The following is a 72089-nucleotide window of genomic DNA, read 5'->3' as shown; positions in this document are numbered from 1 at the left end:
GCTACGAAGCAAGTGAACCATCGAGACGTGGCTATATGGGCAGGATGCACACCCTCTGGTGCGAAAAGCATCCCGAACTTTCCCACATGAAATCGCAACATCTGCGCGATCAAGTATCCCGTCTCAAAAAAACCGGATTTGACAACCCCCGAACAGGACAAAAGAAACAATGCAGGACTACGCAAGCGGAAGTGAATCAAGGTGATGAGATAGAGCCGGCTGCTACTGGTGTAGCAGCCGGCTCACCAACCGGCTCTCACCAACTCATATTGGTGCTGCTCAAATGCTTGAAAATTCACCCCGATATCATCAGATGCATCGAAGAGCTGTTACCTTTGTGGAAGACCAAATTTTCCATTAGATGTGGTAAACGTACTGTCTCAACAGATCTGGTAACGTATAAACGTGGTGTCTATCAAGGCGACAGCCTTAGCCCGCTTTTATTCTGCATCTCCCTTATGCCCCTTTCCTTGCGCTTGCGAGAAGAAACTGGTTACCGTTGTGGCCCCCCGACAGATAGGAAGCATCAGGTAACTCATCTATTCTATATGGATGACCTGAAACTTTATGCTTCTTCTGAGAGCAGTCTATCTCAAGCTCTCAAAGCTGTCCATCAGTACACGAAGGCTATTGGCATGGAATTCGGACTTGATAAATGTGCCGTCATTCATTGTAAGAGGGGTCGTGTCCCTGATTACGATGCAGACGTGCAGCTCACAGATGGAAGCATCGTGAAACATCTCGATGAAGAAGAGCTCTACACATATTTGGGTGTCGGTGAAAACCACATTCAAAGTGTGTCTACTGTCAAGGAAGCTCTTCGCGGCAGGTATAGGCACCGTCTTCGACAAATCTGGCAATCAGAATTGTCTGGGATCCAAAAGATCCGTGCTACTAATATGCTTGCAATACCCATCCTTCTCTATTCTTTTGGTTCCATCAAATGGACAATAGAGGAGCTTAAGGAACTTGATAGAGGCACTCGCAAACTCATGAACGTCAATCGTAGTTTGCACCCACGTGCTTCTGTACCGCGTAATTACCTCCCACGCCAACAAGGAGGTAGAGGTTTCCTATCCGTTGAATGTCTACATGATAGGGTAGTTTTAGGAATAGCTTGTCAGGTCATAAATAGTTCTGACCCTCTTATGGAACTCGTGCGCGATCATGAGTTACAGGGTAAAGGAGCATTCTTGTTCTCTGCAGCACAACATGCAGCGTCTAAATTGGGCCTTGCTTTTGATCCGTCTAATCGTGATCTTGATGATAACGTGGTCCTTCTCTCCAAATCTCGACTTCGTTCAGCTGTGAAACGAGCTGAAATACGCTCCCTCTTCGAAGATCATCGGAATCGTGACCATCAGAGAATGTTCTACCGTCATCTAGACACCTGTAGTCTTTCCGTTGATCTTACGTTCTCTTTTCTTCGATCAGCTGGACTCAAGTCTGAAACAGAAGGCTTTATCATCGCTGCCCAAGATGGTGTGATAGCGACGCTAACTCACCAAAAGTATGTATGTAAAGAAGCAGTCTCTACCACTATGTGCAGAGCGTGCAAATCTCAGCCGGAGACGCTGATGCACCTCATCTCGGCATGCCCTTCTTATGCCACGAACACCTACATACATCGCCATAACGCTGCCCTCCGCGTGCTGTACTACTTCCTGAGACACAAGTATGAAGTGGACCCTACGCCAGTCCTACTATATGCTCCAGGCGAGATCGAGTCCGTCGTCAAGAACGAGAAATGCATTATCTTCTGGAATTTCTCGTTCCCAACTACCAGGCAGCTCTCTGCTACTAAGCCTGATATAGTGCTCCAGGATATCTTATCTAAGACTATGTACGTCATCGAGTTCTCTGCGCCTGCAGAAACGAACATAGTCACGAAGGAGGAGCAAAAACGGACTAAATATCTTGATCTCTTACAAGAACTACGACAACTACACCCTGGCTACTCAGTCAAAATGGTTGTCCTCATTATCGGTTGCCTAGGCGGAATTCGTCCTACTCTCGAGACGAATCTATCTCAAATTCCGGTCTGCAGGTCTCATCTTCGTCACCTTATCTCTTCCATGCAGAAGGCTGTCATTATAGGCACCCTTCGTACATTGAGATCGCATCAGACTGTCTTCAAGTAACAGCCCTTGAAGTTTCTTTTTTCTTTTTCTTTTCTTTTATTTCTTTTAGTAGGTTCCACATCGCTGCGGTGCAGGGACGGAGCCTGCTTGACCAGGACATTAGACAGACTTGCGTACCACCGACTCGGAAGACAGACGGACCAACGGACGTCGCGTGGACTGACGGACGTACAGACTACACGGCCACAAGTCAGTGAACTTTCTTCAAAAGACGTAGCTGACTTGTGAAGATTTATGTCTCTCAAGGAGATGGGAGGCTCTGGGGTGTAAATCCTGTATCGTCTCTCCCTCCTTGGCAGGCATGAATTCGTTAATTTCAAATTTTAAATAATAATAATAATAATAATAATAATAATAATAATAACGCGAAAGCGAGCACAACACAATACAACACCACACACATCACCCAAAAGGCGAGGTCGCTGAACACAATAAACATACATACATTTATACACACTACAAGAACAAAAATACCCTCACAAATATACACGCACACTCACACACATTCTCCGGTTCACATGACAGACCAGAACAAGGAAAAAACAGTTTACCGTCACTTGACTGTGTCCGTGCGGTAAACTTAATCGGGCTCAGCCCTGCTATGAACTAGATGAGATAATAATAATAATAATAATAATAATAATAATAATAAACCCCCACGGGGACAACTGGTAGCCCTAGTTGTTCGGGAATTGGCGCTCCCGGGACCCGAGCCAACCCACTTATGATGGTGAATAAAAGGATTAAAAGCCTCGGAAAACAGCCGCTGCCTGGGGGTTATCGCCAGGGCACATCTGGAGCCACCGCTGGATGTGACAGTATGCGACCCGGTGGTGGTGGGTTGATGATCAGGCGGCCACCCATCACCAAAGAAGCTACAGCCGACGACGGACGAGACACCCGTGATGATTTGCCTGTGGATGTTCCATTACCGCAAACGTAAATGGCCACCGCAGACAATTCTTCCAGGAGACGCATGAAGTGGACAGACGAAATGAATCAGTTCATACTGCGAACCTACCTGGAAGTGACCCGACTTGAACAGGATAAAACCGGATACAGACAAAAACTATACCAACAATTCACACAAAAATACACAAAGCTTACACACATCACAGAACAGCGACTCGCCGATCAACGCCGGACAATTATCACACATACACTCATTCCCCTTACAATACAAAATCAAATTAGACAACAAGTTCACCACCAAATACACACCATACACAACACAGGCATAATACACATGGACACACAGACAACACAAACAGCCGAAAATAACAATAGTAACAATAGCAACGATAACACATCCATCACACATATCCAAAACTCACTTAACACTGCATTGTCGTAATTCACAAATTTAGACCCCACACAGAAACACAAACTACCAAAACTACACCATTCACGCAATCTCACCAACATAGTCAACACGCTTAACAATTACATTTTACCACAATACTTATCACAGGACACAACATTTACAGATTTACACAACATCATTTACTGCGGAGCTGTTGCAGCAGTTAGGTGTAATGGTCTCAAGGTAACATCACCCTTAAACATACGAAACACACGCACTTCACAAACACGCGTACCGGCTTGGGAAAAGCGTTTAAATTCTCGTATTACGAGTACAAGGCGGGACCTAGGCCGGATCACACAATACATACAAGGAACGCGTACACAAAAACTCACCAAACACATACAAAACATCAAAACAACATACAGAATACACTCCAAATACGATGTACATAACACCGCTCTAGAGGAATTTAGGGATACCCTACACCAAAAACTCACTGTATACTCTACACGACTCAAACGATACAAAGCTGCACACAAACGAAAAATACACAACACTCAATTCCAATACAACCAAAAGTTTTTCTACCGATCACTCACACACAACAACACACCACAGCACGATACACAACCACCCACAGAACACTCACTTTTTACATATTGGTCTGGTCTTTGGTCCGAGGAAGTTCAGCACAATGTTGAAACCTGTTGGATCGGAGACGAAATCCACAAAACAAACAACATTACACTCATGACAAAAACAACAATTACTACAAAAGACATACACAACGCTACACAACACTTACACAATTGGAAGAGCCCTGGCGTGGATCAAATACACAACTATTGGCTGAAACACTTTACATGCACACACGAACACCTCGCAAGACATTTTACAAAATTCATACAACACCCTCACACAACACCTCCTTTTCTAATGAAGGGCATCACTTATATGATACCGAAGGATAACGATGCAATAAATCCAACAAAATACAGACCCATCACATGTCTATCTACACTATGCAAGTTAATCACTTCATGCATCACACAAAAAATTTACACACACATTACAGACAACAACATTCTCGCAGAGGAGCAAAAGGGCTGTCGGAAACTATCAAGAGGTTGTAAGGAGCAACTCATTATAGACTCGGTGGTGACCGAACAGGCAAAACACAACAACAGAAGCATGTACACAGCTTACATAGATTACAAAAAAGCATTTGATTCCGTGCCGCATTCCTGGCTTCAGAGAGTATTGAATTTATACAAAATTGACGAACACATTATACAATTTTTAACACACGCCATGTCGTTATGGACAACCACTCTAAATTTAACACACAATAGCACGACCATTACCACAGATACCATACACATTAGACGAGGTATCTTCCAGGGAGACTCATTGAGCCCCCTTTGGTTCTGTCTCGCTCTTAATCCACTATCACATATACTCACAGATTCGGGATGCGGTTTCAAGGTAAAGTTCGACAAAGAATTCCATAAAATATCTCACCTTTTTTACATGGATGACTTGAAACTGTATGCCTCCACACAAACACAATTAACACATTTAATGCGACTGACTGAAATATTCTCTGCTGACATCCGGATGGAATTCGGTACTGACAAATGCAAAACACAACACATACATGCTGACCCAGGAACGCCTGTTTTATTTGACCTGCAAAATGGTGGTGTCATTAGCCCCATGGAGGAGGGACAATTTTACAGCTATCTTGGTGTGCTGCAATCACAAGGCATCCCACACACAGATATAAAACAAACACTTACACAACACTACATACAAACAATTCAAAACATACTCAAAAGTGGTCTTGATGGTAGAAATACCGTTAGAGCCATCAACACATACGCTACACCATTTCTCACATATTCCTTCGGAATCATAAAGTGGACAAACACAGACATTAAAAACATACAAACTAAAACACGAACAATCATGACAAAACACAGAATACACCACATACACTCATCATCAGCCAGGTTGGTTTTACCACGGTCTTTAGGAGGACGTGGTCTCACAGATATCCAACTATTACACGATCGCCAGCTCCATAGCCTACGCGAGTACTTCCAATCTAAAACACACACATCACACTTACACAATGCCATAACATCCGCAGACAAGTCATACACGCCACTTAACATGCACACAACACAACACTCTCTTCCACCAACCAAAACACAACACACATCCACAAACATGCAGACATGGAAAACGAAGGTTTTACATGGAAGGTATTTTCGAAGCCTGGTTGACCAAGTGTAATATCTTTCCGGAAACCGAGGGCTTCATGTTTGCAATACAGGATCAAATCATACATACACTGAATTACAAAAAAACACATACTCAAAGACAACGCACAACAAACAGACCTATGTCGGCAATGTCGACAAAAACCGGAAACAATACAACACATTACATCAGCATGCTCACGTCTTACCCAAACAGATTACAAACACAGACACAGGTACATCAGGTAGCAAAAATAATACACCAAAAACTCGCCATAAAACACAAACTCACAACAGACAACTCACCATACTACAAATACACTCCATCTTCAATTCTCGAAAACGACACGCACAAATTATATTGGGATAGAACAATTATCACAGACAAGGCGGTACACTACAACAGGCCAGACATTACACTTATACACAAACACACAAAAACCACATTCCTCATAGACATTGCAGTACCCAACACACACAACCTTCAGTCTACACACACTGAAAAACTAACAAAATACACCGATCTAGCTGTCGATCTGAGGAATCAATGGAAAATGACAACAGTTGTTGTCGTTCCGGTGATACTAAGCTCAATAGGCGTCATTCCAACAACACTTCACAACAGTCTGCATACACTTGAACTACACAAAAACACATACATACAATTACAAAAGGCAGTTATAATTTATACTTGCCGTATAGTGAGAAAGTTTCTCTCTATGGGACACAGCACTCTCCAAACACAAACATTAACCACTGCTCAACAAACAACAACAAACACAACATACTCTCCGACCAATGCAAACACACTCATGCCAAACACGGAAACTTCACACCAGCACCCACACAACACACAGTTACACACACAAAACATAACGCAAGAAATATACCCGACACAACACAGCACATCTACAACAACACTCACACACGCAACATCAGCACATTCTTCAAACCAAACACAAAACAATACACAAGAAACAAACTCATCACAACACAACATCATTACTTACACTACAACAGCACTCATACACGCACCACCCCCACTTTATCGAAACGAAACACATAACACACCACCCACTGCTCGGTAAACAAGCCTCACACAAGATCAAATATCAAGACCATCAGATGTCTCAAACAAAACACAAAACACTTCACAAGAAACACAACATAGTATAACTTTATTAACCACAACACCCATACACGTACCACCACCAATAAATCAAAACCTCACACAAAACACTTCACCCATTGTAAGACTCACAAGACTCACACATGGCCAAATTGCACACTATTCAAAACCGACGGAGAACGTCCCAATCGCTCATCGAACGCGAAAGCGAGCACAACACAATACAACACCACACACATCACCCAAAAGGCGAGGTCGCTGAACACAATAAACATATATACATTTATACACACTACAAGAACAAAAATACCCTCACAAATATACACGCACACTCACACACATTCTCCGGTTCACATGACAGACCAGAACAAGGAAAAAACAGTTTACCGTCACTTGACTGTGTCCGTGCGGTAAACTAAATCGGGCTCAGCCCTGCTATGAAATAGATGAGACAATAATAATAATAATAATAATAATAATAATAATAATAATAATAATAATAATACTAATAATAATAAATGCTCCAGGCGAGATCGAGTCCGTCGTCAAGAACGAGAAATGCATTATCTTCTGGAATTTCTCGTTTCCAACTACCAGGCAGCTCTCTGCTACTAAGCCTGATATAGTGCTCCAGGATATCTCATCTAAGACTATGTACGTCATCGAGTTCTCTGCGCCTGCAGAAACGAACATAGTCACGAAGGAGGAGCAAAAACGGACTAAATATCTTGATCTCTTACAAGAACTACGACAACTACACCCTGGCTACTCAGTCAAAATGGTTGTCCTCATTATCGGTTGCCTAGGCGGAATTCGTCCCACTCTCGAGACGAATCTATCTCAAATTCCGGTCTGCAGGTCTCATCTTCGTCACCTTATCTCTTCCATGCAGAAGGCTGTCATTATAGGCACCCTTCGTACATTGAGATCGCATCAGACTGTCTTCAAGTAACAGCCCTTGAAGTTTCTTTTTCTCTATTTTTTTTTCCTTATTTTAGTAGGTTCCACATCGCTGCGGTGCAGGGACGGAGCCTGCTTGACCAGGACATTAGACAGACTTACGTACCACCGACTCGGAAAACAGACGGACCAACAGACGTCGCGTGGACTGACGGACGTACAGACTACACGGCCACAAGTCAGTGAACTTTCTTCAAAAGACGTAGCTGCCTTGTGAAGATTTATGTCTCTCAAGGAGATGGGAGGCTCTGGGGTGTAAATCCTGTATCCTCTCTCCCTCCTTGGCAGGCATGAATTCGTTAATTTCAAATTTTAAATAATAATAATAATAATAATAAGGGCAGGCAATCCCTAACCTCGGGTCCGTGCTGACTCAGCGGAGCTAAATGAGTCAAATCCAGAAATGTCAAATTTGAGAAGCAGATTTTTCGGTCCTCAGGCGGGTAGTAGTCGACCCAGTCCTACAGAACCCCGCCCCCCTGCAGGTGACGCTTCTACCTTACCTATAGGGGGTAGCTCTCACGGATATGAGGGAGAGCAATCAAATTTGGCTTTGGATCCCAGGCTAGTCCCGGAGACTAGACGTGCCGCTGACGACGAAGAGCCATCTCAAGGCACTTCTCAAGAAAGTCGAGCGAGCACACAAAACAGTCGTCTTCAGCGCTTTCAATGGACGAAGGCACTTAAGGCTGACCTGCTCACTTGTTACGAAGCAAGTGAACCATCTAGACGTGGCTATATGGGCAGGATGCACACCCTCTGGTGCGAAAAGCATCCCGAACTTTCCCATATGAAATCGCAACATCTACGCGATCAAGTATCCCGTCTCAAAAAAACCGGAATTGACAAACCCCGAACAGGAATTGAGAAACGATGCAGGACAACGCAAGCGCAAGTGAATCGAGGTGATGAGATAGTGCCGGCTGCTACTGGTGTAGTTCATTCTACACGTGAGGCATTAGTTGCTGAGACACAGGATGGAATATCTCAGGACGAGCCAGTATTAGAGACTGAGAGATCTGATACTGAGACACAGGATCGGGTATGTCAAAATACCCCACCGCCACCTGTGTTAGAGGCTTCACCACCTACGCCTCCGATACCCGGAGATATCCCAGCACTACCTGTGTTAACGGCGGAAACAGCCACGCCACTCACTTCGACCACGGAAGCGAACGTAGAGGAAACTCCGATCCTTCCTGCTGAGCCACCAAACACTCGTTTGGAAGAGCTTAAAGAACGGTTTCAAAATATCCTGTTCATAACCGATAATGACCTTTCCAAACGCAAACGTCCAAAGTATCGCAAAACGTTTGCCAAAGCACAAGACCTTGCTTTAATCAACCAGATCGTCGACGATCATCTAAATCACACAAGTAGCCTACTCGAAATCGATAGCTCAGTCTATGCTGCAATGTGTGCTCTTTCTCCTGCCCCCAAGTCTACTGAGACAGCCGAGGAGAAAACACGCAAGCGTATAGAGCAACTTGAATCCAAGTTGACCCCTCTACGACAGACGGTATCACGTATCAAGTGTGTGTTAGAGTACCAGAAAGCTGGTAAACCCTTCACCCCAAAGGTGCGAGCCTTCGCGCGTGAACTCAGGCACCAACACCACACACTAAACAAGGGTATCCTGCTCACTATCAAGCAGCGAAACATTGAAAAGATACGTGCACTAGCTCTCGCTCGGAAAAAGCTAGTTAAACGCGAGAAGTGTATTCGAGAGAACAAGATCTTTGTATCGAATCCTTCCCGTTTATTTGCAAAACCCCCTTCTCTCGTCGAGAATCCACCTTCGATAGAGCAAATCGATGGCTACTGGCGTGATTTATATGAAAAGTCGACTAGTGTAGATAAAAATATAAGACCAATCAAACTGTTCGAAAGGTTCTGCAACGCGCGCCTAGCAGAACAAGCGGTCCTAACATCTGTTACCGCTGATGAAGTATCCCTTGCTTTCAAAGGCAAGAAGAATCATTCGGCGCCTGGCATGGATGCTGTGTCCAACTTCTGGTGGAAACGTTTAACTTCCACACACGCACATCTTGCTAGGCACTTTACTTCATACATCCTTGGGTACGGGACCTTTCCAACGTGGTTCGCGGGAGGACGAACAGTTTTGATTCCCAAGAAAGGAGACCTTTCAGTTCCGAGCAATTATCGCCCGATTACATGTCTCAATACCGTGTACAAAGCGTTCACCTCCATTCTTAATGAACGCATACGCACAACCATAGAACCGGTTTGGCAGATGATATACGAGCAACGCGGCTCCAAACGAGGTATATCAGGTTGCAAAGATAATCTTCTTGTTGACAGATGTATCTGTCAAGACGCCCGTCAGTATCAACGCGACCTGAGTATGGCCTGGGTGGATTATAGGAAAGCATTTGACACTACCTCTCACCAACTCATATTGGTGCTGCTCAAATGTTTGAAAATTCAACCCGATATCATCAGATGCATTGAAGAGCTGTTACCTTTGTGGAAGACCAAATTTACCATTAGATGTGGTAAACGTACTGTCTCAACAGATCTGGTAACGTATAAGCGTGGTGTCTATCAAGGCGACAGTTTTAGCCCGCTTTTATTCTGCATCTCCCTTATGCTCCTTTCCTTGCGCTTGCGAGAAGAAACTGGTTACCGTTGTGGTCCCCCGACAGATAGGAAGCATCAGGTAACTCATCTATTCTATATGGATGACCTGAAACTTTATGCTTCTTCTGAGAGCAGTCTATCTCAAGCTCTCAAAGCTGTCCATCAGTACACGAAGGCTATTGGCATGGAATTCGGACTCGATAAATGTGCCATCATTCATTGTAAGAGGGGTCGTGTCCCTGATTACGATGCAGACGTGCAGCTCACAGATGGAAGCATCGTGAAACATCTCGATGAAGAATAGCTCTACACATATTTGGGTGTCGGTAAAAACCACATTCAAAGTGTGTCTACTGTCAAGGAAGCTCTGCGCGGCAGGTATAGGCACCGTCTTCGACAAATCTGGCAATCAAAATTGTCTGGGATCCATAAGATCCGTGCTACTAATATGCTTGCAATACCCATCCTTCTCTATTCTTTTGGTTCCATCAAATGGACAATAGAGGAGCTTAAGGAACTTGATAGAGGCACTCGCAAACTCATGAACGTCAATCGTAGTTTGCACCCACGTGCTTCTGTACCGCGTAATTACCTCCCACGCCAGCAAGGAGGTAGAGGTCTCCTATCCGTTGAATGTCTACATGATAGGGTAGTTTTAGGAATAGCTTGTCAGGTCATAAATAGTTCAGACCCTCTTATGGAACTCGTGCGCGATCATGAGTTACAGGGTAAAGGAGCATTCTTGTTCTCTGCAGCACAACATGCAGCGTCTAAATTGGGCCTTGCTTTTGATCCGTCTAATCGTGATCTTGATGATAACGTGTTCCTTCTCTCCAAATCTCGACTTCGTTCAGCTGTGAAACGAGCTGAAATACGCTCCCTCTTCGAAGATCATCGGAATCGTGACCATCAGGGAATGTTCTACCGTCATCTAGACACCTGTAGTCTTTCCGTTGATCTTACGTTCTCTTTTCTTCGATCAGCTGGACTCAAGTCTGAAACAGAAGGCTTTATCATCGCTGCCCAAGATGGTGTGATAGCGACGCTAACTCACCAAAAGTATGTATGTAAAGAAGCAGTCTCTACCACTATTTGCAGAGCGTGCAAATCTCAGCCGGAGACGCTGATGCACCTCATCTCGGCATGTCCTTCTTATGCCACGAACACCTACATACATCGCCATAACGCTGCCCTCCGCGTGCTGTACTACTTCTTGAGACACAAGTATGAAGTGGACCCTACGCCAGTCCTACCATATGCTCCAGGCGAGATCGAGTCCGTCGTCAAGAACGAGAAATGCATTATCTTCTGGAATTTCTCGTTCCCAACTACCAGGCAGCTCTCTGCTACTAAGCCTGATATAGTGCTCCAGGATATCTTATCTAAGACTATGTACGTCATCGAGTTCTCTGCGCCTGCAGAAACGAACATAGTCACGAAGGAGGAGCAAAAACGGACTAAATATCTTGATCTCTTACAAGAACTACGACAACTACACCCTGGCTACTCAGTCAAAATGGTTGTCCTCATTATCGGTTGCCTAGGCGGAATTCGTCCCACTCTCGAGACGAATCTATCTCAAATTCCGGTCTGCAGGTCTCATCTTCGTCACCTTATCTCTTCCATGCAGAAGGCTGTCATTATAGGCACCCTTCGTACATTGAGATCGCATCAGACTGTCTTCAAGTAACAGCCCTTGAAGTTTCTTTTTTCTTTTTCTTTTCTTTTATTTCTTTTAGTAGGTTCCACATCGCTGCGGTGCAGGGACGGAGCCTGCTTGACCAGGACATTAGACAGACTTACGTACCACCGACTCGGAAGACAGACGGACCAACGGACGTCGCGTGGACTGACGGACGTACAGACTACACGGCCACAAGTCAGTGAACTTTCTTCAAAAGACGTAGCTGACTTGTGAAGATTTATGTCTCTCAAGGAGATGGGAGGCTCTGGGGTGTAAATCCTGTATCCTCTCTCCCTCCTTGGCAGGCATGAATTCGTTAATTTCAAATTTTAAATAATAATAATAATAATAATAATAATAATAATAATAATAATAATAATAATAATAATAATAATAATAATAATAATAATAATAATAATAATGAATATTAATAATATATGTTGTTGATAATAATAATAATGAATATTAATAATATATGTTATTAATAATAATAATAATAATAATAATATTAATAATGAATATTAATAATAAATGTTATTGATAATAATAATTATAAATTAATATGATAATATTTGCTCTTTATTAAATTAAAGAGCTTTTTTTATGATTAAAAATAAAGCAAACTAAATATAACTTAACAATATTTATAATAAATGCTAACGAAAATATTTGAACTTATCAATATTTAATGCTAACCATAATACTTATAAATGGAACGGCTTTTGATAATAAGCACTGTCATCTATTATTACTAATAAATGAAATAATATTAATAATAATAACTATTCATAATAATAATATTAATAATAATTATTATTATTATTATTTACAATTAATATTATTAAATATATTAATAATAAAATGGATGCTTATTTATAAATAAAGTTATTAGTTATAATAATATTTTTCGTCGATTATGGTAAGAAATGGTATTGATAATAAATGCTCTTTAATTTATTATGTTAGAAAAGTTTTGTTTCTAAATGTAATAAATTAAAGACCTTTTTTTATGAATAAACACTTTTTGCTTCCATCTTATCGATATTGATAATAATCGCTAACAATTATTATAATGATTTTAATTGTTTTTGCTTAAAGCGCTACCATTGATTATAGTAAAAAATGCAATCGCCATTAACAAAAATTGTTAATAATTATATTTGTAATATGTTTAGTAGGCAACCTTTAAACCAATTTATGCATAACAGGTTGCTAGCCAAATATAAACTTAATGAAGTATTATGATGGACACTTACATTCGGAATTTATATATTTAAAGAAATAATTTTGATTATTCAGATTCTATTAATTTTAGCTATTGTAAATAATATTAATCAAATAAAAAGTTTTTAAATTGTTAGGATGTATTTAGCAAGTTATGCTTTCATACATAAAATAAAAACATATTATGTATAAATAATATTAGTGCTTGTTAAAGGATTAAGATTCATGAAACTAGCATATATTCTTAATGCAATAAAAAGTTATAATTTAAAAGAATGTAAAAATATATTAGACCAGGGTAGATAATTTTTGAAACCAAAAAAAATTACAGTAGGATGAAACCCATTAGAAAAGCAGGGGAATGTGATCAAAATGAGAGGAAACATAAATTACGGTCGATTCGAGTTCGGGAAGTGGGAGGGGGTGAGCTTTTAAGGGTAAAAAATTGTTTATCTTGATTTCCGGCAAAACTACAAGTCCCATGGAAAAAAGTTAAATAGCAAAGTTGTAGGCAATAAAAAGATCTACAACTTTTGTATTTGCAATTTTTTCACATAACCTCAAAATTTAGGTGAAAAATTCAAAAAACTAAGTTTTTGGTTTTTTATTTATATCTTTTTCAAAAAAATTTTTTTTTCTACGAAATTTTGTGAAAACTTACCTTATTATGTCCCAAATACACTGTAATTTATTTGATTAAAAATATTTATTTTTTCGCTTCATTTTAACTTAATATCAAAAAAGCACCCTAATTTTCAATCGAAAATTCTGACGTCAAAATATCAGCTTTTTTCAAAAAGTTTGGGAGCTTTTTGTTCCTTGAAATATCTACTTTCTGATGGTGTAAAAAAAAATATACATTGCTATAGGAAATATTCTTAGGAAATGCAAAAATTGAAAAAACAAATTTGAAAATTTTTTTTTAATTACTATGTACAATTTCATCAAAAAATGTGATTGCTGCAATTTTTTTTAGCTAAAAAGTTTATTTATTTTACTCGAATTACATTCATGTCATAGAAAATCTCATACAAAATAAATATACATGTAAATCGTACTATTGAATTTAAAAACTTAATTCTGATTACGTTATTCATTAAATTTTTTTTTAAAAACGTTAAATTTGTTATTTATAAATACCTTATCTGAAATTCTAATCAGTTATTCATTAGTTTTTGTCTCGTTGGAGGCATTTCTTCATCGTCAGATTCGACAAATCTTTCCAACTCTAGTTGAGCGTCGAAATCTTCAAGACCATCATCTTCGTCTCCAATGTTATTTCCAGTCTGCATTGGTTCTTCATCCATAATTTCCTCTGAATCATTTACTTCCTCGTAGATTCTTTCTTCCATATTGGAGCAATTTTCAGAACCATGACAATTAGTGCATAAATTTGTGCATTTTAAACCATGTTTTCGGCAGCCACATTTTAAACTGTTACATCCAGTTTCACAGCTGCAGCAAATAGTTTTGATCAATACTTCCGGAATTAAATCCTTTTCTGTAAATTTGGGCATAATGCCACGCTGATGTTGTTTCCAGCCCCAATCTGTTGCTGTCAATTCGTTACCCAACCAAGTTTGAAGCTGATAATATGCTCTGTAATAATGTTGTTCTGCTGCTCCTTCTGTGGGTGGGAGGTTTGCCAAAATGAAGAATGATTTAATTTTTGCCAATTGATATTTTTGAAACCTTAATTGATTCAGTGTTATTTTTTCTTTTTTACATTTATAAATAGATTTGATTAATTGTAATCCATTTTTTTTATATTTTCTTTACTTTCATCTTTTTTGTAAAAAACATTGGCCAAATTTGACAAATTTTTCGCGTCTAATATAGAATTAACGATACTTTTCTTTCCTTTTCCGGCAATTATCTTGAAACAGCAATAAATAGGCATCTACAAATATTATTTAAAGAAGATTCTACAACTTTTTCAAAATATTGTATATGTCTTATTAAATATTAACTTTATTAACTTTTTTGTTTGTTAATTATAGAAGTATATTTTAATTTGCAATTTTTTCGTTTATCAATAAAACATGAAATCTTACGTTTTTTGAGTAATTAAAGTGTAAATTTTAATAAATACCTCAAAATTGTACATAATGATTTTTAAAAAATTTTCGAATTTGTTTTTTCAATTTTTTGCATTTTCTAAGAATATTTCCTATAGCAATGTATATTTTTTTTACACCATCAGAAAGTAGATATTTCAAGGAACAAAAAGCTCCCAAACTTTTTGAAAAAAGCTGATATTTTGACGTCAGAATTTTCGATTGAAAATTAGGGTGCTTTTTTGATATTAAGTTAAAATGAAGCGAAAAAATAAATATTTTTAATCAAATAAATTACAGTGTATTTGGGACATAATAAGGTAAGTTTTCACAAAAATTCGTAGAAAAAAAAATTTTTTTGAAAAAGATATAAATAAAAAACCAAAAACTTAGTTTTTTGAATTTTTCACCTAAATTTTGAGGTTATGTGAAAAAATTGCAAATACAAAAGTTGTAGATCTTTTTATTGCCTACAACTTTGCCATTTAACTTTTTTCCATAGAACTTGTAGTTTTGCCGGAAATCAAGATAAACCATTTTTTACCCTTAAAAGCTCACCCCCTCCCACTTCCCGAACTCGGATCGACCGTAATTTATGTTTCCTCTCATTTTGATCATATTCCCCTGCTTTTCTAATGGGTTTCATCCTACTGTAATTTTTTTTTCATTTTCTATTATCTTTGAATGCTTCGGCACTGGTCTATATATTTAGCAGATAAATTTAAAATGGATAATAAATTTTAAATTTTTATTAACTCTTATTTATTATATAATATATATTTGTAATCCTTATGCAAAATAATATGTGACTTGAACAACGTATATGGGGGCGTGTATACAATTAATAAATTTAGGTAGACAAATATATTTTGAATCAATAATTAATAAGTTCACAACAGAATAGTCAGATTTTTATTGTCTATTAAATATTTTTTAGCGAATAACTATTATGTATTACTAGAATATAATAATTTTTTTTTTTTTTTATGTGACTTGAATGGTGTATACGTTTACAAGGCGAATGTAAAAACAATTAATCAATTTATATAGAAAAATATATTATGAATTAATTATTAATAAGTTCCAACAAAATAGCCTGATTCCCATTGTGTATTGAAATTTTTTTTTAACCAATTAACTATTAATGTGAATTTGTTCAATAAAAATTTTGTATTTCTGTAAATTATTATATATATTTGCATTATACAGTATTTAGAAGCATTTAAAGGGATAATTTTTTTTTAGAAAAGCTACATATGTAGCACATGTATTATACCGGAACCCTGTCGCAATATAACATGTACGATTTGTATATAAAATAAAATGAAAATTTTTTCCCTAAAATTATTTAATTAATCCCGAAAATTACTATATATATTTCCTTTATATAGTATTTAGGACCATTTAAAAGGATAAAATTTTTTTAGAAAATCTATATATGTATCTCATGTATTATACCGGTACCCTGTCGAAATATAACATGTACGATTTGTATATAAAATAAAATGAAAATTTTTTCCTTAAAATTTTTTAATTTATCCCGAAAATTTCTATATATATTTCCTTTATATAGTATTTAGGACCATTTAAAAGGATAAAATTTTTTTAGAAAATCTACATATGTATCTCATGTATTATACCGGTACCCTGTCGAAATATAACATGTACGATTTGTATATAAAAAAAAAATGTACATTTTTTTCTAAAAATTTTCATTAATTCCAAAAAATTTTGAATAATTTATTATAATTATTAATGTTTATTGAATAATTTATAATAATTCATAAATTTCAGTTAATAAAATAAGATAAAAGCAAAAAAAAATTTTTTTGGTCCCAAAATAAAAATTTTTAGCTCAAAAAAAATTATCATATTTTGAGTTTGAAGCACCGGGTTTAATGTCTTTGAGATATATGATGGATAGTGCGTGTAAGTTAATGAGATGAATGTATATCTATATGTAACAGTTTATTAGCTGTATTACGTTCAGCAGTCTCACACATATGATATAGTATGGTATAGTATAAGTTGTTTATTTTTCATACTGTTTTCATACTGTGGTCTACAAGAGTCACAAGCTCCTCGACAACACTTATTGATAATTTTATAACCAATTTACCTCATGTTGACAGTTCAGTTCTAAACTGTGAATTTTCTGATCATGATATTATTGCTCTCTGTGTATCTGACAATAAACCTTATACTATGACAAATTTATTAATTACTCCAGGCACATACTAAAGCGTAAAATCAATGACGATAATTTATTTAAATTAAAAGATGCCTTATGTGACGCTGAATGGAAGCATGTTCTAGAAGAATCAGATACTGATAAAAAATTCAATATTTTCCTGGAAGATTTGGCACAGCATCTTGACGCAATATGCCCATTACGGCGAATCAACGGAAATAGTTACTGCAAACCCGATTGGTTGACAGTCGGAATCGCTACCTCTAGTCAAAATTTAAAAAATTTACATCAACTTAACAAAACATGTAAGAGTTGCATTGAATTTAAAATATACTTAAAATTATACAAAAAATATATAAGAGAGTTGTAATCGCTGCAAAAAAGCTTTCAAACGGTCGTAAGCTTGCTGCAAATCAATATGAACCCAAAATAGTATGGCAACATATTAGAACGGAATCCTCACAAAAGAAAAAGCAAATTAGTAATATTACCGTTAATAAACAACAAATTTATAATCCTTTAGATATTGCTAATGTATTGAATACATATTTTGTGGACGCAACGGAAAATATTAAACCTAAAACTGATTTAAAATTATTTAGTAATTCTAAATCACTTTTTATTACTGATGTAGACAAATACGAACTTATAAGCACAATTAAAAGCTTTAACAACACTTTGACAACTGATTGCTTTAACATGTGCTCCAAAATTTTTATTTTTATTGCTGACGAGATTGCAACTCCCATACTGAACATTGTAAATTCAATGTTTCAATCAGAAGTTTTCCATCTAGGGCAAAACTTGCAAAAGTTACACCCATACAGAAAAAGCCGGAAAGCCGGAAAGTACTGATATATGCGACTTTCGACCTATTTCATGTCTTCCAATCGTATCTAAAATACTTGAAAAAATTATATATAATAAAATCAGTAGTTTCTTTGAACCCATGAGAAACCCTAACCAATACGGTTATATTAAAAATAGCTGCACAACAAATGCATTGTTTGTTATGACTGATTCAATTTTAAAGCATTTAGATGATGGTTTTAAAGTGGCAACTATTTTCGTTGACCTTACCAAAGCATTTGACTGTGTAAGTCATGAACTGCTTTTAAGAAAGCTATTCGGGTATGGTATTAGAGGGAAAATGTTCAACTTAATTAAGTCATACTTAAGTAACCGGTACCAAAAAGGTTGAAATTACTAGAACCAAATATAGCTATGTCTCAAAATGGCTAAAGGTAAAAAATGGAGTACCGCAGGGCTCCATTTTGGGCCCTTTGTTTTTTAACATTTTTATAAATGATTTACCTAATAATGTCAATAATGAAAAAGTTTTTTTATACGCGGACGATACAACCACACAACTTCTTCTACACAACAGGGATTCTGCTACTCTTAGTAAACAAATTCAGGGGACCTTAAGTGAAATCGAATCATGGTGTTTGGACAATGGATTACGTATAAATAAAAGTAAAACCAAAATCATACAATTCAAAACCAGTATACACAACTCTTCGTTATATGTAGACAATACTAAATTTCTCGGACTTGATAAAAACTTAAATTGGAAGAGTCACATAAATATAACTAAAGCAAAATTACACAAAGTTTGTTATCTATTAAGAGCAATGAAGAAGAATGTGAACACACAAGTATTAATCCATATTTATTACGCAAATTTTGTGTCTGTTATGTCTTATGGTATAAATATTTGGGGCTTAAGTGTAGACTGGAAAAAGATTTTTACTGTTCAAAAGAAAGCCTTACGTATTATTTTCAATATGAAAAGTTTGGAAAGTTGTAAGGAAATATTTATTAAAAATAAAATATTAACTTTTCCTTGTTTATACGCGCTAGAATGCGTGAAATTTTTACTCCGAAATCTTACTTATTTTAAAGAAAATTTATAGCATAAAACTGGCTACGCGATTAGAAGTCCGAATGCTTACACCTTACTAAAAGTGAAACTAGGTAGTGTTAAAAACGGTACTAGATATAGAACACTCCAAATTTTTAATAAATTTTCGAATAATTCAATAATTAAAAATGACATAGAAAAGTCGGGAACAACATTTATTAAGGCCACTAAAAACTACCTAGTCAGCAATCAGGATAGCTGGCGTTCATTATATAAGAGTCTCATCCGGTAAAGCGAATGATTAGAGGCCTTGGGGCCGAAACGACCTCAACCTATACTCAAACTTTAAATGGGTGAGATCTCTAGCTTGCTTAAAAACATTATTTATAATGTGAAGCTATGAGAATATACTTTTTATATATGGATCAGAGTGCCAAGTGGGCCACTTTTGGTAAACAGAACTGGCGCTGTGGGATGAACCAAAGGTAGAGTTAAAGCGCCAAAATTGACGCTTATGGGATACCATGAAAGGCGTTGGTTGCTTAAGACAGCAGGACGGTGGCCATGGAAGTCGGAATCCGCTAAGGAGTGTGTAACAACTCACCTGCCGAAGCAACTAGCCCTGAAAATGTATGGCGCTGAAGCGTCATGCTTATACTCTACCGTTAGTTGGTATTTTCGATAAAAGATTTATCTTTTATCATGAAACCCTAACGAGTAGGAGGGTCGCGGTGGTGTGCGCGGAAGGATTGGCCGTGAGGCCATCTGGAGCCGCCATCGGTGCAGATCTTGGTGGTAGTAGCAAATACTCCAGCGAGGCCCTGGAGGACTGACGTGGAGAAGGGTTTCGTGTGAACAGCCGTTGCACACGAGTCAGTCGATCCTAAGCCCTAGGTGAAAACCGATGTTAATGTTTTGATGTGTTTAAATAAATATAATATATAAAAATATAAATACAATATTATTAATAAATATTATTGCTTTCTTTTTTTTTAAAACAATAAACATTATTAATAAATATGTATAAATATATATATATAAATATATACATCCATTGGGCGAAAGGGAAACCGGTTCCTATTCCGGTACCCGGCAGCGGAACCGTTTATAAGTCGGGCCCTCGTAAGAGAGTTCGTCAGGGTAACCTAAAAAGGCCTGGAGACGCCGTCGGAAGATTCAGGAAGAGTTTTCTTTTCTGTATGAGCGTTCGAGTTCCCTGGAATCCTCTAGCAGGGAGATAGGGTTTGGAACGCGAAGAGCACCGCAGTTGCGGCGGTGTCTGGATCATTCCCTCGGATCTTGAAAATCCAGGTGAGGGCCACGTGGAGGTGTCGCGCCGGTTCGTACCCATATCCGCAGCAGGTCTCCAAGGTGAAGAGCCTCTAGTCGATAGATTAATGTAGGTAAGGGAAGTCGGCAAATTGGATCCGTAACTTCGGGATAAGGATTGGCTCTGAGGACCGGGGCGTGTCGGGCTTGATTGGGAAGAAGGTTATGGCCAACGTGCCGGGCCTGGACGAGATGAAACCATGTACCCTCACATTATCATATATTATGTACCGACATATTATATACATTTTATGTTTATTATATTAACTGTGCATTTAATGTAATGTAATGTATCTAGCTGCTGTATATTGTACTTGTATGATATGTGGTATGTGATGATATTATTTACTTATGTTGGTGTATATGTTGTATAATAAGTTATGCATTTAATGTTGTATATGCACGGGCATAATTATTATGTGTGTGTTGTTTGGTGTGTGTGTGAATTCGAGTTTGGTCCCGTGCCTTGGCCTGCTACGGAACTTTCTTGCTGCGAGACTTTATTCAACATATATAAATAAAATAATTTAATTGAAATATATACTTGTTGTATACGTAGATTTTATTATTTATTATACATGCGTATCGTTCTCTTCGACCGTCATTTAACGGTTAACTCAGAACTGGCACGGACTAGGGGAATCCGACTGTCTAATTAAAACAAAGCATTGCGATGGCCCAGCGGGTGTTGACGCAATGTGATTTCTGCCCAGTGCTCTGAATGTCAACGTGAAGAAATTCAAGCAAGCGCGGTTAAACGGCGGGAGTAACTATGACTCTCTTAAGAACTGTAAAGAACCAGGAGGTTAACATCAAGTCAGCAGCTGGACCTGACGGGATAAAGCCATTGAAGTGGAACACCGTTTCACCATTAATCCGTACGATAATCTTTAATATCTTTTTGTTGAACGCCATTGAACACTCGGACTATTTTCATTCCGAAAATCAAAATGGCGTAATTACCATCTGACTTCAGACCAATTTCCATCGGGTCTGTTGTCATTCGTCAATTTAATAAAATTCTGGCACATCGACTCCAGAATCTTCCTTTGCATGATGCGAGACAAGCTGCCTTTATGCCTGGTGACGGTTTAGCGGGTAATCTGTATCTTTTGCAGAGCCTGCTAGTCACCTCGCCTGCGTTTAGCACAGTAAATTTAGCTGCATTTAGCATTTAAATCACCCATCCTATTAAGTTTTGGAATATTATGTGTTATTATGTAAAGATCGTTTTTATCAAGTACCTGTGTGGGTGTATAAACTGCATATAGGTTGGCTTCCAGGCTGTCGATGTAGATGGCGACACTTTCAATTGTTTTGGTTTGCGGCACTGGTAGTAGATGGTGCTGGATGTTGTTTTTGATGATGATAGCGACACCTCCCGCGTTGCCGGTGATTCTGTCATTTCGATACGTGGTAAAACCTCTGATATAAAATTTGTGTTTAGGTTTAAGCCACGTTTCTGTAAGCACTAAAATATCCACTTTTTCACTCACTAGCTTTGCTTTAATTGAGTTGATCTTGTTTTTGACACTGCGAATGTTTAGGTTAGCTATCCTCATTTTAAGTTGGCTGCAAAAATGGCTAGGGCTTGGATACGAGCCATAGGGTCTGTATTTGATCGCATGGTGGAAGTTAATTCACGCACTTGAATTATCATTTGTTTTATATCGCACACACTGTTTAAAATGTTTAGTTCACTCATGAATGTGGAGAAGTCACTGTGAGCACTGTTGGAGTTGAATGTTGGCTGTTGTGGGTTTACTAAATAAATATATAGCTAAATTCCTATATTGAACCAAATTATCTAAATGAAAATGAGTAAAAAAAAAAAAAAATATATATATATATATATATATATATATATATATATATATATATATATATATATAATTTCAACGGACAAAACGACGGAAAATTATTTAATTTACAATTAAAGTTTGACTCTATTGAGTCGGCAGCGGACAAAGGCGGACAACAGGTCGTGTATACACGCCTAATTTAGTGCGTACCTTGGCCACTCTTACAATGCCATCGGTTCCCTCAAACACTTCCTCTATGACACCCAACGGCCAATGAAGAGGGGGAGTATTATCTTCTAATATGATGACTACATTCCCTATTTTAACTGGGTTGACAGAACTGTTCCATTTTTGACGTATTTGGAGCCCCGACAAATATTCCCTATGCCATCGCTTCCAATAGGATCGTACAATAGCATCCAATAGATGTTTGCGATGAACTAAATTTATTGGTTCATCAGTGACCATGGTACTTGAGATCGATGATAGGGGCGCCTGATTAAAAAAATGGGCTGGTGTCAAAGCTGTGGGATCAGTAGGATTCGAACTAAGCACGTACAGAGGCCTTGAATTAAGTAAGGCTTCTATTTGTGTTAAAACGGTTGATAGCTCCTCGTAAGTAAGCACCTACAAAGTTTGTACCTCGGTCAGAGTATAAAACTGAAATGGTTCCTCTTCGAGCAAGGAACCTTTTTAATGCGGCAATAAAAGTGTCCGTTGACAAATCTGAAGCGAGTTCTAGATGTAATGCTTTAGTTGTCAAACATACGAATAAACACAAATAGGCCTTTTGGCTTCTAACTCCTCTGTGCCTACTTAATGTTATGGTGAAGGGGCCAGCAAAATCAACACCAGAATGCTCAAAGCTTTTACTTTGAGTCACTCGAGGTGCCGGTAAATCTGCCATAAGCGGAAAAACTGGTTTTGGTTTCAGTTTAAAACAACGATTACATGAGTGTACTCGTTGTCTAACAATTTGACGAGCAGAGAGTATCCAATACTTTTGTCTAAGAACTGATAATAGCAGGTTAGGACCAGTATGTAAGTTTTGCTCATGAGTGTAATCAATAAGAAGATTCGTAAAATGGTCCTTTTTTGGTAATAATATAGGGTGTTGTGCATCAAACCCAATTGAAGCGAATGTTAAGCGTCCTCCAACGCGTAAAATTTTATTATTTAAAAATGGACGAAGCGTTATAAGTGATTTGGAACAATTATCGCCATTTTCAATAGCCTTTATTTCGTTAGAAAAATGTTTATTCTGAATTACTTGAATTAAATAGCTCTCTGCAGCCTCCAAATCTTCAATACTGAACTCATTTCTCCTTGGAATAAGTTTTAGAAAACGCAGGATATAGATCGTCGAATGCAACAACCTAGACCAAGAAGAATGCCTGAGTATAAGTTCATTTATTCCAGTAGGGAGATTTCGAGACACATGTAGAGATATTGAATTTTCATCAGTATATTCTTCAATATCGGGAATACATTCTAAAGGCCAAGTTTCAATAGGATTTATTAACCATGAAGGGCCTGTTAACCAAGATTTGTGATTTATGAAAACAGCTGGCAATAAACCCCGAGAAATACAATCTGCAGGATTTTCGACTCCAGGAATGTGGTACCAAAATTTGGAATCTAAATATGATTGTATTTTAGAAACTCGATTTGCAACAAATGTTTTATGCAAATGTGGGGACGAGTGAATCCAATTCAATACAACTTTTGAATCGGAAAAGGCGAAAATTTTTGAAATACTGTGACGATCGTTATAAGTTTTTACTACAAAAGAAATTAATTTTGCAAGTAAAAGCGCGGCACAAAGTTCCAATCGTGGTATTGACACTGTTTTCAGAGGGGAAACCTTGGACTTTGAGCAAACTAAGCTGATATTTACCTTTTCATCATTTATAGTGCGAAAATAAATACAAGCGCCATAGGCCGTTTCACTTGCATCTGCGAAACCAATTAATACGATTTGGCTTTTCAAATTAATTTGCAGATGGCGAGGCACATTAAATTGTTCCAATAAATGCAGTTCATCAATGAATTTCTTCCAACTATTTTGGATAGGTAATGGAGCTTCATCATCCCAATTAAGTTTGCGTTTCCACAGTTCCTTTATTAAATTTTTTGCAAATAGAACGACGGGTGATACAAAACCTAAAGGATCAAACATTCTCGTAACTGCAGACAGAATATTTCGCTTCGAGCATTTTGCTGTCAAAATATCCGTATTAAACGAGAACATATCTGCTCTAGGATTCCAATTTAATCCCAAAATTTTTAAGGATTCCGTATCAAAAGTTATAGACTGAGACGAACGAAGGTTCTCTGGAATATGATGAAGTAACTCGGGAGAGTTGGAACACCATTTAACTAGTGGAAAACCCCCAGCCAAGAATAACTCCACCATTTGTTTATGAAGAGTGACTGCACTCTTAATATTTGCAACGCTGCAGACCAAATCATCAACATAAAAATCACGAGTTGCAACCGCAGAAGCTAAAGGATAATTTGCAGCCTCGTCCTTTTCTAATTGTTGAACTGTTCTAATAGCTAAATATGGACTTGGCTTTACTCCAAAAGAAACGGTATTCAGCGAATAAACCGATAAAAGGAGTTCAGGAGAGTCACGCCACAATATTAACTGGAACTTACGATGCTCTTTGCAAATATTTATTTGGCGATACATTTGTTTAATGTCTGCAATCATTGCAATCGAGTATAATCGAAAATTCAATAATATTTGTTGCAGATCTGATTGAAGCTTGGGACCCGTATGCAATAACTCATTCAAGGAAACTGATGTACTGGACTTCGCACTTGAATCAAACACTACTCTGAGTGGAGTAGTAAGACTGTCAACTTTGCGCACACAATGATGTGGAATAAAATAATTTGGAGAAGTCACATCATTTAAAGGAACCAATGTCATGTGATTTTGTTGAATATAATCATGAATGACCGACGAACAGGTTTCTTTTAACGAAGGTTCAGTTTGGAACCGTTTCTCCAGATTAAAAAAGCGTTTTCGTGCCATATTATATGAATCACCTAGTCTTTGAGGATTTTCCTTAAAAGGCAGACACACGGTATACCGCCCGGAAGATTCTCTAGTTATGGTTGAAGTGAATATTTTTTCACATTCCATATCTTCAGGATTTGGACTAGAGGATTCTGGAACTTCTTCTAGTTCCCAGAACCGTTTTACTAACGATTCGACCGGAGTGGTAATAGCATAGAAGTTTTGAGTCGTAGTTGTTTCAGAACATGTAGGTACTTCACCCATTACCACGTATCCCAAGGGGGTATGAACAGCTATAGGACTGAGCGAAGGGCCAATAACTTTAGCTGTTCCTAATAATTGTGCAAACATGGATGCACCTATTATTCCATGTATAGTTGAAGGAACATGGAAAGTCTCATCAGCCAAACATAAATCCTTCAAATGTTCAAAGGACGTAATGTCGATGTTTGTTGAAGGAAGCTGGTTGGTGATTTTATCTATAACTAAGCATTCTAATGGATAACATTTAGTAGGGTCAAATCTAGACGATACCAATATATTGGTTTGACCTCTAACTGATTTCGTATGCGATCCAATACCTATAACGGATGTCAAAACTTTTACTATTGGTAAATTTAGAATTTGACAACATTCGGAGGTAATAAAATTACTTTGAGATGCAGAATCCAATAAAAACCTGAGTTTATGAATATTTCCAAATTTATCTTGTACATTCACTATTGCGGTAGATAATAATACAGTTTTAGTTACTACTGTATTTCGAACTGCAGAGCAAGCAGTAACATTGGTATTTGTTTTTGATTTTTCGACAACATTTACATCAATAGATGAATTATCTTCACTAGTTTTCGAATTGAATGACTTTGTATTGTCAAAATGAAGCATCGTGTGATGTTCTGACTTGCAGACAGAGCATAAATTTTCAGATTTACAAACGTTAATTTTACGTTTATCGGATAAACAATTTAAACATAATGATTTGCCCATAACGATTTTGTATCTTTCCTGTGGGGACAATTTTCTAAATTGACTGCAGCGATATATGCTATGTGACACACGTTGAGTGCATGCGGGGCATTTAAAAATATCCTCCTTTTTGGCTACAAAGCTGTGTGTGCTTTTAGCTGATTTTTGAGGATTAATTGAAATTGTTTTTGCACTTGGAGTTTGAGTTTTAACTTTATAGGCATCAGACGAGGAAGAATTGCATAGCGTTCTAATATGGCCTTTAATGAAAGAGATGAAACCAGAATAAGTTGGAAGTGTGTTTCCCTTTATAGACATTTCAAAAAACTTTCTAGTTTCACAATCTAATTTGGAAAGTGCGATAAAAACTAAAACATAATCAAGCAAATCATCAATTTTTAAATTCTTCAAAGCAGTAACCGAAGTATCGAAAACTTCTAAAAATGAATTTAAATGCGCAGCGGATTCCAATTTAGATTGTTTAAAATTTAATAACTGTGATAGATAAGTGTCCATTAAAAGTCGTTTGTCTTCAAAGCGTTCCTTTAATAAATCTTTAATTATTTGATAATTGGCAGCGGTGGGGATAATGCCCGTACACATTTCTAATGCATGTCCCCGCAATGCTGAAAGTAGATAGTTTACTTTCGAATTATCATCCAAATATCTATTATTGTCAATCAATCCTTGAAAGGTTTCCCAAAAAACAGGCCAATGTTTTTTACTACCATCAAATGTTGGTAATACAATTTTAGGTAGAACAGGAGTCATATTAGAAGATGTTGTAGGTACAGAGGTTTGAGGCTTGACTTCATTATAAGCGGCGTTTATGTGACCAACCAATTGTTGGCTGCTACTAATAGTTTGATAATTCACTTCATATGCTTCATCTAATTGTAAATTAATGTCATTTATTTTCATAACAGCATCCTTAATTTCAGACATTATCTCGTTGACAGTGGTATATTCAGCCAAAAAAGTTTTTAAAACAGATTGGTCATTCAATAATTTGGTATAACCATGAATACGTTGAATTTGTAAAAAGTACATTTGTTTTAAGCCTTCAAATTGGCTTAACGATGTTCCAGCATGGTATTTGCAGTTTCTATGTTAAAGCAATGGTACAATTTTTTTTTCGACAGAATTTAACGAAAAATTAAATTTAAGAATTTAATAATGCTTACTATTAATTCCCAAAGTTTCAGAAATTTTGACCGTTTAAAATGGGAAATAATTATGCCAACGTCCCAATTTCGATCAATTTACGTCAAAATTAATATCTCGAAAGTGAAAATTAATTTCTAAATTTTTTTTTTAGAATTGTATTGTATAAACATTTTTTTCTACTTTTTCTTCAATATATAATAATATCATAAAAAATAGTTGGAGAGACCGGACATTTTACATGCTTTAAATGGGACATGACCCTCAAAATCGCGAACTTTGTCTTTAAATATCTCGCGATCTAAACGGTCAAAAATTATGAAATTTTAGGAATTCATAAATAAAGCTATTATAAACCCGAGAAAAAAAATTCGGCCAAATCTGTCGAAAAGTGATTTCATGCTGGTACTACCTTAACTCACGTTTAAGTGATTGTTCACGAGTCATTTTGAAACGAATTAAATATAACAAAAAATAATATTATTGAAATATACAATGTGTTTCACAAAATTTTTATGAGTTTGAATTAATTACAATTTTACAGATGCGAATTAAAGAAATTATCAAAATTAAGCAGCGAATAAATTAATTTTTAATATAATAAAACAATTCAGCTTTGTGGAATTTCAATTTATAAGTTATTATAATTTATAAATTATGAGAGAAAAAAAATATATATGCAAAGTAAACACGGTGTATAATATTTCAATATGTATCTCTAACACCTGGAATGTGGAATAAACAATTACAAGTTTCAGTGATTTAAATTCTAAATAACACCCAAACAGATTTGTACAAGCAAGTTGATAATTCAATAAATCTTTAACAAAAATTGAAACACTAACTATTATTAATATTTCAATTTTAATAAAACTAATTTAACATAAATTATCGAATAATAATTAAGAAAATAATTAAAACAGAAATAACAAGATCAATAACCGGTTCAGATCCGCGTTATGGATAAAATATGATCCAGATCCGGTTCGCTAGGATCAAAATATGGTGAAGCCGACAATCTTCTAGCAATAAGTCGATTAAATTCGACTTCGAAAATGCTGAGCAAGTGGACTGTGCAGCGGGAGCAACAGTTCCACAAAATGTGCACAAAATAAAAAAAATATCAGGATGTAAAAACACTTACTGGTTTATTTTCTCCACGTGGCTTCAATAATTAACCGCCTCCATAAAATTAGGGAAATATAGGATAATTTTAAGGAGTGGTGACGGTTAAAAGATATTATGGGAGCACTTATCACTTAAAGTATTTTTACATAAATTCTTTAAACTTTATACACATATACGGAACTTATTAAATTTTATAGAAAATTTTGAGTTCACAACGACGGGTGTGTTCTCAAGCAGCGCAAAAAACTATCTATATTGTCCTCATGGAGGTCAAAAACTGAATCTCTCGAACTTGCTTATACAAATTGCATAATCTGTTATTTTTATATAAAAAATAGATATAAATCGGTAAACAAGATCGATGATTAAAATGACCGATATAATTTATTTGAATAATGGATCAGTGGCGTCACCACCCAATATTGGATGTTTTTGCAACTGAATGGTTTTGATTTTCTTCTCGTTGGGCGGATCGTTGAGCCCATACGTTAAATTAAACGCAGGTATGAATCTTGGTGTAGCATTTTTCATGCGACGCTCTTCTAATTTTTTTAAGTATCCTATGTACGTTGGACATTTTCTGAAGTTGGCTGGATGATCACCCTGACAGTTGATACATTTGGGTGTTGTTTGGGCGTCTTTTGTACTCTCTTTGGTTTCATGTTCTCCTAAACACTTTACGCATTTCGGTTTTAAGAAACTATTCGAAGCACTATGCCCGAAAGCTTCACAATGGAAGCACTGTGTTGGGCCGCTACCTCTTTGGTATTTGGCCCAATAAATTTTTGTTGATAAATGTGTGTTGATTCGTGGAATTTGTTGATACGATGTTGTTGATGGAAAATCAACTTTGTATAGGTGTCTGTTTTGATTTTTGATGTTCATTTTAAACACATTTGTGGATGGAACATTTAATTCTTCGAGTTCTTCTTTGATTTCTTCAGTAGATGCGTTGTAAAGTCCGTGTAGTACACATGAAAAAGGTTTTTCACTTTTGATAGCATACGTGTGAAATGGTAGTTTTCGTTAATCAGCTGGTTTTTGATATTTACGTAATCTGTGTTTGAGTACGTATGTATTTGAGTTGTTGATCCCACATTTTTAAGGTAAAAACCATCCGGGCAGAATTGTTTGATTAATTCAGCAAATTTTTTTGGTTTGGGAACCGTACGATGTAAAATTATCGGAGGAGGCTTGGGAGCCTTTTTTTCCTTTGATGAGTTGTTTGATGTTGATGCTGTTGTGTTGTTTGATGTTGGTTTGTTGGTTATGATTTGACCATACTTACCTTGCGGTAATTTTGGAAATTGGTCATCATTTTCGTCGTCGTCGGACAATAGCGCCGCGAATTTGTTTTGAAGAACAATTTCTTCAGGTGTAGAAGGACGTGGTCTCTTGGAACCAGAACGTGGTCTCTTGGTCTCTTCTTGTGTTCGAATATGTTCGTGTTTTTGGAGTTTCTTTGTTGTTTTTTGTTGTGTTTTTGTTACTTTTTTCAACGTGTTGCCAATCTGGCGACGTGGAAGCACTCCCACCAGGGAGGCTACCGTCTTCGTACATCTGGACGATAATTTGTTTTTATTCTTTGTGCACTTTAACTATTGTTATAAGTGGTGAATCTTTTACTCTTATTAAAAATAAAAATTATAAACAAACAGTAAATAATTTTTAAAAATAAGTTACTCTTATGAATTTTCAAAAATACTAAAAATAGTATTTATAAACACTGATTTTAATTTTAACACTTGTAAAAATAAAAATAATCACTTCACTTTTTATCATAATAGATGTGCACTAAACGGTGTTCAGAGAACGGTGAGCGCCGGTACAATTGTGCCTTTTTATATGAGCGCCGATACAATTGTGCCTTTTTATATAAAGCATTAAAGATTTTTTAAGCCACGCCTATACAATTTGATTAGTCCATACTCTGATAGCTGTCCAATAGGATATGACAACAAAAATTTTGAAATTTCATATAAATATAAATACAACACATTTATTTAAACGTTTGACTTTGTAGTATCAAATTGTCGAATATAATTTTTAAAATTGTGTGTTTTTTTGTAAAAACATTATTATTTGAAAATGGCTAGAACCAAGCAAACTGCACGTAAATCAACTGATGGTAAAGCACCAAGAAAACAATTAGCAACGAAAGCTGCACGTAAAAGTGCAACAGCAACTGGTGGAGTAAAAAAACCACACAGATATCGTCCTGGTACAGTAGCTTTACGAATTCGTCGTTATCAAAAAAGTACTGAATTGTTAATTCGTAAATTACCATTCCAACGTTTAGTACGTGAAATTGCACAAGATTTTAAAACCGATTTACGTTTCCAAAGTTCAGCTGTTATGGCATTACAAGAAGCTAGTGAAGCCTATTTAGTAGGTTTATTTGAAGATACGCAATTCATGCAAAGCGTGTTACAATTATGCCTAAGGATATACAATTGGCAAGACGTATTCGCGGAGAACGTGCATAAGCGTTTTAAATGACAATTTAAAAAAACAAAACAAATAAGAAATATTTTCGGTCCTATATATAGGACCAACATATATTATTAAATAAGAGTATATTATTTTTATTAAAAAATATTATATATATGTATACATATATATATATATATATATATATATATATATATAAATTATTGAAATAAAATTAAACATTATTAAAATTCTGTTATAAATATAAGCGATTGCTATTTTTAAAAATAAATAAATTTCATAAAATTTATATTATTTTATATTCATTTGAAATATTAAAAAAACTTCTCGCTTTAAAGTAACCATGATATGAGTTATAGATGCAATAAAATTTTATACAAAAAATAATATTTATTTGTTGACGAATAATATAAAAGATTTACATTTCTAAATAACATATATTTATATTTGGTGTGTAAAAAAAAAAAGAAGAAAAATAATTTATATTTTTAATATAAAAAGGCAACCGCACACAGTGTTCCCTAGCGGTCACCCATCCAAGTACTGACTGTGCCCAATTTTGCTTAACTTCGGTGATCCGACGAGATCCTTCAACTTCAAAATAAACTTTATTAAAATATAACAAATACATTCTATGTACAAGGCTGATTTACAACGATATAACATATTTTACATTTCATTTTATTACATTCATTAAAGGTTATTAGCCTTAAACATACGGCTTTCATCCTTAATTATAATAATACTTTGTATGCTTGCTATAGCGCAATGCGTACTTAAACCAGTTTAGGTGGAATTTTTATGTTCGTTTTCAATTTTATGAAGTTTTTGATAAAAGGAAACTAGCCAAAAACCTACTTTACTTTATAGGCAACTGTTTTTGCATATCGGCCGTTGCCTTGATGGTATTGTTATGTTTGATTGATAAATTTTTATTCACTGTGTTTACACTTCAATATAGTTGATACACAAAAATACAGCACACACTTTCATATATTAAATCACTATTCACAGTAGTATTAGGTGATTTAAAATAAAATAAAAAATAAAATGTAACAAAAATTACGGAATGGCGGGGCTCCGAACATGGTATTTTCGAGTGGTGATCCGATGTTCATACCACTGAGCTACGGAGACTCTTAAGTAAATGTTCATTAATTAAGTTTATCAAGTAGTTCGAGCATTAGCCTTCCATTTATGGTATATTGACTTGTGCTTGTCGTTGGTGTGTGAGTTTGATGATAACATGTATTTGGTTAATTCGCTGTTCATAATTGTTTTTGTATAAAATGTGTTTGACTGTTGCATTACATAATTTTTAATGAATGTTTTATTCGTTCGTCTGTGTAGGTCATCTATTTTTGCATATCTATCACGATTGAGTACAAGCCTCAGACACTTATTTTGTATACGTTGTAGTTTGTTCAATGAAGTGTCTGAAACTCCGCTCCACACAGGGGCTGCGTAGGTCAGAATAGGTCTTATAACTGCAGTGTACAACAATTTTTTATTATTTGTGCTTAGGGCGCTGTATTTGTTCAAAAGTGGATACAGCAGCCGTATACACTCATGTTTTTAACAAGTTGGTTTATGTGCGGTGCGAAAGATAAGGTTTTATCCAGATACACCCCTAGATATTTTATCGGCTTTTTGGTCGGTTGAATTTTTTAGCTTTCTATTTTAAGCGGGTCGTGAATTTTTATATTTGTAAATTTTTTACTAAATATTTTAAATTCAGTTTTGGATCGGTTGATTTTAATTTTCCATTCTCTGGCATATTTTAGTATCATATCCAGGTTTATCTGGATTTGCTTAGTAGCCACTTGCGCATTAAAGGAGTGGGCGTATACTGCAGTATCATCCGCGTATACAGCTGTCTTTGTTTTTGCAAAAAGCGGGATATCATTGATAAGGTAATTAAATAGGGCTGGCCCAAGAACCGACCCTTGTGGTACCCCAGCTTTTGGCTCTCTAAGAGCCGAGACACTATTGTTAACTTTAACATAAAAGTTCCTGTTTTTTAGGTAGCTGTCCAGTATTGCGATCAGGTACCGTGGGAAGCCGTATTTAATCAGTTTATATAATAAACCGTCGATGTAGACGGTATCAAAGGCCTTTTCGATGTCCAGAAGGGCCACAGCAGTTACATTGTTTTTGTTGAAATTAGTAACAATATCGTTAGCGATTCTTGCTACCTGCATGCTTGTGCTGTGCCCACTTCTGAACCCGAATTGTTCACTTTTAATGATGTTTTTATTTTGATTAAATTTGGTTATTCTTCCCAAGATAACCTTCTCGGCAATCTTGGACAGCGAGCTCAGTAAACCGATAGGTCTGTAGTTCAGCGGGTCCTGGCTGTCTTTATTTGGTTTAGATATGGGGACCACTATATCAGTTTTCCATGCTTTGGGGAAATGTCCTGTTCTTAGCATAGCGTTAAAGATATAATTAAGTTGGGCAATAGCTTTAATTGATAAGTTTTTAATTAGCTTATTGTCCACCTTATCTTTGCCAGGAGCTTTGTTGTTAGGGAGGGTTCGGATTATTTCCCTAATCTCTTGGGGGGAAGAGAGTTTTATTTTAGCTGATTTTTCTCGGGTTTGCATGTTTGAAAAGTACTTTTCTAAAGTATCTATTATTTCGATTTCAAGAGGAGATATAAGTTCGTTGGTTTGTATCTCCTCTAGCGTTTCGCTTATAATGTTGGCTTTTGCTCTATCAGTCAGGTAGGTTTTTAGTTTTTGATCAGAGTAAGGATGGTTTGTGGCACTTTTTTGAAGTTTTTGGCTATCCTCCACATGGCTTTGTCCCCAGGGCTGATAATGCTACAAAAATTAATAACGCTCAACAAGTGACTGTTACAAAAAAGCACCTAGACCACCACCGATCATTTTACACAAAACGGTCCCAAACCCGAAAAAATTTGTGGACTATATAAAAACATTGTGTCCAGGAGGGTTCCATTTAAAAAATGTTGGACCCACAACGCAAATTCATACCTACATTAAAGAAGATTATTTAAAAGTGAAAAACCAACTAATAGCTGAAGAACTGCCATTCCATACGTTCACAGCCAAAGAAGATAAAGTATTATCGTGTGTACTACATGGTTTGTACAACGCAACCATTGAAGACATCGCCGCCGAATTGGCTGAAAAAAATCTACCAGTGACAAACATCTATAAAATGAACATCAAAGCAAGAGGTAGACACCTATTTAAAGTTGACTTTCCAGCTACGACAACGTATCAACAAGTACGTAAAGTGTACGGGATACTAAATACAAGAGTATGCTGGTCCAAATACCGCAAGGGTGATGGCCCAACGCAATGTTTTCGATGTCAGGCATTCGGCCATAGTGCTTCCAATTGTTACTTGGAACCGAAGTGCGTTAAATGCCTTGAAAAACACACTACCAAAGAATGCAAAAAAGAGGCGGAAACAACTCCTAAATGTACAAATTGTAAAGGTGAACACCCAGCCAACTACAAAAAATGTTCAGCATATATCAGCTAAATTGAAAAATTAGAAGAAAGAAAAGCGAGAAATCTTAAACCTAAATTTATCGCTGCACCAATACCTAAAACAAACGTTTGGCAACAAAGATTATTACAACAAGAACGTGAAAAAACGCAACAAGTAAATAGTCATCAAAACAACTCCAACGTTGACAGCAGCGATTTCTCAACGTTAATGAAAGAGCTGAACGAGTTGAACAAATTAGTCGACATCAAAAAAATGATCAGTGCCGTACGAGAACTGAACAGCATAATGAAAAAAACTACAGACTCAATGGCGCAAATTCAAGCGTTCGTCATTTTTGCAGCAAAATACGAGAAATGAAAATAATAAACTTTAATGCAAGAAGCGTATTAAACAAATCAAACACAATAAAAAAAATGTTAGTGTGTGAAAATGTGGACATTCTAGTAATAACAGAAACGTGGTTAAAACCTAAACATAAGTTCGGTGTCCAAGGGTACAAGACTTATAGGAATGACAGAGCAGCAGGAAATGGTGGAGGAGTAGCCATTTTGATAAAAAGAAACATACAACACCACCATCTCTTGGTACCAGAAGTCAACACAATTGAATGCGTCGCCATCTACATCAACAGCTTAGAAGAAAATCTTTACGCCGTCTACACTCCAAAACAGGTACTTGATAAAACCGATCTTTATATATTAACACAAAATATTCCAAGATTCTTTATGATGGGGGACCTTAATGCCCATCATAAGAATTTTACATATTCAAAAATAACCAACCATAATGGTAAAGCATTGGGTGATTGGCTTGAGGAAAACCTTGATTTTTCCATCAACATACCTGGTGACTTTACACGCTTAAATCCGGACGTTATACTAGACATAACTATCCACAACACACTATATCCGATTACTTGCTCGGTAATCGATGGTCCTGCATCCGATCACCTACCGGTGCTTAATAATATAAAACTTGCGTTACCAAAAATTCAAAAAAGAATGGTGGACGATTTAGCAAATGCGGATTGGAAGGCCTTTACAAAATATATATCAATTAACCTTCCCTTCACTCCCCAAATCAATAACACGACAGACGTTGACAACCTTATAGACTTACTTACAGACACAATAGCTGAAGCCGACAAACTATTCATACCTAAAAAACCTTTTTTCAACCAACTAAATATCCAAATAAATAACGAAATTCGTCACCTACAAAAACTCATTAAATATTGTAGGCACAGATACCAAAAAACGTCAGAAAAATCATATTTAAACACACGACAATTACTACAAAAAACGCTTGAAGCTGAATTCGCGGATCTTAACATTCAAGCCCAAAACGAAAAATAAAAAAATGTTAATCACTTGACAATCTGGCAAGAACTGAAAAAGTTTAAAACATGCTATAACGAAATTCCCACATTACATAAACAAAACGCTGCTCCTGCATCTACCAACCAAGAAAAAGCAAATCTTTTGTCTGAAGCCTTCCAAAACGCATTTCTACTTAGCTCCAATCTTGCGCCACTAGACATTCAAAACAAAACTAAATTATTAGCTAACAAAATATTAGAATTAAAATCTACGCAGGATGAAATTGACAAAACTTCTACTACCGAAATCAAAACCATTATTTAGTACCTAAAAAACAAAAAATCGCCGAGTGATGATCGGATACAGAACCATCACCTAAAAAATCTACCAAACAAAGCACTGGGTTTGTTGAGGGAAATATTCAATTTTCCCCTCTCCAACAATTATTTTCCAACTAAATGGAAAGTAGCCACAGTCATCGCCTTGCCTAAACCAGGCAAACCATCACATCTTCCGACCAACTACAGACCTATTAGCTTGTTATCTACATTGGCTAAAGTTTTTGAAAAACTAATTCATCATCGTCTTCAACGCCATCTAGATATGAATAAAATTATTATTAACGAACAGTTTGGTTTTAAAAGAAAACACGCAACGACTCAACAACTACACAGACTGACACATGACATAATAAACAATTTCAAACGAAAAAGGTCTACAATGATGGTCTGCCTGGATATTGAAAAGGCGTTTGACTCCGTGTGGCATGACAAATTAATAACAAAACTTCATAAGCTTAATTTACCATCCTATCTAACAAATATTATCAACAATTATATCAGAGACAGGTGTTATTATGTAAAGATCGGTGATACCAAATCTAACCTTAAATCAATCCCTGCTGGTGTCCCACAAGTATCAGTTTTGGGCCCCACACTATTTAACATATTTGTAAATGACATACCAAAAACTAAAAATACCAAAATCAGTATGTTTGCTGATGACACTGCCATTTATACAAGTTTTTATAGAGCACGTGAACATCTCCCAATATCCACAATTGAAAAAGCCCTTAACAATGTAAACAATTATTTCAAAAATAATAATATTCAAGTAAATACAACCAAAACCGAAGCAATCATTTCTCCAAACAAAGCAGCTTGCAAAGATCTGCAATAAATTTCAATAATCAAAAAATAATTACGAAAAACTACATAAAATACCTAGGAATCGAAATGGACGCTAAACTAAATTATAACATCGCGGCTAAAAATCGTCTCGCTAAATCAAAGGCAATTGCTAATCAAATGAAACTTCTCCTTGTAAACAAATATCTCCCCATTGAGAGGAAAATTCAGCTCTATAAAGCTTGTATACTTGGCACATTAACTTATGCTATAGACGTGTGGGGTCCTCTTGTGGCCAAAACACATACCAAAAAAATCCATAGTTATCAAAACAGATGGCTCAAGTTGATGTTGGATGACAACGCATCCAATTATAGTGAAATTAATCACCAACGTACCAACATGGACAAAATCAAAAACATTATCAAAAAGAGGACTTTAAACAGCAAAACCAAATATTAAATCACACAAATCCGCTCCTTAATGAAATACTCATAACAAAAAATCTATCAAAACGATCAAAAAATATTAAATTACCATTTGAAATTTGTTAACAAACAATAAGGCCAATAAAGGATTTTTCCACACTTAAACCTTCTATGTATTGTTATTGTTTTTAAATATTTATATTGTTATTGTTAATTAGTTTGTAAGTTAGTATGTAAGTTAGTCTGTAAGTTAAAAAAACATGTAATTGAGGTTTTTGGAAATTTTGTCCTCTAATTATTATTTACATTATCATTATTAACTATATTATTATCTTATTTAAGAATTGTTATTTGTTATGTATAAATTAAGGTTTCAAGGTACTTAGAATACTTCATTTTATTTTACTTAAGCAAAAAATGTAATAATTATTGTATTTATTATCATTTAATAAATTTGAATTTGAATTTTCGGCGCTCACATACATTACAATACTTGTGAGGTTAACACACGTGTTATCCGTTCGTTAAAATATTGTAAATAAATTTTTATTAAAATGACTGGCAGAGGAAAAGGTGGAAAGGGTCTTGGAAAAGAGGGTGCAAAACGTCATAGAAAAGTTTTGCGAGATAATATCCAAGGTATTACAAAACCTGCAATTCGTCGTTAAGAGGACGAGGTGGAGTAAAACGTATCTCTGGTTTAATTTATGAAGAAACACGTGGTGTACTTAAAGTATTCCTTGAAAATGTTATTCGGGATGCTGTTACATATACTGATTGTATATGTTTGTAATTGATTAAATAAAGATTAACAAATGATGATGTGGGTGGCCTCTGTGATTAGGCATGCGTCACAAAAACGGAGGTTAAACCCCCATTATTATTATTATTATATACTGAACACGCAAAACGTAAAACAGTTACAACTATGGATGTTGTATATGCATTAAAACGACAAGGTCGTACTTTGTATGGTTTTGGAGGTTAAGAAAATATAATAATTTACTTAAAATATTTAGTAAATTTATTAAAGAATATTTAATACATCCGATAAATTTAAACAGGCTTTCGTTTTTGGGAAGCCACTAATTTTATTTATATAAGAGTAAATAAATTTGTTAATAAATATAACATATTATATAATTTGTTTACAACAAATTATTTTGTTTATAACATACATTACCAAATATTTTTTTTTTTTTTTTTTTTTTGTATTATATCTGCAATAATAAATTATAATTTGTATATTATCTATTTTATTTTACAATACCTTATTGAATTTTTGATAAATTTTATTATAAATTAATATACTACTATATTTTTTATATATACAAGTTAAGAGTAACAAGTATCGATAGGAGAATAGCGAATTTATAACTAATAAAACATTTCACCTTAATCAAAGAAATTAAAGATTTTGCTATACCATTTGTTATACTTTCAATAAATAATTTATTATTAAATTTTAAAATATAAAATTTTTATTATTTCATTTATTTTTTAAAATTATTAAAAATATTTTTCTAATAATTATAAGCGTACATAAACAAGTAGTTATGTAAAAAGAAAATAAAAAAGGTAATGTAATGCATTTGCATCACACTGTTTTACGATATATATTCCGATATCCTTTATTATATTTAAAATTAATAATATTGATATACTAATAATAGATATATTCAAGCTACTTATATATAAAATTTTATATTAAATATGATATTAATTGTTTATTTTATTTTTTTGTATATATAAAAATAATTTACTCTTATTTAAAAAATTTGATGGCTCTCTTAAAAAGAGAGCCGCTTTTATATGTTGATGTATTTTTATGTTATCAATTAAATAATATTTTCGATTTATTTATTTTGAACTTGTATATTTTGTAACAGCTTTAGTACCTTCACTAACAGCGTGCTTTGCCAATTCACCAGGTAATAATAATCGAACTGCGGTTTAAATTTCCCGACTTGTGATTGTTGAACGTTTATTATAATGTGCTAAACGTGATGCTTCAGCAGCAATACGTTCAAAAATATCATTAACAAAACTGTTCATGATACTCATAGCTTTACTAGAGATACCAGTATCAGGATGCACTTGTTTTAATACTTTGAAAATGTAAATTGCATATGATTCCTTGCGCTTCCTCTTCTTCTTCTTATCACTCTTTGATATATTTTTTTGAGCTTTGCCAGCTTTTTTTGCTGCTTTTCCACTTCTTTTTGGTGGCATTGTTACAAACAATTAATATACACAGATAGTTACAGAACACCAGTCAGTATATGTATGAGCGTGTCGTGTATACAACTAGCGTATTATATACGCGAAGATAGATATAACAATAAAAATGAATACTACTTTCTGATTGGCTGAAAATAATACTATAAGGTGATTGGTTCATTTTTAAAGTTTTATATTTTATAAATATTATAAATTAAAATACCCAAATAACATTTTAAACATTTATGTTACAATCCCCGTAACGTACATATCTGTGTGATTATATTTACAAAAAAATATTAATTAAATAAATTTATTTGCTATGCCTGGACGAGGTAAAGGTGGTAAAGTTAAGGGAAAGGCAAAGTCTAGATCAAGCCGAGCAGGATTACAATTTCCTGTTGGAAGAATTCACAGATTATTACGAAAAGGAAATTATGCTGAACGAGTAGGTGCTGGTGCCCCAGTATATTTGGCTGCTGTTATGGAATATTTGGCTGCAGAAGTTCTCGAGTTAGCTGGTAATGCTGCCCGTGATAACAAAAAAACACGTATCATTCCACGTCATTTACAATTAGCAATTCGTAATGATGAAGAATTAAATAAATTATTATCTGGTGTAACAATTGCTCAAGGTGGTGTATTACCAAACATTCAAGCAGTGATATTACCAAAGAAAACTGAAAAGAAAGCATAAATTAAAAACATTGCATTAATTTTTATAATAATAATACATCGATCATAGGCCTTTTAATAAAAGGCCACAAATTTATTTAAAATAAGAGTAAAAATTATTTTTATAAATAATATATTATAATATTTTTTTAAAGAATCAATTTTAATAATTATAAATTCATGATTTTTTTTTTTTTTTTTTTTTTTTTTTTTTCTTTTTTTATATGTTATTATGGAAATAATTCATCATATTATGATGACATTTAGGTAACATATTATAAGAATATTCATAAAATATTATCAAAATAATATTATATTATGATGACATTTATGTCATATTATGATGATATTTAGACAAAATATTATAAGAATATACACAAAATATTATCAAAATAATATCATTAGATAACAAAACTGTTCATGATACGCACACCTTTACTAGAGATAAAAGTATCAGGATGCACTTGTTTTAATACATATTATCACAACATCACAAAATATTTTTTAAAAGGAAAAATTTTTTAAAAATTATTATAAAATTTGATTGAATTAAATTTCAATTTATTTGTTTAATAATTAAAGAAAAAAAAAAAAGCATATAAACTTTCTATTGAAAATGTTATTTTAAACTAGATGACCAAGGGAACTTCGTTACACAAACAATATATGACGTATTCGTTATTTAAATAATCAGTATCCTTTGATATTATATCAATACGTTACTCTCTTCTTTTGATACATATTTATAAAATTTCAATTTGTAAGATTTTATGTCAATTATATTTGAATTATATAAATAATATTATATATTTTCTAAATACATAAGTTAAGTAAAAAAAAATTTGAATAACAAGATAAATTTATATATGATGTTTTAATACTCGATACTATATATCGCATCCGTTACCAATTATTCGGTATCCTTTGATTTATACACAGAATGAACTAAAAATATATATCAAATTTATTTTATTTTTTTATATATTTAATATTATTATTATTATTTTATATTACAAAGTTTCTTAACGAAGCTTACAATGATTTCTCATATCGTACTTAACAAAATTATTTAGATCATATAAAATTTAAATTGTTAAAAAAATTTTATATTTATTATTATTTTTTATTTTTATTAAAATTATATAACATAAAATTAATAATATTTTAATAATTATATAAATTAATTCTTATTTAAAATAATCTTATATTAATCTCAACAAATACTCTAATAATATATTTTGTCATAAATTTTTTTATATTTAAAATAAATATTATAATATATAAATACTTATATCAGTATAAAATTTCTTTATATAATTTTGAAAAAATTAATTTAATAGTTAATTATTGATATTAATGCATAAATAAAAGTATTTTCTAATGAAATATATTTTGTCAATGTTCGATTAACACATTTCATAATAATACGTTTTCATTATTGACAAAAAAATTGTTGCACAGTCGAGGTGTTCCTCGTCGGGGGTGTCGTCGACGAGCTTCGGACCCTGGCCAGGAAGTGTGCGTTGAACACAGGGGTCGGAACCTGTGTTGCTCCGAGCGGGTTTTGGCGTGTCGGATTATACATCACGTTTGTGGTGTCGGCGCCATTAGTGAGTGTTGGTCTCCTGAGTACAGGGGAGGGAGCAGTAAATACCTACGGGATTGACTGTCTGCCTGGGTGTACCCGTTACCAACTAAACTCAGCTCGCTCCCTCACACACGATGAGTCGATTCTATTGATTATGGATCCAAAATCCTTATTGAAGCCTTTCCAGAGTACCGCGGGTACAATTGTGGGGGACACGTTACCGTCCGGAATAAGGGACCCGAGCGGCGTCTCGGTTAACACTGAACCGTCCGGAAGTAAGGTGAGAGCTGTGAAGCATGATAAACCACATGCTGATCATGCATGCATGATGAAAATCAATCCACCAAAGAGGGAGCCGCCTCTGAAAAAATGGACGCCGCTAGCAAGCAAAGGCGAGTGAGAGAACGAAAACGTAATATTAAACGTTTTCAGAAATTCGAGTTTCAATCGGTCGAGAGAACACAGACAGCGCTGCAGAAGTTTATTGTTATCAAAAGGAAGGAGGGTGACTTCTCCAAAGTGAGCCCCTTCCTCATTGACAAACTTCTATCGCAGATGATAGGAATTAGGTTTGAGGTAAAAAAGATCAACGAAGGCCTACTACTGGAAACCTCATCATCACTGCAAACCGAAGTTCTCCTGAAAACAACAAAATTAGGAGACTTTGATGTAGACATCAAACCTCATGGCACACTCAACGCATCCAAGGGTGTGATAGTGTGCCGAGACTTACTTAATTGCTCAATTGATGAGATAAAGCAAGGACTGCTGTCCCAAGGCGTGGTGGATGTTCGTCGCATGACAACTAAACGCGACGGAAATGTTGTAGAAACAGCATCTCATGTCTTGACATTTAACACCCCTAATTTGCCGAGATAAATTAAAGCAGCCATACATCGCTTAGAGGTTCGGCCATATATTCCGGCTCCCATGCGATGCTTCAAATGTCAACGTTTTGGCCACACCGCTTCTCGTTGCAGTAGGGATGAGATCTGTGTTTGTGGAAAACCCCTCCATGATGGGACCGACTGCCCGCAGCCGGTCGCCTGCATTAATTGTGGGGGACCGCATAACGCTAGATCCAGAAACTGCCCTATCTACAAGCAGGAGTCTTCAATTCAAGAGCTCAAAACTATCAATAAGCTTAGCTATTTGGAAGCACGGAAGAGATATTTATCGTCGATTCCCAAGACAACAACTGCAGTCAGCTATGCCAGTGTTACCACACCAGCAGCTGCTCCACCGAAAGATCTGGCTCAACAACTTGCTCCTAAGATATTTCAGATAGTGGAAAAAATGATTGCTGAGAAATTGAATACTATTGTAACGTTGACACAGGGACAACAAAAGAACCCTGCAACCCCTCTGGCACCGGCTGGTGAACATTCTGTTCCACCTGGTGGTGTCAAAACGCCTTCCCGGGCCCCTCATTTGAAGTGGCCCGTCAAAGTGAGACCGTCGCCACCCAGGTCTCACCAATACACCCTTTGCGTCGGTCAGTATCAACCGACAGCATTTCTGTGGCATCCAGGATGCCAACCGATAAGGATGGGAACGACTCGAACGCATCATCTGCCGAGTCAGAACCACAGCCAAAGAAAGGTAGAGGTTGGCCGAAGGGAAAGAAACGTAGCTAGCAACATGCCGCTTCGCCCTTCACACGCTACATTCCAATAATATCTAATATCTAAGAATGTCTAATATCGTACAATGGAATTGTAGAGGATGTTCAAACAACTACACAGGACTCAAAATGCTGCTTGTGAAATACGCTCCCTTCTGCATTTGCCTACAGGAAACGCACTTTCGCCCTAACGAGGCATTTAATCTTCGTGGCTACATCAGTCATCGTCTGGATCAGCAGCCCGACGTCCGTCGAAGAGGAGGGGTTGGTTTGTTTATAAAGGAGAGCCTGTCATTTAAAGCTCTTCCACTGCAAACCACACTTCAAGCAGCAGCCGTGAGATTCCGAACACCTATGGAGCTCACGGTGTGCAATATCTATCTTGCCCCGAACTCTGATTGGCGGCTGGAGGGCCTGATGTTCTTAACCAGGAAATTACCACCTCCATACCTTCTTGTTGGAGACATAAACGCCCACAATCCCATGTGGGGAGGGACACAACTAACACCTAAGGGACGACTCTTCGAGGAGTACATCGACCAGGCGGATGATGTTCTCCTAAACACTGGCGAAATGACGCATTTTAATGCGGCAAGTGGATCGTTTTCTGCCATTGATGTCTCGGTGTGCTCACCAACGCTTGCGATACGCTTGTCATGGAAAACTGATCGGGACCTTCATGGAAGCGATCATTTTCCTATCCTGATCAACTTTGATATTCCTAAGGTCGAAGCGTCATCGCACGAACGTTAGTGTATTGATCGGGCCGACTGGACTAAGTACCAGTCATTGGTTAGGGTGCCCGATTTGTTCGCATATAACACCATAGACGCTGATATTGAAGGCATAAATACCTCGATATCTGCAGCTGCACGGTCGAGTGTGCCGAGAACTAAGGGTGCGCTCTCTCGTATGAGAATCCCTTGGTGAGATAAGGAAATTGCCTCCCTTGTGGCGAACAAGAAAAGGGCACTTGGGTGAGTAAAGCGTCGGCCAAGCCCTGAAAACATAATTAATTTCAAAAGAGCCCGAGCCTTAGCACGCCGTGCCATTCTGGCAGCCAAGAGGCGTTCGTGGGAGAATTACGTCTCCACTATTACCTCTGAAACGTCATCGTCGGAAGTCTGGCGAAAGGTAAGGGCTATATCAGGGCGACCATCAATACCTTGGCCGACACACCTGGCTGACGACAATGGTGTTGTAGCAGTGGAGGAGAGAAGTATAGCTGATCTCCTTGCTGAACAATTTAAGAGTGTCAGTGACACGTCAAATTATGATCCGGCCTTTATTCGCATGAAAGAGGAAAGGGAGAGTGTCCCCCTGAACTTTTCCACCGAGAGGGTATTGGATTATAATCAAGATTTTACCATCGAGGATATTCAAGAAGCTCTGGATTCGTCAAGTGACACATCACCCGGACCGGATGACATTCCATATGCCATGATTCGTAATCTACCATCTGAACAGAAGACCAGATTGGTCGATCTGTTCAACAGAATATGGCACGATGGCACTTTTCCGGACACTTGGCGAGATGTTATAATCATTCCTTTGCGAAAGGAGGGTCAAGATCCCTCCTGCGCGGCAAGTTATCGTCCAATATCCCTCACTAGTTGTGTTGGCAAACTTCTGGGGAAAATGGTTAATAGTCGCCTGGTCTGGTTTCTGGAGACACACCATCTTATCTCCAAGAATCAGAGTGGGTTTCGAAAGGGTCACTCTACCATTGACCAACTAGCTGTTCTCGAGGATGCTGCATTAGACAGTTTCATGTTAAGAGAGCATATGGTCACTGTATTTTTTGATATTGAAAAAGCCTACGACATGACCTGGAGATATGGTATCCTTGAGAGGCTATCACTCTGGGGTCTGCGAGGTACTTTACCAACATTTTTAAAAGCATTTTTATCACCTAGAAGATGCAGGGTACGGGTCGGATCGACACTCTCGAGGCCATATGCCACAGAAAATGGTATACCGCAAGGCTCAACCCTGAGTGTGACACTCTTCTGCTGCATAATCAATCAAGTCACTGCCACTGTTAGTCCTCGTGTTGGCCGCTGCCTGTACGTAGACGATGTTACTATCTTCTACAGTGGAAATAGTATGACTCACATACAGGAGCGTCTCCAACGTGCCGTGAACAAAGTAGTTCAGAATGCAGCTGGAATAGGTTTCAAGATATCGACACCGAAAACTACCTGTATGCATTTTTGTCGGAAGAGGCTGGAGCATGATGACCCTCAGCTCTTTGTTGGCGCCTCAAGAATACGGGTGGTGGACAATGTACCATATCTGGGTCTGATCTTGGATAGGAAGCTCTCCTGGAAGCCCCATGTGAGTAGCCTATTGTGACAATGTAAACGATCTCTCAATATCCTTCGATGCTTGTCGAATACCAAATGGGGAGCGAGCAGGGATATCCTACTCAGAGTCTACCAGTCTTTAGTACTGAGTAGACTAGACTACGGGTGTATGGTATACTCCTCTGCTTCGCAGTCCAATCTACTACCACTCGACCGGATCCACAGTCTCGGTGTGCGGTTGGCCACCGGTGCGTTCCGCACTAGTCCTGTTCAGAGTCTGCTGTGTGATTCGGGCCTGCCACCACTTTCAAACAGGCGAAAGCCATTTACCTTGAACTATTGTTCAGGTATTTTGGCAAAGCCTTGGCACCCGAATTACGAAGTCATCTTTGAAAAGCACGTCGAAATTCTGAACAGGTACAGAACAAGACCATCTGCTCATAGGCCGATGGCTGTTCGTATCATCGAGATTGTCGCACAAATAAACTACTCACTTCCAAGGGTCTTCCAAATTGCGCATAATGAAATTGCACCCTGGACACTGGTCTCACCTATGCGTCGCTTAGATCTTGCAGCATTGAAAAAAGGTGAGACAAGTGACGCGCTCTTCAGGGCGGAATTTTATGCACTACTGAGCGAGTATCCAAACTCTCAGCGGATATATACGGATGGATCCAAGACGGAGACTGGGGTAGGGAGCGCTTTTTTGACCTTGGGTCAAACCTACTCCTGGTCGATGCCGGATTCATGTAGTGTGTATACCGCTGAGCTATATGCTATTTGGCAGGCCTTAAGATTCGTTGATCTCCAACAACGACATGACTACTTAATTTGCTCTGACTCACTTTCAGCGCTTGTGGCATTGGGTGACCGTTGGTCCATGGATCCACTGGTCCAACTGGTCCTCAATGTCGTCACCACGTATTGTGTTTATCTGGACACCGGGTCACGTGGGCATCTTAGGTAATGAAATTGTCGATGATGTCGCGCGTCAGGCTGCAGCAGCACCGGCTGTAGACGATGTGTGCGTGAGGGACACTGATATTAAGTCCCACATGAGGCTGTTGCTTCAACGGGAGTGGCAACACACATGGAACGAGCTCAATGCGAAATTATTTTCCATCAAGCTGTCAGTGTCTAAATGGAGTAATCCAATGGCACTGAGTCGCATCGAGGATGTGGCCATCACCAGACTTCGCTTTGGGCACGCTGCAATAACCTCGGCATATCTGCTCACTGGAGAGCAACAGCCTCAATGTGCTCCCTGTGGGCGGCCCCTTACTGTCAGGCATATTCTCACCACCTGTCCACAATACCAAGCACATCGTCAACAATGTCAACTGCGAGGAGGCTTAAGTCGCATCCTGGGTAATAACGCTACCATGTTACCCAGACTGATAAATTTCATAAATTGTTCAGGTCTTTTAGGAAAAATATGAAAAACTGTGAAATACTAACCTGTGATAATAACTTACCTATTTCATGTGTTGTCGGTTTTTAAAAGAGGTATTCGTTTAATTAAGTGATATAATATTATACTTACCTCTTTTTGTTTGCATATAAATACATGTGTTACTGAATATTAGATGTAACGATATGTGCTCTGTCCTGATGATATGGGCTGCTAATGATCTTAGTTATCGATGCGGCCCTAAAACCAAAAAAAAAAAAATTAACTATTAAGTAAATTTTTTCATAATTATATAAAGAAATTTTATACTGATATAAGTATTTATATATTATAATATTTATTTTAAATATAAAAAAATTTATGACAAAATATATTATTAGGGTATTTTTTGAGATTTATATAAGATTATTTTAAATGAGAATTAATTTATATAATTATTAAAATATTATTAATTTTATGTTATGTAATTTTAATAAAAATAAATAATAATAATAAATATACAAATTTTTTAACAATTTAAATTTTATATGATCTAAATTATTTTGTTAAGTACGATATGACATATCATTGTTAGCTTCGTTAAGAAACTTTGTAATATAAAATAATAAGAATAATTATAATAATATTAAATATATAAATAAATATAATAAATTTGATATAAATTTTTAGTTCATTCTGTGTATAAATCAAAGGATACCGAATAATTGGTAACGGATGCGATATATAGTATCGAGTATTAAAACATCATATATAAATTTATCTTGTTATTCAAATTTTTTTTTACTTAACTTATGTATTTAGAAAATATATAATATTATTTATATAATTGAAATATAATTGACATAAAATCTTACAAATTGAAATTTTATTAATATGTATCAAAATAAAGTAACGAGTAACGTATTGATATAATATCAAAGGATACTGATTATTTAAATAACGAATACGTTATATATTGTTTGTGTAACGAAGTTCACTTGGTCATCTAGTTTAAAATAAAATTTTCAATAGAAAGTTTATATGCTTTTTTTTTTCTTTTATTATTAAACCAATGAATTGAAATTTAATTCAATCAAATTTGAAACAAGTGCATCCTGATACTTTTATCTCTAGTAAAGCTATGAGTATCATGAACAGTATTGTTATCTAATGATATTATTTTGATAATATTTTGTGAATATTCTTATAGTATTTTGTCTAAATATCATCATAATATGACATAAATGTCATCATAATATAATATTATTTTGATAATATTTTATGAATATTCTTATAATATGTTACCTAAATATCATCATGATATGATGAATTATTTCCATAATAACATAAAAAAAAAAAAAAAAAAAAAAAAAAAAGAAAAGAAAAATTAATTTATATTTATTTAAATAGATTCTTTAAAAAAATATTATAATATATGATATATAAAAATAATTTTTACTCTTATTTTAAATAAATTTGTGGCCTTTTATTAAAAGGCCTATGATCGATGTATTATTATTATAAAAATTAATGCAATGTTTTTAATTTATGCTTTCTTTCGGGTTTTTTTTGGTAATAACACTGCTTGAATGTTTGGTAATACACCACCTTTAGCAATTGTTACACCAGATAATAATTTATTTAATTCTTCATCATTACGAATTGCCAATTGTAAATGACGTGGAATGATACGAGTTTTTTTGTTATCACGGGCAGCATTACCAGGTAATTCGAGAACTTCTGCAGCCAAATATTCCATAACAGCAGCCAAATATACTGGGGCACCAGCACCTACTCGTTCAGCATATTTTCCTTTTCGTAATAATCTGTGAATTCTCCAACAGGAAATTGTAATCCTGCTCGGCTTGATCTTGACTTTATCTTTCCCTTAACTTTACCACCTTTACCTAGTCCAGACATAGCGAATAAATTTATTTAATTAATATTTTTTTGTAAATATAATCACACAGATGTGTACGTTTCGGGGATTGTAACATAAATGTTTAAAATGTTATTTGGGTATTTTACTTTATAAAATATAAAACTTTAAAAATGATCCAATCACCTTATAGTATTATTTTAGGCCAATCAGAGAGTAGTATTCATTTTTATTGTTATATCTATCTTCGCGTATATAATACGCTAGTTGTATACATGACACGCTCCTCGCTCATTCGTTCTCTGAACACCGTTTAGTGCACATCTAGTATGATAACAAGTGAAGTGAGTATTTTTATTTTTACAAGTGTTAAAATTAAAATCAGTGTTTATAAATACTATTTTTAATATTTTTAAAATTCATAAGAGTAACTTATTCTTAAAAATTATTTACTTTTTGTGAATAATTTTTATTTTTATTTAATAAGAGTAAAAGATTCACCACTATAAGAATAGTTAAAGTGCACAAACAATCAAAACAAATTATCGTCCAGATGGACGAAGACGGTAGCCTCCCTGGTGGGAGTGCTTCCACGTCGCCAGATTGGCAACTCGTTGAAAAACGAAATAAAAACACAACAAAAAACAACAAAGAAACACCAAGAATACGTACAAATTCGAACACAAGTTCTGGTTCCAAGAGACCACGTCCTTCTACACCTGAAGAAGTTACTCTACAAAACAAATTCGCGGCGTTATTGTCCGACGACGACGATAATGATGACTTTCCAAAATTACCGCAAGGTAAGGATGGTCAAATCATAACCAACAAGCCAACACCAAACAACACAACAGCATCTACAACAAACAACGAAAAAAAGGAAAAAAAGGCTCCCAAGCCTCCTCCGATAATTCTACATCGTACGGTTCCCAAACCAAAAAAATTCGCTGATTTAATCAAACAATTCTGCCCAGATGGTTTTCACCTTAAAAATGTAGGATCGACACCTCAAATTCACACAAACTCGAACACAGACTATATAAACATCAAGAACCAGCTAATTAATGAAAAATTACCATTTCACACATACACTATCAAAAGTGAAAAACCTTTTTCATGTGTACTACATGGACTTTATAACGCATCGACAGAGGAAATCCAAGAGGAACTCGAAGAATTAAATGTTCCATCTACAAATGTGTTGAAAATGAACATCAAAAACCAAAACAAACACCTATATAAAGTTGACTTTCCATCAACAACATCTTTTCAACAAATTCGACGAATCAACACACTTTTATCAACTAAAATTTATTGGGCCAAATACCAAAGAGGTAGCGGCCCAACACAGTGCTTCCATTGCCAAGCATTGGGGCACAATGCTTCAAATTGTTTCCTAAAACCGAAATGTGTAAAGTGTTTAGGAGAACACGAAACCAAAGAGTGTACAAAAGACGCCCAAACAACACCCAAATGTACATAGGATATTTAAAAAAATTAGAAGAGCGTCGCATGAAAAATGCTACACCAAGATTCATACCTGCACCAGCGCCCAAATTCAACGTATGGGCTCAACGATCCGCCCAACGAGAAGAAATGCAAAACCATTCAGTTCCAACAACATCTAATATTGGGGCAAACCCGCAACAGCCAACATTAAACACCAACAGTGCTCACAGTGACTTCTCTATGTTAATGAGTGAACTAAATATTTTAAACAGTGTGTGCGACATAAAACAAATGATAATTCAAGTGCGTGAATTAACTTCCATCATGCGATCTAATACAGACCCTATGGCTCGTATCCAAGCCCTAGCCATTTTTGCAGCCAACTTAAAATGAGGATAGTTAATTTAAGCATTCGCAGTGTCAAAAACAAGATCAACTCCATTAAAGCAATGCTAGTGAGTGAAAAAGTGGATATTTTAGTGCTTACAGAAACGTGGCTTAAACCTAAACACAAATTTTATATCAGAGGTTTTACCACGTATCGAAATGACAGAATCACCGGCAACGCGGGGGATGTCGCTATCATCATCAAAAACAACATTCAGCACCATCTACTACCAGTGCCGCAAACCAAAAAATCGAAAGTGTCGCCATCTACATCGACAGCCTGGAAGCCAACCTATATGCAGTTTATACACCCACACAGGTACTTGATAAAAACGATCTTTACATTATAACACATAATATTCCAAAACTTTATATGATGGGTGATTTAAATGCACACAATAAATATCTAACCAACTCAAGTAAAAATAACAAAAACGGCATTGTGCTAGGTGAATGGTTTGATGAGAACCTTAATTTCTCATTCAACATTCCCGGTAGCTACACCAGACTAGATCCTGATGCCATGTTAGACGTCACCATCACAAATGCTCTAACCCCAACTTGCTCAATAATAGATGGTCCTGAATCTGATCATCTCCCGGTGCTAAATATTATTCAACACACACTCCCCAAACCGCAACATCGTGTGATTGCAAATTTGGAGGATGCAAACTGGAAGGAATTTAGAAAACATATCCAAAATGACATTCCCAAACAAATAAACATACTTACAAACTCCGACATTGACAAATACATCTCCATACTCACAAATTCCATATTACAAGCCGATAGTCTATATATCCCCAAAAAACCAATCAACAACAAACTTAAACTAATTATCAATAATGAAGTTCTCTTCATTAATCAATCTTCAAAAATTAATTAAATACTGTAGGCATCGCTACCAAAAAACTGCACAAAGTGCTTACCTTAACACGAGAAAAACTCTACAAAAAACATTAGAAGCAAAGTTAGCTGACATTAATATTCAAGATAAAAACGACAAACTTAAAAAACTTGATCACTATTTGGAACGAACTAAAAAAATTCAAAAAATTTAACCATAACATCCCCACATTAGCGGACGAAAACGGACTACCAGTAAACAATAACCTTGATAAAGCAAACCTCCTAGCCGAAGGCTTCCAGAATGCATTCCTCCTAAGTTCTAATCTAGCCCCTAAAGTTGAACAAAATAAAATTCAAACCATTGCTCAAGACATCTTGTCAATTTAAACCCCTCCTGAGGACATAGATCTTGTGTCAAATACGGAAATAAAAAACATAATTAAACGATTGAAAAACAAAAAATCATCGGGTGATGATCGGATTCAAAATTATCATCTTAAAAATTTAACAATCCAAGCTATTAGCCTTCTAAAAGTAATATTCAACTTCTGTTTTGTTAACAACTATTTTCCATCTAAATGGAAAGAGGCCACTGTTTTACCTAAACCAGGTAAACCATCGCATCTACCTCAAAACTATCGTCCCATAAGTTTAATACTGCAGCTCAAAACAGGTTCAACAAAACAAAAGCAGTTGCAAATAAAATACGACCACTTCTGACAAGTGCTCACCTTCCTCTTCCCAGGAAAATTCAACTGTACAAAGCTTGTATAGTTGGCACGTTGTCATATGCTATCGATGTGTGGAGACCCATAACCGCCCAAACAACCATCAAAAGATTACAATCTTACCAAAATAGGTGGCTCAGGTTGATAGTAGGTGGCGACACTCAACATGACAGCGACACCTACCACTTACTCACTAGCATTGACAAAATTGGAGATCTAATCAGAAACAGAGTTTTAAACACCAAAAACAAATTATCCAGACACTCAAATCCCCTACATAACACCTTAAAAAATAAAACAAATCGGTCTAAAAATGAACTAAAAAATTTATTACCATTTGAAATAATTAATTAATTATGTAAAATCTATGTGTGGAAATCAATAAAGATTCATCACCACAAATCCCACAATAGATTTATTTTCAGAATTTTTTCAGTTTTACTTAAATTGTTATTTTTATTGTTAAAAATTTTATTTTTGTTATTCTAAAATATATGTAACAAAAATATTATTAATATTTATATAATATTCTCTATATTATATGTATAGATATATTATGTGTATAGAAAAAGTTTGGCGTATTACTTCAATATGATATCATAACCAAAATGTATCTCTTTTAACACATAATTACTATTATATATCTTGAGAAAATTACATATTAATATGTTATTTTGTTTAAAAAAATATTTCTTATCAATAATATTTTTATTTTTTGGAATATTTAAAAACAATACAAAAAATATAAATAAATATATTTTATATATATCGTTAATGATCCTTCCGCAGGTTCACCTACGGAAACCTTGTTACGACTTTTACTTCCTCTAAATGATCAAGTTTGGTCATCTTCCCAGCAACATCGGCAATATCAGAAATATTGCCGCGTACCAGTCCGAAGACCTCACTAAATCATTCAATCGGTAGTAGCGACGGGCGGTGTGTACAAAGGGCAGGGACGTAATCAACGTGAGCTTATGACTCGCGCTTACTGGGAATTCCTCGTTCATGGGGAACAATTGCAAGCCCCAATCCCTAGCACGAAGGAGGTTCAGCGGGTTACCCGAACCTTTCGGCCTGGGAGGACACGCTGATTCCTTCAGTGTAGAACGCGTGCGGCCCAGAACATCTAAGGGCATCACAGACCTGTTATTGCTCAATCTCGTGCGGCTAGAATGCCGCCTGTCCCTCTAAGAAGAATTATTTGTACGCCGGCAGTAAAAACCACATCAAAAAACTGCGTACCCATACACCATAACATATGCAACATAAAGCACAATATATACAAAATATAATCTTGATCGTTAAATCTCAAAAATACATGCATATATAAATACAATACATAACACACATGAAAATGAATGAAATGGGAAACAAACAGCCGATGGGCCTTGAGATGCCGGTAAAGTACGTCTATTTAGCAGGCTAGAGTCTCGTTCGTTATCGGAATTAACCAGACAAATCGCTCCACCAACTAAGAACGGCCATGCACCACCACCCACCGAATCAAGAAAGAGCTCTCAATCTGTCAATCCTTCCGGTGTCCGGGCCTGGTGAGGTTTCCCGTGTTGAGTCAAATTAAGCCGCAGGCTTCACTCCTGGTGGTGCCCTTCCGTCAATTCCTTTAAGTTTCAGCTTTGCAACCATACTTCCCCCGGAACCCAAAAGCTTTGGTTTCCCGGAAGCTGCCCGCCGAGTCATCGGAGGAACTTCGGCGGATTGCTAGCTGGCATCGTTTATGGTTAGAACTAGGGCGGTATCTGATCGCCTTCGAACCTCTAACTTTCGTTCTTGATCAATCAAAACATTTTTGGCAAATGCTTTCGCTTCTGTCCGTCTTGCGACGATCCAAGAATTTCACCTCTAATACTCGATTCGTAAGTTATTAATATTATGTGGTAGGAAGAAGGCAAGGAATATTTTTAGGTATTCATGTTTATTACAAGTCAATTAATTTATTGCATAACTAATCACATTACATTTAACAATACAATACACTTATCATTATAAACACCATTAATTTTTTGTATTTTAAATTATATTACAGCTAACAATGCAATATACTTATTATTATTGTTCATCTTTATCATTACAATCTAATGGAACATTTAAAGAGTCAATGTCGATATCATCGTTTATTAAAACAGTATCATTATCATTATCATCCTCATTACAATTTTCTGAGTATTCATTTTCAGTTTCATTAATCAAAATATCGTTAACTTGAATCGGAGTTGAACTTCCGTCGAACATATTTGGTGTTATTAAATTATTGTCCTCATCATAAATCCAACCGCATTCTTCAAATGCCAACGTTATGCAATGTTTGTTTCTTGCGTTTTGCCACAAGGCATTGACATAAATGGTTCTTAATATTTTTTGTTTCAATGCCTGCCAGCAGGGTGGCATTGAGCCGGAATCGTACTGGCGAACGCCATTGAAAAATTTTTCTTTAATCGAAAATGAAGAAAACACAATCTTGTATGCCGTACATTTGACACGTAAATTGTTGGAGTGTTGCTATTTTTTCTTCATTTTCGATATCATCAGGATTATTCAGTTCAGCAAACATTATTTGATATTTTTCATTACTTTTGAGTATTTCAAATGGTCTCGATTTTCCTTTCTTATAAAAACTTGCCGTGAAATCACATCCTGTGTAAGCATGAAAACCAGGCAAGGCTTTACACATATTTTCACCTAAAATATTACCTAATTTAGTGCAATTTACGCAATTTTCATCAACTTTTCGATTTGTTGAAGACACTAACCAAATTTCAAATTGTCGTAATTCGAAAATGTGTCCCAATAAAATTACTAAAACATCAGTATCAGACGATTTTACGAGGATTTTTGAGTTGTCAGGACATTTGCTAAGATGAAATATTATCCTAGTATCAGCCTCTTCGTGAGTACATTGTAATTCAATTTCCTCTGTCTTAATTACTTTATTTTCGATTGCAATATAAGAATAACAGTTAGAACCTACAGTTAAATAAATTTTTTTATTATCAATAACAAAAGACATATCAGAATTCTCCCAATGTTTTTCGAGAAACTTAATTAGCGCTTCCTTGAATTTTTTATTTTTTAAACTTTTCAAAAAATCATTTGGGCTGCTTTGTGATGGTCCATTTATACTGAACGGAACGTCTATTTCATTTCTATTAGTTCTCTCCGCATCTTTTATACTCGGAATAACGTACCGATCAAAAATAATATGTATTTCAGATGCTGGGCTATTACAGATTTTTCTTAAAATGAATTCAGCTACTTTGCCGAATGTTTGTGGAATTGCTGGTCCTAGTTTATGCAGAAAATAGAATCCATCAATTATTTCAATATCTATATGTAAAGGAAATTCTGGATCACTGAATTTTTTTATTTTCTTAGCTAGAACAGACTTATCGGTTTTATGCATCTCGCCTGTACATTGGAAGAGTGCGGGTGGTGCTGGTGCAAGAGGATATGACAAACACGTTTCAATACTAATTTTATGATTTAACGCAAGTGCTAACAGTCTACCAAAAACATCACGTTCCATTCTAATTATTGTTTCTTTATTACCATCACGGCTCCTAATAGATTTTTTTATGCATTCTGAACTAAAATTTGAAACTTTTAATCTCGGAATAGGGGATTCGAATCTCTTACAATTAATGTTACATTCTGCAATAAATGCTACTTTTCTATTTCGACCAATATCATCAGCTTCTAATAAGAATTTAGAAACATTATCTGAAACCGATCTACCAGTAACAATGTTGAATAAATTATTTTTATTTATACTGCTGTCAAATGGATTGATGTATTGTTTGATCTTCGACATTATGCTCTCAGCAGCTTCCCTATCTTTTTTCCATCTACTTTGCTCTAATTCTCGAACAGAATCATCATTTGCAGTCAAATTCATTTCATGTAAGATTTTAGAAATAATTTTTGTTCGCATGCTATGGCTCAGAGCCCATCGTTGTCGAGCTCCAATTGATGTACTAAAATGTGTTACACCTGTTAACGAACTTGCAGCATCCGCATTAATTGTCTGTTCTAATGTTAAATCGACTGGTGATCTTGAAAGTGTATTTGATGTTCGTTTAACACTAAATGCGCCCTTTAAAAATTCATGATATAATGGGGAATCAGTCATTTTTAATTTCATAAGATTACAGCAATACATAATGATCCAACGACAGTAGTTTTGTTGATTGAAAACAAAAAACCAGTTTGCCATACTATATAATGAATCAATATACAAATCAAAATCATTGGTACGAATGCTCCTAGAAAATCTAAAGTATAAATTTACTAGCTCGATATATTGTAAATAAAATGGCGCAGTTTTTCCGTATTCACCAGTCGATATTTTTTCGAGATAATCTTGGTACTTTCTAACAATATCCTGCAGTGTCGTTGATAGATTGAGGGGGGATGTACATTCGACTTTATTATTTAGAATTTCAGTTAAATTATCTACTATCAAAGACGGTTCGAGTTCGTTAGTCGATATAAATGATTCAAGTAATAAACTTTGCAGAGCAACCGAAAGTAGGGGATGAATGCGTTTGCATCGGTTAAAATGCTTGCTGGAAATGAAACCATTCACTGATCCGGCTGCTAAAACTTGCGCATCGACTAAAATATCAGTAATGCCACAAGAATCTATGTAAGATCCAATTGCTTTGAAAAAAGCCATTTGAATGTGAAAAGCACCTAGATTGATGAATAAATTATCAAATTTAGGACATTCAGTTAATTGTATTTGCATCGCCATTTTAGCAATGGCAAGATCATAAGTCACAATTATTCTAGGCTGATTACATTGTGTGGCAATTTTTTGTGAAATGACCATTGTTTCATAAACGACGCTATAGTTTGTAGGTGAATGGTTTAGAGGTGGTAAATAATCAACTATCTGTTTTTCACTGTTATCGATGGAAAGTTTACTATGAAAACCTAACCACATTGGTGTTGATGGCAATAAAGAAAAACATAAACTCCATACTATATCTTTTATAACTGCGCTGTCTTTGGAGACTCTACAGCCGCTTATCATTCCAGAAATATCACTAAGAGGTAGAAGGGTATTTTCAGCAACAGGATTTTTGGGATATGGTGGAATATCGAGACCAAAAAAATCAAATTTCCGTCTTCTGCGATTTGTCGAATGCTCTTCATTTTCAACAGAGGTACTGGGTCTTGCAATCTCTAAGGTATTAGATGCTGGAAACTGATAAACTATACCTACAGTATCATGTAAAGTATCCTTACCATTGATTGTATCAACAAACCTATCATAATTATCAAATGCTACATTAGTGCATAGAGTATTATCAGCTGTAATACTTGATGATAAGATATTTTCATTTTCACATGCGACTGTAGTCATTTCCGTTTCTAATTCCTCAGCAATATTATAACTGACCGTGGATCCATAATTATTTAGCATAGTCAATAATTTCCGACTGTTTGTCATGGACTTTACCGCTAAACCGAGCATCAAATGTTTCGATGGTTTAATTCTACCTTTCGTAGTACAATAAATAATATCTTGACAGATTGACTTTATTTTTACTAAATCATCATCTGAATTTCGTCGCCTATGATCGGGACCTTGAATAAGATCACACATGAAATTAAAAAGTTCCTCAGGAACTTGACATTCACCTCTAATTATGTCGTCGACTGTAATTTTAGCTGGTAATTTATTGGGTTTAATCGCATTTATCGAATTACGGACAATATAAGCGACATTTTGTACTTTGTTATTTTCGCTTTCAACAAAATCTGTTAAAACTTTATTCATTTGTAAATTTTTTTTGTGAACTATTTTTTTATTATGCGGAGCACTAGATGAGGTAACATAATAGCTACTACTTCATTGTATTCATTAAGAATTTTTTCCTGAAGATTTTGTGGTGTATAATCACCAAAACAATTGTCAATTCCTTTAATTTAACATATCACAGCTGGACAAAGTGTGCTTTTTGCGCTCCCATGTGCTCCTCAGGTAGATTGAAGAGCGGGTATACTTTCGGGAGTGCGAGTGAGAGAGAAATAGGGTATACCCTATTATAATTGTTCCTTTGCAGTCAAACTTTGCCCAGCTCTGGCTTATATCAGTTTAAGAAATACAGGTAGAAGACCATTTCTATATATTTGTGTTCCCAACAGGGCAGGTAAGAAATTGGAGTCTACCTGTCTCATTCCCACTTGCATAGTAGACAAAGGAAAAAGTGTAATAAAATTTTGGGCTTGTTGCTGTAGTTAAAGTGTAAGACTTTGAGAGAAGCAATTGAAAACTATTTTGTAAGTGAACAATTAGCAACAGTTGCAGTAAGGTAAAGACCATGGACACTTAATGCTACAGAGTGTATTATTTCCTTCGTTTAAATCAGGGCTGGGCAGGCAGTACAGCAATCGAAAGCAATAAATATGTTTTCTAAACTTACCGTGTTCAAGGTTGAACTGACATCCATTGACATTGTTGTATCACTCTCGGGAAACACGTCAGATCCTTGCGAAACGCTTCCAGAATGTTCTTGGAGCAACCCTACACTTGACGAACTACATTGAGAATTCTGCAAAAAATAAATAATTTAATTTAGAGCTTTCAGTTTGAGTTTAATGTAGGAAAGTTTTATCAAGTACTATTGAATATATAAAAATAATTAATGTATCGTAGTCATTAAAAAATGTCAAAAAAGTAATAATACTTACATCAACATTTCCAAACATTTCATTCAATTCTTGACGATATTGCGCTTTTAGAATTGTAAATTTTTTCAAACACGCTGAATGATAACCAACATTGTTGTCAGCATCTTGAGGCACAATAATGTCACTATATTTGAATTGTTTAACCACTCTGTACTCCAATATCTGATGACATTGTTTTAATTTCTCATCAGTGAATTTTAAAACATTGGCAGAGTTTCCACACAAAAAAAATTCATTTTTAGAACTTCGAAAATATTTATTCAATAGAAAAATATATATTTAATAAGAATATCACACCACAGCAAATAAACTCGACAGAACACGATGAGATCAAATGCTCTACTGGCATAGAGTAGAGAAGCGTTACCCAAGCGTTTAGGAATGAACACGTAATAGAATCCCTACCCTGTCATATTTCCCCCATTATATTATAATAAATATAACTTTGACCATAAAGCAAATGGTCAAAATTCTCGTCGCCTCGACGCAGATGTACCTGAAAGAAGTGAATAGAGGGAGACTTGGAAGTTCCAACGCAGCTTGGTATAAGTTTTTTTATCTCTCTCACTCTACTGAAATCATACCTTTAAAGAAAATGAAATTATTTGTTACATTTACAATTAACTAAAGGTGCAATTTCATGCTGACGCTTGACGCTGGTTGAGAGCGTCAAATCTAGTCACGTGGTCCAATTTCGACTAGAGCGTCATCTTTAATAATTCTAGCGTCAAATCAACGAGCGTCAAGCGTCAAACCTCATAACCTTGCGTGAAAGCGTCAAAACAAAAAAACGTAAACAGAATCTGTGACTTTATTAGTAAAGATTGAGTATTTATACGTAGCTGGATATTTTATTACAAATCAAAAAATGATTGGTGCCAACAAATATCAGAAATGGATTTACGAATGCCAAAAAAAAATTTACGAAGCAGAGATAGCTTCAATTAAGCGAAAAAGAATTTTAGCAGCTCTATTATTAAGTGAAATGTTTTCTGAAATGAAGAATAAAAAAAGAGTTTATACAAAAAAACAGTTCTGGATTCATCCTATATTTAAATTACGGCGTGAACATGGCTTTTTTGAAGCGATATTTCCGACTTTGAGTTCGTTCTCTGATAAATTTGAGAACTATTTTAGAATGTCATCAACCCAGTTTGAAGAATTGTTGTGTTTAATTGGTCCTTATATTTGCAAAAAAAAAGTAGTAAGAGAAACTATCTCGCCATCAGCACGACTTGCACTGACACTAAGGTAAAAGTTATTTACAATATTTTTCATGATAAATAATTAATTTCATCATTATGTTTATTTAAACTTCTGTTATTAGATACTTAGCAACGGGAGATTGTTTAAGTTCAATATCTTATCAATACCTTGTTGGTTTCTCAACAACTGTGAAGATAATAGAAGAAACATGTCAAATTATTTGGGATATTTTGAAACAAAAAGTACTCCCATATCCACTAAATACTGCTGACTGGCTCAAAATAGCAAATGGCTTTGAAGAACAATGGCAATTTCCGCATTGCATTGGTGCAATTGATGGAAAGCATGTGAGAATACAGGTAAAACATTGTTTAATTTCTTTGCTTACAATACTCGTCGAACAATTTATATATTTATGAATACTTCTTGCAGTGTCCAGACAATGGTGGTTCATCATATTTTAACTATAAATATCATCACAGCATCGTATTATTAGCTATTTGTGATGCTAACTATTCTTTTACTTTTGTGGATATTGGCGCTTATGGTCGGCGCAGCGACGGAGGTATATTTCGTGACTCTGAAATGGGTAAAAAGTTTGAGAAACGAGAGATGAATGTTCCAAAACCGGAGCTGCTAACGGTTGATGGCATGCCTTTACCATATGTATTAGTTGGTGACGAAGCTTTTCAGTTAACTAGTTTTTTAATGCGACCATATCCTGGAAGAGGTGGTCTTAATCAAGAGCGTCATATTTTCAACTATCGGCTTAGTCGTGCTCGAAGAACAATAGAAAATGCTTTTGGCATATTGGTTAGTCAATGGAGAATATTGAAAAAACCAATAGAATCTACTGTTGAGAACGCAGTGAAGATTGTTCAAGCAGTAGTAGTTCTTCACAATTGGCTTAGAAAATCTGATAATGATAATACTTACATTCCATCTGAAATGGTAGATAATGATGGACCAAATGGATTTGTACCTGGACTTTGGAGAAAAAACAGCGATTCCGCTCTAGAGGACAACAAAGCTTATGGTAACAATTTTAGCAGTCGCATAGCTACACAAATTAGAGAAGAATTCTGTGTCTACTTTAACTCAGAAGGAGCTGTTCACTGGCAATACAACAGAAATTAACATTTAAAAAAATTGTACAAAATATTTAAAAAGACTAATTTTTATATTAATTATTTACAAGAATAAATTGAAACAATTTTTCATTGCACTTTTTATTTATTACGATGAAAATTATAAAAAAAAAACTTGTATCAGTTTTCGGCCGAAAACTTCTGACCATATTTTTGGACCAAGTTTAAAACTTGCATGCATGCATCAAAGTGATAATTTGCGGGAAATTTCCTTATTTGTTCAGCAGCCCCACTCAATAAATGGTCAATTAAATCCATTGTAGGTTTTTCGGGTAATACTAATGGCGGATTTTCTTTTGACATAACATCAACAAGACGGTTTATAGCTTGTATTGATGAGCTGTCTTGAGACTCATTTCCTTTATTCCTGCTACGTCTGGACTGACTAGAGATTAAACATTTAGTATAAAATTAAAACTATTAGTATTATTATTATTATTTTTTATTATTATTCATCTATTTCATGTACCTGGTGTGCTGTGATTTAGATGAGAAATATTATCCTCCACGGCAGTATCGGTATCGTCAGTAAAAGCGTCAGAATTGATTTGGTTACTCTCATTTTCGTCCAATTGGTTGTTACTTGAGCTTTCGACATTACTGCTGGTGCTAAAATTTCTCAATATTATTAACATCGAATGATCAATTCTCGTTATAATTTTAAAATTAATTATACTTACTTTTTTAAAAGACAGGAATCTCGCAAAAACTCACAACGTTGGTAGAATTTCCAATTTTCTTTTGGAGTAATTCTCGCTGAGCCACTAGCCCGATGTTCTGCTCTGACTATTTTTCTATACGTGTCACGAAGACTTTTGAATTTTGTTTTTGCATTCTCGGCGCTGATAACATCTGCAATTTATTAAATTCAATAGGTTTATTAACGCAATTTCTCACTAGCATGATGAAAAGAAAATAAATAGTTTAGTATTTTCAGTACAGTACCATTTAATTCAGTTGATACCTCTTGCCACAAAGCAGCTATTTTTTCTCTGCTGCGTTCCTCTATTGGAATCTCAAAATTCCATAAAGGAATTCTATCTTCAACAGCCATCAGGAGAATCTCAACTTCATCGTCGCTTAACTTCTTCTGCTGATTTACTTGTTTAAGCTGACTTCTCTTGATTTTCTTTGCTGGAGGCTCTAAGAATTTATTATTGCTTGCATCATCGCAAACAACTTGTTCCCCACCATCTTCACAAGCAGATCGACGAACGATGGTTTTTCCATCATCTAAAAATACATTTTTACATTTTATTCTCTTATTGTTTCATGTCACTTAGATATAGCTTACCCAATACAGGATAAAAATAATTATTATTGTCCACAAAAATTTTATTATAACCTTCCACGCATGAATGCGAATTGTAGTCGGTAACAATTGTTTCACATATACCACATGTGTACACAACTTCTATTGTCTAAATAATAAAAAAAAATGAGCATTATTTATTAAGGAAATGTCAAGCTTAAATTCTTTGAATTTAAGAATTAATAACTCACCTCTTCATCCATTACGGTTTTAACAAAATAAAGAAATTAGGTTTATAACCATAAACAAACTCTTAAATAACAAACTCTTAAAGCAAACTCTTGAATATATTCAAGCTTATACTTGAAATCGCTGTACAAGTAATCACTTGTCACAATATTTATAAAAATAATTGTCTAATAGTTATAAGATTTGTTAGAGAGATTTGAATTTGAAGACAGATCAAAGTTTACGAAAGTACTCAGTGTAAAAAGCTAAACAATGTTTAGCTTTGACGCTAGAATTATTAAAGATGGCGCTCTAATCGAAATCGGACCACGTGACTAGATTTGACGCTCTCAACCAGCGTCAAGCGTCAGCATGAAATTGCACCTTTTAAATCATGAAAAAGATTGTAAAATGTTAGAAAAAATATTAGAAAATAAATTAAAGAATGTATGACTTCATACAGTATTTAAATGCATGTTAATAATTTTAAAGAAGGTAGCCAGGTATATGCGGGCAAAATAATCATGGCAGCCTATTTTTTTCTTAAAGTATAAAATATAAGCTTTAATTTGAGCATAAAGTCATCCATGTATTCGATAACATAGGTTGACACAAAAAAAAAATATCTTTGATGAGGGGTGCCACAGGGTTGCGGGTGGATTTAGTCGGCACCCTATGGTAATCTTATTGTACACATGAAAACCTACAATTTTATGTAAGTCTGCATTATGTATTCGATCACTTAAGAAAACACTAAAAATTGTAACCGGAAGTGACGTAAAATTTTCGTGATGCGGGCAAAACCAGCCTCAACTAACGGTGGCTCCGTTTACATCTGTAGTAGTACTACTCACACACACAATCTCGTTCATGTATTCGATCCATAGGTTTTGTCCACAGCCGGCTCTCGGACTACTAGCACAATTATCTGATTGTGGTGAATCTGTCGGATCGTTAGTTGATAGATCTGATTGTACATTACTTAAGGAAACTAATTGAGAACTGGTAGATGGATCCGATTGAGCACTAGTAGATAAAGCTAATTGAACATTAGGAGATGGATCTGGCTGATCACTGGTGGATGGAACCGTTGACTCTGTTTCATTATTATTTTCCATAAGAACAAATTGATAAATAATTCTAACAATATCGTGGAGAGCCACATTCGTACATTATTCCCTTTTTTTATGAATTCCAGGAGGAATCAATTGATCCTCTTCTACAGCAGTATATGTCATTTCAGTCTCTATTCCTTCAAGAGTAGAGTAGCTAACTGAATGACCATATTTGTTTAAAATATCGATTACCTTTCTACTGCTTGTCAACGATTTCATTGATATACCAAGATTTCATTGTTTACTTGGTTTTATACGACCTTTACAAACAATATATGTGATGTCATGGCATAACGACATAATTTTGACTAAATCTTCCATTGAATTTTTTCTTCGAATGTCTGGACCTTGTATTAAATCACAAATAAAATTAAATAATAATTCCGGAGTGTCGCATTCACCATCAATGACATCGTTGACAGTAATAACATTTTTTGTTTCGTTATTTTTTTCACGCAATTTCTTAAATCATACGCAACATTCTGAAATCTTAATTTCTCAGAAGTTTGCTGAACTGCCGAATTATATAATACGGTTTCGAGATTCAAACCCCGTTTGTGAACAATTTTTTTTGTTATTATAAATTTCAGATGAACGAATTATAATGGCTTCACCGTATTTTTTCCGCAGTTTTTCTTCTAAATTACTTGTTGTATAATTTTTGAAATCGCTTAAAGAATATTCGTCTGTTACTTCTACAAGTAAAGATTTGTACCGTAATAATAGGTCATGCAAAAAATAGATCTTTTCTTTATTAAAAATTTCTTCATCAAGAAAGACAGTCATTGCTGCTAAAGCTTCTTTGTGATGCTTCCTTAATTTATGCCAGTCGCTATTTAAATCTTTCTCTATGCACCTGATATATTTTTTTTTGAATATTAGTAGTTATACTATGAGAGTTCTACGATCAAAGCCCATGTTAAATCCCATAAGAGAAATCATAGTTGGTAAAAAAATTGGTATAGGAAAAATACATGTAAAATATTTTTTAAGTAATACAAAATTTGTGGTTAATTAGTCGCTTGCGGTTTTAATGAAATCCTTTGTGGTTAACGGAAGCTGATTATAATTCTTCAAAAATATAAATTATAAGAAAATGGTGGTTTTTTCTTAAGGGAAGTTGATTTAAAAAAAATAAAAAGTGGATCATCAGGTTGGATTTTAACCAACATCTTTCAGACTTTGTTTGAAACAAATCATTAGAGACAGAGAGAAGATATTTTGAGAGAAGTGTGTGGAGTGTAGATTTACCTTGTGGTTCAGTAGGTAGACTAGAGCCCTTTCAAATTATGACTTTTGGTATGTTTAACAGGAAATAAATTTTTGAAAGATAAGAAATAATTCTTAAGCGAAGTAAAATATGAGTGAGACAAGTGTGTAGATTACCTTGTGGTTCAGTTGTGAGGTAGACTAGAGCCCTTTGAAATTATGACTTTTGGTATGGTTAACAGGAAATAAATTTTTGTAAGATAAGAAATAATTAGTGCTTAAGGGAAGTTGAATGTAATAAGAAGTTAGTTTTAAAAACATTTACATTTAGAAAATTATTATAGGAAGCATATTAAGAGGAAATAGTTGTGGTTATTAATTTTTTAAGTAATACAAAATTTGTGGTTAATTAGTCGCCTGCGGTTTTAATGAAATCCTTTGTGGTTTGTGGTTAACGGAAGTTGATAAAACGTCACAAAAATCATTGGAGGGATATGTAAGAAAACTAGTATTAAATTGATTATTTTAAGAAAAAAAATTTTTTCATTATATTTCGAATCATTGAAGCAAACTGTTGTTATTTCGTTTAAAAATAAAATACTTGAAAAAAAAAATGTCTGCAATATTAAATGAGTGTAATGAGTTGAAACCATTTGCTAAATTTAGCGATTTAGAAGTGAATAAAAAGTATTTAGTGCAGTTTATTCAATCATATAAAACCAAATTTGGTAGTAGATGGACGTTAGAATTGGAAGATTCATTGGTTATTTTACCAAATCGTTATCAAAAATTAAAAATTGAAGAAGTGGAAAAAATTTTGGAAACAAAACCACTTTATTTAATTGTGAAGGGAGAAAATGAGTATGGTTCATTTGATCTCGAGTTTGTATAACAACAACCATATTTGAATACAATTACAAGAAAAAAATGAATGTGGATCATTTGGTAATGGATGTCAACAACATCAACAACAAAAAATGATAATGGAACGTAAATATTTTTTAAATCCATCAAGATCAATAGGCGTTGGTATTGATCCATCTTCTATGGTAGAGAAGATTAGATTTTCATCGAGAAAGTACTCAATATTTATGGATGTAAAACAGTGGTATTTGTTTTTGGAATTGCAATCATATATAATGGTGTATTTACATTCGCCTACATCAATGGGTGAAGAAGAAAATGTAAGTTTCGATGTAAATGGTCTAACCATAACACTTTGTTTAATAAAAAAGCAAAAAGTTATGATAATTAATAAAAAAATAATTTATTCTAATACATCAATTGTTAAAATATTTGAAATAAGTGGTATGTTATCTTCCATTTTTGATCAATTAATTCAAGTAGACATAAAACAAATAATTAAAAAAATTAATGTATACACATATCGAATGATAAACAAACATCCTACAACCTATTTTGAACTTGAGTATACACTTGAAATGATTGGTCAATCTTGGGGAAAATTAGCTTTTATAATCTTAAAAGAAATATCATATTTTTATCCTAATAAATTGTTATTATAATTTTTTTATGTAATTGTATTCTTTCATATAATAAACGAAAAAAAAAAAAAAAAGATTTGTTTTAATTAAGAAAATAATTTTCCTACAAATAAACTTACATCAGCAAAAATAAAAAAAGATCAAAATGTTACACACGCGCAAGAAAATTTTGCAAAGTTTGCAATTCAAAAAGTTCAAATACGTAAGTATAGATCAATATTTTCAGAGTATTTAAACAAACGAAAATTGGAATTTTATATCTAGTATAGTATAATTATGGCGAATTTTACTTTTATAAATTACTATTATAAAATTACTCTGCCATTGTTTTACATTTTCTAAAAGAATAGTAACGTCAGTGTAGTGAATGCATTGTTAGATAGTGTATATCCCGTTCAACACAATATTCAAAACTCGGAAATACAGGCGATTACAAATCATGGATCAATTCAAAAAGTTTATAACAATTTTTATAATTCGAAAAACGAAACCGACCTAATAAGTGTATCGGACGCATTTGAGAAAAATTCGAGAGATTTTTTTAATAGTAATTTTACAAGAAACGAGAATCAAATGGATACGTTAAAAAAATTAATGGAAGTGTTGAAACCCAATGAACTTTTGGATGACATCACATATGACCATCTAAAGGGTGAACGTAAGAGGCGAAGTATTAACGATCGGTTTAATATTCAGCAACATGTACAAAATGTTGTAAATATTAATACAAAAATTTTACATATTATAAATATGGAAATTCTCGATTTTTTTGGTATCAACTACATTGAAAATATAAAATATTTTTATATTAATTTCGTCGATGGTTCAATATTTCTACATGATGTAAGGTATTATGGATCTACTGAAAATATTTTTGTTGGGAAATTAAAAAGTAACACTTTACAGTTAGTCCAGCGTCTGAAAGTTTTAATGAATAAGGAATTGGATTATTTGGAAAAATTCAAGATAGTTAAAAAATAAAAAATAAACAAACAAACATTTCTAGTTTTCTTTTAAAATCCACAAATTTTTTTTCAGTGTGTGTGGAAGAGTTGGGAAAGGAAATAAGTGAAAAAAAAAAGTTATTTTAGTATAATTTATTTATTTTATAATCTTTTTACATCATTCGTAAGTGGATTATATTCAACAATACGATCATGTAAAATTAGACAATATGCACTAGTATTAGGCTTAATATTAGATTTACATTTGAATTCAATTTTAAGATCCACCGGTCCCGTCTTTATTTCATCCATTTGGTGTGAACAATTTATGAGGGCAATGGGAGCTATTTCTTTGAATTGTTGTGGTGATAAGAGTGGTTGACTGTTAGTTTTATAATATGATTCTTGAAATTTTGAATACATTTCGTATAGTAAAGCATATCGATTATTTTGAAAATCTATATTGAGATCACTATATGGATACACATCCGAGTTTAAAAACACTTTTATATCAGTCAAATTGGCATGATCAAAACGACTCGCATCCTTCTCCTTCAGGTTTCGTCGATTAGTTTGTAGAGCAAAGATAACAAATCTCCCCTTTTCCAAACGTGTCGATGATTTTACAGCCCAGACTTGGTGTGTTGTAGTTGGGAGAACTGGATATTCATACATATCCCAACTACGAAAGCTCATCTTAATTGATTGATTGCTATTGATAAATTTATATAATAATAGTTTCTGCTCATCATGAAGTTGAACATGTGGAACGTGCCATTGTAGTTTTGTAATTTCAAATTTCATATCATCAGTTGGCGATATAATTGCATTTAAATCATTTCGTGCTCGATTCAAAATTAATTCATGCTTAACATTTGGAATAATTTTCATATAATCTTCTGCGAAGCCAAGGATTCTCTTTAATGGCATGCAAATATTAATATTACCATCAGAGAAATCAATATTATTTTCAGGACACCAACCGGCATTTAATAGCATTTTACTTTCATTATCATTAAGTGAGATATAATTTTTTAATGTTAACGTGTGTCCAACGTTGCGAACACGATCAATTTCAATACCATTTATTTCATAGCGTATTTCTTCAAATAAATAAGCTGGATAATTGTTTACCAATTTGGCGGTGGTTGATAGTGTATTATCGCTAGCTTTTTTCACGGTCCCCTCAATATAGAGGAAACTTTCGCAAATTAAAATATTTAAATTTTGATTTTGAATAGAAATTCGTATTTCATCATTGTTGTCAAACGTCGATAAAAATGGTGAATAGCTATGGTACTCAATTTTTGTAATACTTTCATCAAAGTGAACACCATCGGATATATTAAGCATTTCAGCGCTATCCATTGTTCGATGATAAAACAAGTCCCAAACTCTTCAAATAGCTTCTGTTCTCTGCCGTTAGTTTTCCAATGTTTTTCTTTTGTCCTTGTGTTGATGATAACGGCTTGATACTATATGTTGATTGTTGTCGTCTATTGTTGTACGTTATCATGACATAGATGTAAATGTACGATAATATTCTCACCACGAAAGTCAATTAGATTACCGTTTTGATCAGTAATTTTAATTGTTAGAGATGTTAGCTTCTTAACGTTCACAGGCAAATAAATGATATTTTTTGGAACTTCGACTATTTTATAGCCTGGCTCCACCATCGGATAGAATTCGTGTAATATATGCACCAATTTGTTATTAATATAGGCTCCCGTTGTAATATTGCTCTCGATACGGATAACGTCTACTTTGTTAATATTTACGGGTAAATCTGATGAGTGTAAATAATTGGCATCTAATTCACGCCGACTGAAACCCAACAATGAGCCAATCGAATTCTCCCTATTGAAATAGAGTTTTTCACTACACCTCACTTCACATTGTAAAGTATTGTTATTTGCTTGAATTGTTAATGTAATTTTTTTCGGGTGGTCCTTATTGTATTGTTGAAGAAACTCTTGTACATATTGATTAATATCATGTATTTCGTAGGCTCCAACCGGTAGCATAATAATTAAAATGTTACCAATATGAATTTGATTACAGCTTTTGTCGACATTAGCGATCGAATTATACGATTGAAAAGTATATAATGCACATTTGTAGTTTTTTGAGCCAAAATCAATGGGTGGAAAATAATCGACGGTGATGTTACTACTGTTTCCACAAACAGTCAGTGTATACGATGATGATGGCATAGTAAATGAAAATTTTTAGAAAAAATCACAGTTATTTATAGAAAATTTTCTGGTGTTAATAAAAACTGGATACACAGGTGTCCACAATTGTATGTGTTGAAATCTTGATATCTCATATAATTATAATTTATTGTAGTATCAGCACCCAAATATTTAACAAGCTCCAACGGTGGTTGTAAATTTCCAAAACTATCAAAATATTCCGCTACTACACCGCACTTTCTGTAAGCGCACCAGTGTGTCCCCCCATGTCCTGAATCATCTAAATTTATAATTGCGCATTCATTTTTTCTTGGCCTCTGCGGTAAATTGTCGCGCATGAAAACACCACGAAAATATGGGATATTTTTACAATATTTATATAGATCTAGTTCATTTAGAGGACGTTTCGGTAGTAGCTTCATTGTTAGTTTTTTGGATTCATGTATAAACCAAGGCCGGTCTTGTAGGACCGCAAAAATAATCCATTACCATTCTTCAAAGCAATCTCCTCCATTGTCTTGTTATGACGTTGTTTTTCAGCAAGCTGTTTTTTAGCATTACTAGCATCAGTAATGGCTTTGGCAACGCCCGCAGTACCGCCGGCTAGTGAACCAATAGCTGAGAGACCAGCAAATAGGGGAAGTAAGAATGGAAGTGCACCGCCAACTTTTGGAATTGGGATGATTCGTGGTGTTCGTACATTTTTTCGTTTAATTACTTTTTTAGCAGCAGTAATAGCAACTTTAATTGCATCATTAATGTTGGTGGCTTTTGTTTTCTTTAAAGCATCACGGCCGCTCGAAACGGGATTTTTCTTTGTTTTTTCACCTGCTTCTTCTTCTTCTTCTTCTGGCTCCGATCAACATAACCCATCCCCAATTTAACTTTAGCTTTCATGGCGTTTGTTACAGCCCAAGCAGCAGCTCGTTCTCCAAATCCGGCGTCCGTTGATTTAACACGACTCCACGCTTTATCGGCTAATTCTAAATCGGCCTTATGACGGTTATTTAAATCTTTATATTTTGAGTATGCAATATCATGATTTTTACATGCACTATCTAACTTGTTAATTCCTTGATCACCTCTCGCCAATCGTGTTTTTAAATCAGTACCAGGACCACAAAATTGATAGCCGGGTACATGTAGTTCAAATGGTAGGGAATTTATAATGGAATTAACAAACCCTCGACCACAAACTCTCCTCGACGACGATGAATAACGACTAACGTTTCGGTCACGATAAATCATATTATTTATTGATTTTTTTTTCGCAACATAAAATATTTATATATATATTAGTTTAACAAAAATTGTCAACCCCCCCACCACCGCACTGCTGCCATCTGGCGTTAGAATCCGGATGATGGAAGCCGGCATCTAGCTGCTGGAAGCCGGCATCTAGCTGTTGACCCATTACGTGTACAACCTTGATGGAATTAGTTCGATCGCAAAAAAAAAAATGCGTTTTATAAAACAAAATATAGTTTTACCGATACGAAACGCTGATTTCGAAAATACAAAAACTTGTCGTGACAAGAAACATGGTGAATTGTTACCAAATAGTATACGTGGAATTTTATGTGGTCCTTCAAATTCAGGTACTCTTAAAAAAAAAAAACAATAATATTTTTTTTCTTCAATTTTTATTATTATTATTATTGTTGATGTTGATGTTGTTGTTGTTGTTGTTGTAGGAAAAACAAATGTTGTTATAAGTCTCCTAGAACACCCCAATGGTTTAAAATTTGAAAATGTCTATGTGTATTCAAAGTCTCTCCATCAGCCAAAATATCAATATTTAAAGAAGATCTTGGAAAATG

At 34.9% G+C, this 72089-nt stretch overlaps 3 protein-coding genes across 3 annotated transcripts; 1 reads left to right on the top strand and 2 right to left on the bottom strand.

Moving 5' to 3' along the window:
- Positions 1–14466: 14466 nt before the first annotated feature.
- LOC123302270 lies at positions 14467–27494 on the bottom strand. Its single transcript, XM_044885131.1, has 3 exons — positions 24450–27494; positions 23680–23786; positions 14467–14764 (listed from the first exon to the last, which is right to left on the bottom strand). The coding sequence occupies exons 1-3, from the start codon at positions 27492–27494 to the stop codon at positions 14467–14469; spliced, it is 3450 nt and encodes a 1149-aa protein (XP_044741066.1).
- A 1731-nt stretch (positions 27495–29225) lies between these two features.
- On the bottom strand, positions 29226–46052 carry LOC123302269. The gene is made up of 3 exons (XM_044885130.1): positions 45961–46052; positions 30130–30401; positions 29226–29779 (listed from the first exon to the last, which is right to left on the bottom strand). The coding sequence occupies exons 1-3, from the start codon at positions 46050–46052 to the stop codon at positions 29226–29228; spliced, it is 918 nt and encodes a 305-aa protein (XP_044741065.1).
- A 14520-nt stretch (positions 46053–60572) lies between these two features.
- Positions 60573–61807, top strand: LOC123302267 (protein ALP1-like). Its single transcript, XM_044885129.1, has 3 exons — positions 60573–60715; positions 60792–61029; positions 61103–61807. Exons 1-3 carry the CDS (start codon positions 60603–60605, stop codon positions 61805–61807), a joined length of 1056 nt encoding a protein of 351 aa, XP_044741064.1. The 5' UTR covers positions 60573–60602.
- Positions 61808–72089: the final 10282 nt, after the last annotated feature.

Source organism: Chrysoperla carnea, chromosome X, assembly GCF_905475395.1.
Source record: "Chrysoperla carnea chromosome X, inChrCarn1.1, whole genome shotgun sequence".
NCBI classification, from domain to species: Eukaryota; Metazoa; Arthropoda; class Insecta; order Neuroptera; family Chrysopidae; genus Chrysoperla; species Chrysoperla carnea.
The sequence above is the reverse complement of the archived record's forward strand: the minus strand, read 5'-3'. Positions and strand labels throughout refer to the sequence as shown.

Coding starts and splice junctions, on each gene's coding strand:
- LOC123302267 (XM_044885129.1), top strand. CDS start 60,603: ATGTCATCAACCCAGTTTGAAGAATTGTTGTGTTTAATTGGTCCTTAT. Junction 60,716..60,791: donor CGACTTGCACTGACACTAAG/GTAAAAGTTATT, acceptor TTCTGTTATTAG/ATACTTAGCAACGGGAGATT. Junction 61,030..61,102: donor GAAAGCATGTGAGAATACAG/GTAAAACATTGT, acceptor TACTTCTTGCAG/TGTCCAGACAATGGTGGTTC.
- LOC123302269 (XM_044885130.1), bottom strand. CDS start 46,052: ATGGTACATTGTCCACCACCCGTATTCTTGAGGCGCCAACAAAGAGCT. Junction 30,402..45,960: donor TCCGACAAAAATGCATACAG/GTAGTTTTCGGT, acceptor ATTATCGTCCAG/ATGTACGAAGACGGTAGCCT. Junction 29,780..30,129: donor ATTTCCAAAATTACCGCAAG/GTAAGTATGGTC, acceptor CATCTACTGAAG/AAATCAAAGAAGAACTCGAA.
- LOC123302270 (XM_044885131.1), bottom strand. CDS start 27,494: ATGTCTGAAATTAAGGATGCTGTTATGAAAATAAATGACATTAATTTA. Junction 23,787..24,449: donor GCACTATAAATGATGAAAAG/GTAAATATCAGC, acceptor AACGAAATAAAG/GCTATTGAAAATGGCGATAA. Junction 14,765..23,679: donor TTAACATTCGCTTCAATTGG/GTTTGATGCACA, acceptor TATTTGCTGCAG/CTGTGAAACTGGATGTAACA.